General features: G+C 19.9%; 2 protein-coding genes and 1 long non-coding RNA gene across 4 annotated transcripts; 2 read left to right on the forward strand and 1 right to left on the reverse strand.

Annotated features, from left to right (window-relative positions):
* The first annotated feature begins 8,285 nt into the window (after window positions 1–8,285).
* Window positions 8,286–18,506, forward strand: LOC102656321. Its single transcript, XM_026445991.1, has 6 exons — window positions 8,286–8,334; window positions 9,074–9,387; window positions 15,347–15,583; window positions 15,658–15,726; window positions 18,187–18,273; window positions 18,348–18,506. The coding sequence occupies exons 2-6, from the start codon at window positions 9,352–9,354 to the stop codon at window positions 18,414–18,416; spliced, it is 498 nt and encodes a 165-aa protein (XP_026301776.1). The 5' UTR covers window positions 8,286–8,334; window positions 9,074–9,351; the 3' UTR covers window positions 18,417–18,506.
* Window positions 18,507–32,870: 14,364 nt separating this feature from the next.
* On the forward strand, window positions 32,871–39,057 carry LOC102654906. Its single transcript, XM_026445992.1, has 5 exons — window positions 32,871–32,955; window positions 33,581–33,672; window positions 33,734–33,802; window positions 38,818–38,904; window positions 38,959–39,057. Exons 1-5 carry the CDS (start codon window positions 32,871–32,873, stop codon window positions 39,055–39,057), a joined length of 432 nt encoding a protein of 143 aa, XP_026301777.1.
* A 1,387-nt stretch (window positions 39,058–40,444) lies between these two features.
* LOC102656390 lies at window positions 40,445–42,204 on the reverse strand. 2 transcript variants are annotated; one of them, XR_003306436.1, is made up of 4 exons: window positions 41,532–42,198; window positions 40,973–41,449; window positions 40,816–40,907; window positions 40,445–40,733 (listed from the first exon to the last, which is right to left on the reverse strand). It is a non-coding gene; the product is annotated as an uncharacterized LOC102656390 (long non-coding RNA). The 2 variants fall into 2 exon arrangements; XR_412500.3 differs by having other exon boundaries at window positions 40,973–42,204.
* Window positions 42,205–52,709: the final 10,505 nt, after the last annotated feature.

The raw sequence follows: 52,709 nt of genomic DNA on the forward strand, positions 1-52,709 counted from the left end.
TCTTTTTATTGATTTTCATAATTTTAAAACACATTTACAAAATCATCATTTTAAATATTTGTTAAATATATAGTCAGTTTAATCCATAATAATAAATTTATGATGTAATAATAAAGTTCTGAATTATTTTGAAAAAAATTTTATATATTGTGTTATTGAATTATATTTATATTTATACAGGATATAAAAAATTATTTGTCATTAACTTTGGAAACATTGATTTTACAAGATAATTTTATATATCTTTGGATCGGTGGAAATCTGTTTAAAAAGTGATTGTAAAATTGTAAAATAGATTTTACAATTGTATCAAAAAAAATTGTATCATTCATCATAAAAAATAACAGTTCCAAAGAAACCATGAGTTTCAAATGTATTATTCTCTTACAAAAAAATATTTATTTAAATGTATATTTATAAATTTATTTATTTAAATTTATTTTATTTACAGAGTATTTTTTTATAAAATAACTTTTTTTGAACGAAATGAAATTGTAAAATGTTATAGAATTTAATATACATTATGACACCTTCATTTGTAATAAAATGTTTCTGCCACTATTTCAATTGTTTATACAAACGCAAACGTATAAATAGATGTGTCATCTATCATAGTAATTGTTGATAAAGATTTTATTTCAAAATTCAGTTTTATGTTACAACTTCCAAATTATAAGAAGAGAAAAAACAATTTTTTTAAACAAATGTTTCTTTTCAAAATTGTTCTTTACCAAAACATTTATTAATTATTTATATATTTCAAATATTTCAATTTTATTATTTCTATTTATTAATTATTTGTATATTTCAAATATTTCAATTTTATATTTCAATTAAATTTTATAAATAAAAAATTAGTAATTTTTTTAAATTTATTTTTTAGCTAAAGTTTTAATCAAATAACTATGCTCTAATATAAAAAAATAATATAATATAATAAATATAATATAATAAATATAAAAAAAATAAATATTGTTTGTTTTTAATAAATAAAATTTTTTATGATACTAATTTCTGCTGAATTTTTAAAAATTGTAAAATTTGTATTATATATTTTTATCTTTTATTAAATATTAGATTGAGAATATATTAGATGAGAATAGAGAGAGAGAGAGAAAAAAGAAATTTATATATATATATATTTTATAAGAAATTTACTTCTTTTATATTATATACTTCTTTTTTCTTTCCTTTTACTTTTAATATAGTTATTAAAAATAATTTGTTTTTTTTATATATATTATATATAGTCAAAAAGATACACAAAAATGTTACACAATAATATAATCTGTATCGGTTGCTATATATAGTTATTGTATTTCTAATAATATTAACTCTTTGTAAATTTCTTTTTTCTCTTTGTTCTATAAGAACATTAAAAAATAACATTCAATTTTTTATATATGTATATTCTTGAACTATATTTTTATAATATATAAGAAACTGAAACTTAATTAAATTTTATAGATTTTTTAATCCATAAATTTGAAAAATGAAAAATGAATGAATCGCCATATTTTTTTGCTGCGTATACACATGTAAATGGATTTTTATTAAAAACAAGAGAATAATAAAAATGGCTATTGCATTTATTCTTTCCGATAATACGAATGACATCGTTGTCTATATATATTCAGTTTTTTATTTTTGCAATTTAAACGATTCATATCAAGATATGATAACATATTTGATATATATTTAAAATGTATTATATTGTATCTTGCAATATATCATTTTTAATGTAATTTGAAAAAAAGTACAATCAAATTTCTCCTTCTATGCATTTTCATTATATTAAATAGCAATAATAATATAATATATAATATATAATAATATAATAACACAATAATTAATAATAACAATATGAAAGTAAAATAATACGATAACAAAATCTATTTTTATTATTAAAGAATTTTGATTTGCTTAATTCAAAAATATTTCTCTTAAAGACTATTTTATATTGTTTTTATAGCTTATCGAATAATTTCATTCGAAATCTAACTTTAATTTCTATATTTAAAATCTTTTAAAGAAATTCAATGAATGATAATCCATCGATATTGCAGAAAAATATATTATAAAAAAAGTGAATTTTCGAATATTCAATCATTGTATCATTTTGTAATACAAAAATGCAGATTATTATTGCTTTCATAAAAATCATATCATATCATATCATAAAAATATTGTAAGGCTTGCCTCTATCTTACATCTAATATTTTTTATTGATGAAACAAAATTAAACTAATCATTATATTTCATTTTTTAATCTTCAGTTCACTGATATATTTAATGATTTATAGAATTGATTTAAGTATTGATTGATTTTTTGTTATATATTATTGTTTATTTGTTATATAAATCAAGCAAATTTGTATTAGACCAAATTTTTAGAAAGGATGCAAATAATTGTAAAAAAACATATTGAATTTTTTTAACTTGAAATATGTAATAGAATTACACGAATTGTTCCCGTAGATTTTAGCAAATAGATAGATTGAATGTTATTTATGAATTTAATAATTTAATTTAATAAATAAAATAATATACAATTCATAAATTTAAATAACGTGTTGTGTACACTACTGAATATTATACAATTTGCGGTAAGTTATTTGCAGTATGTTTCTCTTATATAAATTATATAAATATTAAATAATAAATTACATATAATACATTATATATTATATTATTAAAATTATATTTAAAAAAATAATCTAAAAAAGTAATATAAGATTATTATTTCGTTAATACAAAAGTGATATTATGATATGATAAATGTAGCTCATCAATTTAAATGCTTTTAATTCTAATATCATTTCATTCAATTTAACGCAAAATTACTTACTAAAATTATTATAGGACATATGTATGGAATCATTTTGATATGTAGAATCATTCAAAGATATTTTATATTTTTATAAATATTCTATATATTATATATATATATATATATATATATATATATATAATATAATTAATATATATATATATATATATATATATATTAAATATATATATAATATATATATATTTAATTGAGAAATTTATAAACAGTTTATTCGCAAAAATTCTTATGGAAAATCTTTTCTATTATTTTTTGTTGCTGACTTCCATTAGACCTAAACAAAGGATGATGTTATCTAAAATGATTGTCGTTTTAACCGGCACTTACATGTACATATATATACATAATTGTATATTTTTGATAAATTTTAGCCTCATTGAACCGGAGCCTGATCAGAAAGGTAATATATTCGAGATACAGTTGACTCAACAACAACATTATTTTAATTTGAGGAATTTTCCTCTAATGTAAATGTGACTTGAATGTGTCGTGAGTATGGCATTAACTTCGGTATTATTGGTTATTATCATGCCCCACCGAAAAACTGTGAGTCTTCCAATTGAATTGAGAAATAATTTTCTGAGGAAACTCACAAAGAGATTCTCATTATAAACAAATCACACTCTGATTATCAATAGTTCTTTGTAATTACGTATCTTGCTCTGATCGTCGGATACAATTACAGTTGCAACATTATGAGAAATTCAACTCTTTTATAGATACTTATAGACCGCACTAATATAGTTCATTCATCGTGAATAAAATATATCACAATTACAAGCACTAACTTCTTCACATATAACACTTCAATTGCATTCACATATTATTCATATATATGTATCCATGCACTTAATCCATTATCATCACTACTATTGTGGGCGCATTGTGGGCGAATAATGAAAAATCTTTTTAAATCAAGAAATAAATTCTATATCTTTTTTGAGCAATTGACGCGATAAAAAATGTTTATATTAGCAATATCTAGGCAAAATAATAAGCTATTTTTGAATTCGTGTATTAGTTATTTAGTGTATGTGTTTGGTAAATTTTCAAGCTTAAAATACCAAATATAATCAAAGAATCTGTAATTAAAACGCATTTCTTATTACTTAATTTTCGATGAAGTTCTCAATTATTAATAAATAAATATATATATATAATAAGTCAAAAGCTATAATATATTCAATAGATATTAAAATCATGACAATTCTTAAAAATTTACACTGCAGTTATCATTTTATTATTAATCGACTTAGATGCAAACTGAGAGAAATCAATATTCCTATCGAAAATTTTTTTAATATATTTTCGAAAAAAATACATGAATTTTCAGAAAGAAAAAAAAAAGATCAGAAAATAGCAATCCGCAATGAATATATCTATATACATACTTTACCTACATACATTAAAATCTAAATTATTAAATTTCTTATAGAAATATAAGAAATATAAGATATAACTAAAAAAAATTTTAAACTTAAACGAATAAAAAAAAAAATCATATAAAAATCTCAATAAATAGCATTAAGATTTTTAGCAAATTAGTTTGAATTTCAAAGAGAAAAATACAAATTTTCACAGTTATCAATTAAAAAGGAATTAAAAAATTGTATTAAGACGAATGTATTCTAAAACAGATATTAATGAAACAATTACGGAATTCAAAGAAATTAATTATAAATACAGATAAATAATCAAATATAAAAAAAACAATCATTATATTCTTTTTCATTGCTATTCTTTATTAATCTTAAGGAGAAGATAAAATAATATGTATAATAAAACCTACAATAGAGAAATAAATAAAAATTATTAAATATAATAGTAATTTTTCAAATTTTTAGAAACAAAAGAGATATCTCAATCAAGCTTATGGACAGATCAGCAATTATTTTAACAGATTTTTATATGTATCAAATATGTTTTTAACTTCATTGTTGGGTAAAATAAATAATAAAAAATAACTTTTTTTTAAAAATGTTAGGGATAATTAATGTTAAGGATTATATAGATTATAAGATTAAACTGTTATAAATAAATACAATAAAAAAAACAAAATCAGTATTTCTCAGATTAAAATACAAAATAATTATACAAAAAAGTCAATTCAAATCTTTCACTTTAATTTGAAACTCAACACTGTTTCCAAGCAAGACAACAACGCAAATATAGGCAACTCCAGCAAATAACTCGAATATGGATAATTCAAAAAAAAAAAAAATATTTCCTTTTTTAATTTATTAAAAATTATGAATTAATATCTAGAAAAGAGAAAATTTATTAATAATATTAATTAAAAATATAGAAGTGATATTTAAGATTATTATCAATTAATGTTAACGAATGTAATATTATACGACATCTACACGATAATAGAAACTAATTTAAAAAGTACTTTCATAAAAAATGTAAGATATTCATAAAAATTCCCAGCGGAAATAAATTTTATAAATATAGTTAGCCACTAGACAAAAGCTAAAAGATATTTTTGTTTTATAATATACTTTACAAAAAATTAAGTTAAAAAATTGAATATAAAAATTAGTTGAAAAATATCTAGCAAATACAAAAACACAATTTAAGAAAAACAATTATTAATTGAATACAAGTAACAAAGAAGTCAAGCAACTAATTAAAAATCATTATTATGAAGAATATCATATTTCTATTCTTAATCTTTCATCAAATGAAATTATTATTTATTATTTTTTTAGTAGGAAAAGAAAACGAATAGGAGATTCAAAAGATTAAATATTCTTTTATTTTCCACAAAAAAATCATTTTTTAATTATTGTATAAAAAATTATTGTTTTTAACATTTATGATATATACTTAAATCAAATATAATTAATACTATAGCTAATCCAGATTTAGATTCTATCCATACATGATAAAATTAATATAATCTAAAACAAGTTATGAAAAATAGAAATGTAGAATAAAAAATCTTTAGCCCATGATAAGATTATGTTCGATTAAAAAATTTAATAAATTGTTATAATTATGATATGATATGATAATTCAGAAATTTATATAATTTCTGCAATTTTTATGTAATACTTATAATTTCTATAATTTTTATGTAATATTTACAATTTCTACAAGTTTTATACTATATATATAAATATATACAAATATAAATATTTTATATAAATACTACAAAAATATAAAAATATTCAAAATTATTTTTAATTATTTTTAATTATATTTTTCATATTGAAAGTAAGAAATAAATAAATCAAAATTAATGATTAAAACAAAAAATAAAATAAATTCAATGATAATATTGCAAGAATTCAATCATGCTATAAATAGTCGATAACTTTTAAAATGTAAAAAAAAAAAAATTTCAAAATGCAATCGATGAAATAAGTAAATACCGATAAAATATGATAAAAAATATTATTTAAGATCATACATTAGTAAGATTAGATTATATAAATTGTACACCAAGAAAAAAAAGTATCTACTAATAATATCATAAAATAATATAATGATATAACATCATAGAATAGTTTATAAAGTATAGTTATATAAAGTAAATAATAGTTTTATAAAGTATTTAAAGATGTCTCCAAATTTAAATGTGAAATAAAAAAGAAGAAAAAGACGTGAATTAGGCGCAAAATATAAAAAAAGAATATTACTAATTATTAATTGATTATACATGATCATAGTTTTTCTTGTGAAATATGAAATTCTTACATAAAGTTTTTTTGAAAAAAAAAATTTCTATAAAAAATGACAAAAATTTGCATCAAGATAAAGCTATTAAAAGTCAGAAATAAAAACTATAATACTATAAAAATATTAAAATAAAACATTATGATAATCTCATTGTATAAGAAAAATAACTATATCCAAAATCTTTAAAATAAAAGAAATTAAAAATGAATATGACAAATAATTTATGTCTCAAATATCATAATATTATTAATATATATCAAATATCATATGTCTCAAATATATTAAAATATCATAACATAGAAAACATGATTCTTCATAAATAAAAAAAGAAAAGATTCAAAAATCTTATTACAATGCATAACATTTTTATGAGGAATTTTCTGGGAAGTATTTTACGTATTAATTCTTATTAATCTAATAATATAGAATATCCGTAATTAATTACTCTTGAAAAATTAATGAAAGAAAATTAAATTGTAATAGACATCTTTTTAAAAAAAGAAATTATATTCTTCATATTAATTTGTATCGTCGATAAATAAATAAAATGATATGTACGACATTCGATTAATTTTAAAGAAAAATTATGTTGAAAACATACAATTTCAAATAATACGACGATTATTTGTAATTGCAATAGTCATGGAATACAAAGGAAACTATAGAAATTATAATTATAACAATAAATAAACCTACTCATTTTAAAATTTATAATACTATATAGCAATTTTAAAAAAAAAACATAAAAAAAAAATTGATAATTTAAATATATAAAAAAAATACAAATTTTTTAAAATTAATTAAATATAATTTTTTTATTAATAAGTATAATTATTTATATGAACAAAATTAAGAAGAATATGAAAGGTAAGTAAATATTAATATGAATTCTCATGTAAGAAAATAATTTTTTCATATATTGGGTTGGCAACTAAGTAATTGCGGATTTCACTCATAGATGGCTTCAGTTGAATTTTTAGGTTTGCTGGCGTAATCCAAATGTAAAACACATTTTGTTATTTGATAGTTGGCAATTCAGCTGTCATCAATAAAAAAAGTTTTTTGATCGGTTGCATAGTTTTCGTTTGGCGTTCGTTGAAAAATGGAAAAATCAAAAGGAACATTATCGTCATATTTTGCTTTTTTATTTTCGCAAAGGGAAAAACTCATCGCAAACTCACAAAAAGTTATGTGCTGTTTATGGCGACGAAGCCTTAAAAGAACGACAGTGTCAAAATTGATTTGACAAATTTCGTTCTGGTGATTTTTCACTCAAAGACGAAAAATGTTCTGGTCATCCAGTTGAAATTGATGACGACCTAATCAAAGCAATAATCGATTCGGATCGTCACAGTACAACTCGTGAAATTGCAGAGAAGCTTCATGTATCACATACATGCATTGAAAACTACTTAAAACAACTTGGCTATGTTCAAAAACTCGATACATGGGTTCCTCACGAAGTGAAAGAAAAGCATTTAATGCAACGCATTAACAGCTGCGATTTGCTAAAGAAACGTAATGAAAATGATCCATTTTTAAAATGACTGATAACTGGCGATGAAAAATGGGTCGTTTACAACAATATCAAGCGGAAAAGATCGTGGAGCAGGCCACGTGAACCAACCAAAGCTAATATTCATCAAAAGAAGGTTTTGTTATCAGTTTGGTGAGATTACAAAGGAATTGTCTATTTTGAACTCTTACCACCCAACCGAACGATCAATTCTGTTGTCTACATTGAACAAAATTAAACAATGCAGTTGAAGAAAAGCAGCCCGAATTGACAAATCGAAAAGGTGTTGTATTCCATCATGACAATGCAAGGCCACACACATCTTTGGTCATTCGGCAAAAATTATTGGAGCTTGGTTAGGATGTTTTGCCACATCCACCATATAGTCCTGACCTTGCACCATCTGATTACTTTTTGTTTCGATCTTTACAAAACTCCTTGAATGATAAAAATTTCAATAATGATGATGATATCAAATCGTACCTGATTCAGTTTTTTGCTAATAAAAACCAGAAGTTTTATGAACATGGGATTATGATGCTGCCTGAAAGATGGCAAAAGATCATTGATCAAAATGGGCAACACATTACAGAATAAAGTTATTTAGTTCCATGAAAAAATTGTCTTTGATTTTCTAAAAAAAATCCGCAATTATTTAGTTGCCAACCCAATATAATAACAAAGTAATAGCGAAATATTAATTTTGTAAAAGAAGTTCATCTCACTGAATTCTAAATTGTTTACATTGATTCATTTTTTTCTTGTTTATATGTTACTTTATAAAGATATTTGAGACATTTATAAAAATCAACTAATAAAAAATTTTGTAAATTATTTTGTTATTATTCTTTTATTATATTATATTAATATTTAAATAAATCTATATACTATATAATTATTTTTATGAAATTATAGTTTATTTAGCATAATTATAAAAATTATGTAATTTTGAAAAAATCTCTGAGAATTATTCTTTTATAAATTTGTTTATTAGAATTCTAATATATATTCTATGCTTTTAGACACAATTGAGGCGTTTAAGAAAAAAATTTTAGCATGGACACCAGAAACTCAATATGCTTCGCTAATACATATCATTATCATTAATGAGATATTTGCTCTACGTATATTTGAATCAAAAAAACAATTACGATATGGTTGGAGTATAATATATGCTAGCATATGCATTATTTTATATATAGTATATTTAAATACAATAATAAATATAAATTATAAAATATGGTTTGCATATAATGAAATCAGTTATAAACTAGCTTCATATATTAATATTACATGCGTCATGGTTTCTATAATTCTTGGAATGTTGAATACAGAAGTAAGTATTTTTTAAATTAAAATACATAATGACAAATAATAAGATAATAAAATAATTAAATGAAATAGAAATGTTGAAGAAAATTTTTAATTGGTATATATAATAGTGTTCATTTCAACATCTTGATTTTTATATTTTATATTTTATAGTAACAACAATTTTCATGTTGTTACTATTCCTATTAATTTTTAATTTTCACAAATAAAATTTCAAAATAATTATCATAAATATTGAATAAGATTAAATGATAAATTAAATCTGATTTTTTATTAGACTCATATATGCATTTCCTCTCTTTTTAAGATTTGTCACATCACAAAAGTTACATAAAGTATTCAGATAAATATTTAGGCTTTTAGCATTTGAATTGCAAATATTAGCAAATATTATTGTGATTAATTTTAATCATAGATTATCATGTTAATGCATTTAAATCAACTGCAATAATATAATATTTAAATTTATATAAACAATAAATTTCTAAAAATACTATGTTTTACAACAATATCTAATATTTTATAACATTATATTAATACATTATATTAAGAATTATAAAAAATTACAAATGACATGTCTATATCTAATGTTCAATTCTGTATTTTGATTTTAAAATTAAAAAGTGACTTATAACTAAAATTAAATATAACAAATATTAACATTAGATATTATATTTTTTTATTTTTCTAGTATTCATATATTTTTATAGTATTCATATACTTCTTACAATTTTTTTCTTTTTTCATTGTAGCGTTCGAGAAAAATTATTGCAAGATGTGAACAAATAGACAATACTTTAGAATCATTTGGAATTGAGAAAAATTACCGAAAAACTTTTTTTTGCGTTACACAAACATTAATTATATCTAGCGTAATAATCATAAGCATTATTTTGCTAAATTATTATTCTACTATTTTCGTTCGATATCAAGTCGATTTAAATATTTTTATATTTATATTAATAATAACTATGAATTTAGGTATTCTTACTTTTACCATATTGATAAGGTAAATTATATAAAGAAAGAAATGCTCATGATTTTAAAATTATTTAAAGATTAAGAAAATAAAGAAAAGAATATTATAGTTCTGGATTTAAAACTAAATTTTTATAAAAGTCTAATAATTTCTAAATTTTTCATAATTTTTAATAATATGATCAACAATTAATATTGAATTACATAAGTAAACAAATCAATATTTAATAAACTTATAACAAAATATTGATTTTCATGAACAATTTCACTATTATTTTTCACTAAAAATAGTATAAATTTATTTATATTTTTTCTTTTGTAAAAAAGAGATTTGTAAATAAAAAGGCGAGCAAAAATGTTTTTGATCTTGAAATTCAAGATTAAATTTTTTATTGCATTATATTTTCGCAAGAATACAAAGTTTCAAAAAAATTATAATATGTCTTTTGAAAAAAAGACTTGAAAAAAAGAATTAAATTTCTTTTGGTTGCAGAAAAAATTTATTACAAAAATATCTCAGAATTATCACATTTTTATTTTTTTTTCTTTTTTATTATTTAAATAATCGATCTGATATTTCTAAAAGTATCTTTCTGCAATGAAGTATTTTGCGATATTTTGTTGATATTTTGTGCGATATATATTTATTCAACCGATGAATTAAATAAATCAATGATTTGGTACACGAAGATGAAGTAAAGTTTCAGATTCATGTATGTGTTTAAATAAAAGGAAGAAGAAAAAGAAAAAAAAAGGAAGCTGTTATAAGAAATTTTTTCGAAAAAGAAAGTCTATAATATAAAAATAATGAGAATAATTCAGTATGTAAATTATATATTATAGTAAAAAATAGTAAAAAAAAATGAAAGGATTTTATTAGAGATATTTCGCTTATGATAAATGTTGAATGAGTCTCATTTTTTTTAGACATATTTTCGAGAAAGAAGATGTCATAGGCAACATCATATAGGATATTCAAGTTTTTTGTTGGTTCATGCAACAAGTGATGCTTTGATTGATTGTTTGATACTTTATAATAAGGAATATACTAGATTTCTATGTCATAGAAATAGCTACTTTTATTGAAATTAATCGAAGAATATAAACAAATTTTAAATAAAATGAATTCATAATGGAAATATAATATATTTTTTTCAAGAGAACAATTGAGTTATGATTCATTGAGTTCCTTTGAAACTTTTTTATTTTTGCAATGAATAGAATGCGATGCAATAAAAGATTTGTAATTTTTAATATCAAGATCATGCTTATATTCATTTTTATTTTTAGATTTTGATATAGAATTGTGATTGATTCAGAATCATATAGATATGGAATCATATAATATTCTTTATACTTACTTTTTATATGATGTATAATATTATAATTATATTACAAATAATAAATTCATCTATATTTTTACAATTTTTACAAGAATGAAATAAAGATTGAAAATTTTTTTTGTATTTTATGTAATGTGATAGAAACATGAAGAAAAGAAATATAGAAACAAAATTCTTTTAATTTTTTGTTAAATATAAAAAATAGAATATCTTTTAATGATATTTTTAAAACGATAAAATCAATATATAATTTTAATATCTTTATATTTAATCAATTTTCTTTCATTTTTGATATAATCAAGCAATTACAAACATTAAGTTACTTAAACTTTCTTGAATTATTTTTATACAAGTGAATCCTATATATTTTTTTAATTTTCAAATGATTAATTTAGTTTTTTTGTTAATTTATAGTTCTTTTTTTTTCTAAACAATTTTTTGCCAAAATACAATACTTTTAATGATGTTAAAATCAAGATTTAATAATGACTATAACAACTCCTGAGAAATTAGTTCCAAAACTTTTTTGGTGAATATCGATAGCTTTGATAGAGTTACAATTCTCAAAAAATAGTTTTCAATCTCTATCAATAAACTACAGAATATAAATGACATTAAATATTTTTATAATAATTGTTTATTTGATTTAATATGAAATGTAACCTCAGCCTTATAAGGTCTGTAAAAAATATATAAAAATAAATCTGGAAAATATTAGAAATTTTTATAATAAAACATTTTTTTTAGATTATGTTAATAATAATTGCAGCCATAAGATCTATTTAAATTAAATTTTTTTTCATTATAAACTGTAAAATGTTTATAATTATCTTTATGCTTCTTTTTTCAATATATTTTTCTATTGATTTTAATTTCACTTTGATATGATTTTTATAATATTAGCTTTATTAAAAAAGATATATAATATTTATATTTATATTTATATTTATATTTTCTAAAATAATGTTTCTTTTCAAAATTGATATTACATTTCACATTAAATATATTCAACAAATGTGCAATTATATATTATTAATCATAACGTTAATAAAAAAATAAAAATATTAATTATATTATATTATATATATTTTAAAACTAAATATTTAACAGGATAGTATTCTTATTGATTTAATATCTTTAACAAAAAATAACTCAAAAAAAAAGCGAAACCAATTACGAGACTAAACTGAATTTTAATCTTAACAATAATCGATGATTTAATATTCTCTATTCTTGCAAGAATAATTATAGATGGGAGAAGCCAAAAATTAATAAAAATTAAATAAATACAAATATAAAAATAAATAAAATTAATAAAATTGATAAAAAATAATAAAATCTATTTAAACAAATAAAGCAGAAGAAATTTTCGCGAGTAATACTTAAATTTCAGTTCAATCATATCCAAGCAACAATGTTTGAAAATAATATTTTATATGAGTAAACTCGGATTTCTTCGAAATTAAATCGATAATGTGAATGTATTTCTCGATTTATTATTAATCAATTTGTGATTTTCTATCAATAATTAGTAAATTTATTATTATTTTTTATATATTTCTTTATTTTTCTTTTATTATTAAATTCTAAATATAAGAATTTAATATAACACATTGAATTCACATTATTCTGTAGATAATGTAAAAAATATAATTTTAAGAGAATATTTTTTTTTATAAGATTTATAAGAAAAAATTTTGTTTCTTCATTTCATTTCTTTATTTTTTTTATATTACATTCTAAAAGTATACAAGATTTTTTCAATTCTTTAATGATTTTGATTTCTTTGAAGATTTTTTTGAAGATTGTTTTGTTTTTTTAAAAATTATAATAATATGGATGAGTTTATAATATTAATCATAGCATTATATTTATTTCAATCATTATTGTTTCCAAAATCATATTATTTTTTTTAATTTTGTTTAAGTATTTTACAGGACAAATTGCATAAGATAAACAAGATTATAAAAGAGATATATCAGCTATCAAATACAAATGATATTAATATAAAGTATAACATGCAATCACTTATTTTATGTAAATTTGTAATTATAATGGATTACAATAACAGAAAATATTTTGTTCAACATTTTTTTCAAATTACAAGATAATTTCATAACAATTTTGTATTTTTGTTAGAATATTTAGTAAAGGAGTAAAGAGGATAGCATCAGATGATGATAGGATAACATAGATAAATTTTTTTGAATTTAATTTTTAAACGATATTTTTAATATAATTTTTATAATTTTATAATTTTCGATTCTTTGTGCTAACATTTACAAATTAAGAACAATATGTATATCAAGCAAATTACATATTAAAATTAATTTTTTTTTTATTGAAAACGTATTACTATGATATTATTAATATGAAATTTCAATATTTAATTAAATTTCAATGATGTTTATTATATAAAATATTATGATCATTAATATTGAATAGATAAAAAGACAATAAATAAAAGAAAAATATATATAAAAAATATGAAAATAAATATAAATAAAAATATATTAAATATTTTATTGATTTTAATATTAACAATACAATATTTTTTAAAATTTTCATCAAACTAATTTTGATTTATATTAATTATAGTAAAAGTATAGGATGAAATCAAGAACCTAAAGTATCACACAATTAAATATATTTAAAAATTTAATAAATTTATTAAATTAAAAATAACATTATTTCTAAAATTTTAATTTAATTTTTTTAATTTAATAATATATTTATTAGAGATATTTTTTAATTGATACATATATTAATTCATATTTTATTATTATTAATATATTTTAACATTATATATTATTAATATATTTATAACATTATAACATTATTAATATATAGTAATTCATATATTAATAAAAGTCAAAATCTATCAATCATTTTTTATATTTCTGAACAACTTTCTACAATAATTTCATAAAAAATTTTTTTGAATCTAGATTCAACAAACAATATAATGATTATTAAATTAAATTAAATTATTATCATCTTTGTCAATATTTCTAAAAAATTGTTTATATTTCAATATAATTTCAATAAAAAACACAAAAAACTGAAATTTCAATATTTTGCAGGATAAACTTTTCATAAAATAAATTGCCACTAAACATAAATTGTGTCATAGAAAAAATAAAATATTAAAAATTTTTTCAATCAAAACGAATATCGTCATCATATGCAATGCATTTTTTATCACAAAATCTTTAAAAAATTAAAAAATTGGATATATAAATAAAAATGTGCAAATAGTGATACATCAAGCTTATATTGTGATATATTTTAATTATATGTGAATATATAAAAAATGATTGAAAAGTATGTGCTACGAATTATTTTCTTGTGATTGTAAACATATTTTTTCAATTTTAATTTATTGATCTTTTTTTGTAAAAGTAAAAATTAAAAAGTTCATATGTCTTCAGAAAGAAGAATTTCATTAAAATTTATAGACTATTTATCTATTTTTTTGTTTTATTTAAATATCTGGAGCTATTTCCTTTTCTCTTATTAATGATAATAAATTACTAAGTTGAAAATGATGATACTCACGTTATTTTATTTCCAATTAAACTATTTCATTTTACATACATACACACACACATATGTATATATTAAAGGCATATTCATTTCGAGGTTCTAAAACTTTCACGGGAACTTAACCAAGCATATAAATATCAAATTGTATTAGATTTAATAATGCAATTTTCATCACTATTGAATGTGCTTTATAATGGATATTTTTATTTAATATCCTTAAAATTATCAGAAGTATTATCGAATAAAGGACTTATAGGATTTTTCGTATGGATTTTTCTATTGTTTATAAAAATTATTTTTTTAAATAATCATTGCACTAAATTCTATCACGAGGTAAGATTATATCTTTTTATATTATAAATAAAGAATTAATCTATAGATATACATTTAATTTTAGAATTTTATAGGTAGAAGTAACAACACATTTACTTCAAGAATTGGATATTTGCTACTTAAATAGTTCCATTAAAAATGAGGTAATATCTATATTAATATATATAAATATATAAAAATTTCAATTAAAATGTACTTTTTGATTTATATTTTTTATGTTTACTTTACGTTAAAAATTATTTTTTCGTATTCTCTCTTTACTAATTTTCATGATTTTGAAATATTTCAAAAATTATTGTTTTAAATGTTTTCTTTATATATTATCAGTGAGATAATTTTAATTTTTGAGTTATTCTAGGAAAACTTTTGTTTCTATTTACAATTAATGTTACAATTAAATTCTGCTTAAAGAGGTATGAAAAATTTATCATTGTATCGATATTGATTTTGAAAGATTTTGTATTCTTGGATCGATGAAAATCTGTTGAAAGAAATAATTACAAAATCGACTTTGAGGATGATTTTTAAAATTAAATTATTTTTTTCATAGCATCTTAAAGTATTCATCACAAAGAATAATCTTAAAGAAACTATAGATTTCAAATATATTGATCTTTTATATATATAATATGTTGAAAATTATTAATTTGCAACAGTTCAAATCATGATTATATAATATTTAATATAAATTTTTAATTAAATTATCACATTATTCCAATCGATTTTGATTAATAAAATTTTTTTAAAGATTATTTTTTGTTAAAGATAAAATTTCTTTAATTATATTTTATATTATATTTTTAGAATCGGTAATCGTTATTATTTAATTTGCAATTCACGACATAGCTATTGTTTCAGCTATATTTGCCTAGTGTCTTCTTTGTAATATTCTTAATTTTTTATAAACGTATATTTTTTCTAAGGTGTATTATTGTAAGAAATGAATTTTAATTAAATTAATTATGAGTTCTGCATTCATAATTTATTGAAAAATGAAATTTTATTAAATTCTCATTTAATATTTTCATTTTTGTTGTATATGAATATAGAATAATTTTCAAAAAAAGAAATATAAAATAAAGAAAATAATCATATTGAGTTAATGATTATATTATTAAGAAAAAATACTGGCCAATCACAAAATGCATGTGTGGATATTATATTTATTTATTCATTAATCGTGACATAATTCGATTTAATTTTTCGATGAAAAAATGTTTGTTAATCTTTTGTTTTTTGAATGTTTCAATATTTTTTGGATAGGTTGGATTCATTTTGTAATTTTCTTATAAAATTTGAAATATTAATTAATGAAATACTGATACTGTTTTCTATGTGCATTTTAATTAAATATATTATAATTATTTATTTAATATATATAATTAATTAATAATTTTATAATTAATTAAATATATTATAATATATTATAATATTAAATATATATTGTAATAATAATATATTAATATTAGAATAATATAACAGTTAATAATAACAGTTTAAGAATATAATAATACCAAGAATAGCAAAATAAGAACAAAATATTAATTGTTATATATGTATAGTTATAATTATATATATTTTATTTATATATTTATATATTTATATATATTTTTAAATGTGACTTTTTCAAAAGCAAACAAAAGAAGCAACTTTATTTTGAAATAAATATAAAAAATATAGAATGCAAAAGTAATTAAAGGAAATAAATTGTGGTAAAAAATATTTAATTAGAAATATAGAATCTTGTAAATTCCGTATATTTTACCAATTAAGCAATTTGAGTATTATACAATGATTTACTTATGGATTTTAATATAAATTATAACGATTCATTTATTATAAATTTAAATGCTATAAAATATCGAATTCTAAAATTTGTTTTTTTTTCATGATAAATTTTTTATAAATAACTTATTGTATATTACATTAAATTAAAATTACAAACACTGATATATCTAAATAAGAGAATATATATAAAAGAATATATTTATTGTTTTGTTAAAGGCTTCGAAAAAGTGATACTACGATACAATATGTGCACATAATTTTTAATTCTATCATTCATTGTTTCATTCTATTCAAAATTCAAAACGCACATTTCTCATTAACAATAATTTAGATATATGTAATATAAGAATTTTTTTTTTATTATAATATTTATTATTTTTTTTTGATTATAACATTTATCATCCATAGATATTTCATATTTTTATAAATATATATATATATATATATATATATATTTATTTATATATATATAATAAATTTTTCTTATTTTGAATCTTTATATTGTATTCACACTTTATATATTTCACATCTTATATATTTATATATATATGATATAATAATTGTATATTCAAACAAATTATTTTTTTTATTTTGATCTTACTTAAAAAGTTTGTTTTATTTTTTGCTCTTATTTGAATGTTTTTCTAATTTTTTTATTTAGAATATTAGAAGATGCTTTAAATATGAATACATAAATATGTGATATATAAACTTTTCCTTTTTCATATTAAAAAGCATATCGAATATAAATAATTCCTACTTTATAGTTTACAGTTACAAAATGTTTAGAATGAAAGTTATAATAACAATTTCAGATACAACAATTTTTATTACAACTTCTACTTCATCCTTTCAAATTTACTGCTGGTGGTTACATTCTTAGCAACAAATTATCAACAGAAGTAAGTAAAATAATTGTATAATAATAATTGACTATTCATTTAAGAATTTAATTCTTAATGAATTTTTTTTTCAGTTTTTTGGTACTCTGATCACTTATTTGGTTGTATTCATACAAATAAGTACATCGACAAATATGAAATAAAATCTTTAGGCAAAATCGTTAAGGATTAATGATTTATTATTACTAAAATCATGATTTGTGATTATCTATATTTATATTTTATAACACATTATTGTAAGTTATAAATAAGAAAGTAATAAAGAGATTATCAAAAAAAAAATCAATTTGATATTTACTTTTATACATTTATTATATGATTCTCTCAAAGAAAATTCTTTTTAAGATTTTAGCGAGAAAAATTATAAACTGATAAATACAAAAATATTTATTGAGACTTATTTATTAAATTAATAGCAATTTTTGCTTCCATTAAATTTTTTTCGTTCCTATTTCTATTATATTTTACGTCTTGCTTCATCTAATGAAAATTTTTAATTGTAATTTAAATATTTAAAAGTCAATTATTTAAATAATTGACATTTATATGGGTTAAAATTGAAATTGTTTTAAATGAATATTTTGTTATAAGCGATAATAAGCTAAATTTATGATTCTACAATTTGTGGTATATTATCACAAATTATGAAATAGAAAAAAAAAATTATATTTTTGAGAATATTGAGTTTACAAAACATCGATAATAATAGCGATAATAATAAAAAAATTGTGAGTCATATTATATAAATCAAATCAATTTTATAATTGCAAATACATTTATATAATACATTTGATATAAATATTTTGTAAATACAATAATATGATTATATATAATTTTATTAGAGATATTATTATATAGCGAATCTGATTAACTGTAGGTTCGCAAACATATGAAATATATCTCGTGTCTCTCTTGTTTGTTCAAGAGAATTGTGAAAAAATAATTCTTCGAATAAAGTTTAAAAAATTTTACTTTCAAATATTACAAATTTTATCATACAAACAGGTCGTATAATATTTCTTCAATGGCTTTGTTATATTTTACATGTTTTGTTTCATTGACTATGAATAATTAATAGTGGTTCGTAATTGTTGTTATTCAATTTAATCACTTTATCTATAAGTTTGTTATTTTATCTATTCTATTAATGGTTTTAATAATATAGCAAAATAAATATTAATCATTCATTATTTTTAAACTTGTAAAACTAATATGCTTGCTAATGCATCCTAATATTTAATTGTATTTATTTTAAAATCAGGTTTAAGTAATTAATTAAATAATTAATTTCAGTAATTATATATAGTAAATAATTTTTGTTAGATGTAGTTTAGAAATAAAATACTTTCCAAATGAACTGAAATTTTGAAGAACATTTGCAAGGAGAAAATTTTAATTATGTTTTTTCATTAATTTCTAAGATATTATAATAAAAAACTTTTAATACAATAATATTATTTATTTATTAAATACTATTTATATATATATTTTTGATAATATCAATGCAAGCTTTTCTATTATTATTGTAAATACTATAAACAGATAATATTAAAATGTATAATTATGTATAATTATTTTGAATTAATCAAAAATCCTTTATGAATCATGATAAATTTAAAATATTTTAAATCCAATATCAAGTTTGTATATCATTCAAATCTGTAGAACGTAAATATATATATATATTTTATATATATTATTTATATATATATATATTATATATATATATATATATATATATATATATATATATTTATTACAGTATCGAAATTACAATTACAATAATTAAATATTGAAATGAATATCAGTATTACTTTTGTTGCAATTATATTCATAAAAAATTTCCATAATTTATAAGAAAGAAAGTTTTTGATTGGTTTATATTTATATATTTTAGCAGCATACTGTGATTATAAAAATAATAAATAGTTGCACAGTATTGATTCATACTGCAAAAAATATATACAAATAGAAAGAATTTAATATATTATATTAGAATTTTTTTTATGAAGCTTAAATATAAATACTTATAAGCAAAATAAATCATGTATAAAAAATTGTAACTATCAAAATTATAGTTACTTTATAAATATTCTATTATAAATTCTGTTATAAAGATTCTATAATAAAAAAAACAATTGTAACAAAATTATTTCTCGCATTAAAAAACAAAAAATTTACATAAAATTTAAATCTCCTACTTCACCATTTTAGACAATAACAATATCTCACAAGACAACATTGGCATAAGAACGATGAACTCTATCCAAGCAATTCAAAAATGGGAAATTCAGAAAAATGCATTTCTTTTATTTCGCATCTAGAATTAAAAAAGAAAAAAATTTAATAACATTAGTTAAAAAAAAAGTAATATTGAATATATTCATCACCCTAATAAAATCATATATATACAACAATAACACAAACTGAAATGAAATTAAAAATATATTATAAAAATATTTGAAAGAAAATATATATTGCAAAGTTATTCCTAAAAACTCATGAATAGACAGCGATAATAAAATAGATAAGTATAATTTAAGAAACAAGTCGAATAGCCGTCTAAAGAAAACAAGTTTAAAAATATTCTATCCAGAATATATTTAAAAACACAAAAAATTCATCTAGAAAAACTAAATTAACGTGAATTGAAACATATTTGACAAAAACCAAAAACACAATTAAATATATATAAAATAATAAATAATAAAATACTAAATGCAATTTCCAAGGAAATGAAGCAATTAATTCAAAATTATTGAATCGAATTTTATTTATATTTCTAATTTTTCATGTATAGAATAGTTATTGTAAAATTATTATGGAATATGTATGGAACTATAGTATGGAAAGCGATTAGAAAATTGAAAAGACTTATTTCTCTATTTATTAAAAAGAAAAGATTCCAATTAACAAGAAATATTTTTGAAAAAAAATTATTATTTTTGTGGCAAAAATACATTACATTCATCATATATATATATATATATATATATATATATAATATATAAATATATTATTAATATTATTATTAATTATATATTATAATATTATTATAATATTAGTTATATATTATAATATTATAATTATTCTAAGTTTAATTTTATCTACTAATACTAAACATAATGCTGAAACTAACTGAATTCAAAATATTAGATAAAACAAGTTAAAAAAAATAAAATAAATTTATATAAAATTATTATAAAAATTTATAAAAATTTTATAAATTTATTATAAAATTTAAAAAAAAAATTTTTCTTGACATCAATCTAATCAAAAATAAAATTCTTCTGTTTGATTATAAAATTTAATAAATTGTTATAGTTATGACAGATATTTAAAAATTCATAATTTTATTGAACTTTTATAATACTCATAATTTCTACATTACATGAAGATTATAAAAATACGAGAATACTTCTAATTATTTTTAATCGATCTAGTTTTATATTAAAAATGAAAAAAGAAATAAATGAAAAATGGTAAAATCAATCAAGTTGTGCAATTTGTAAATTTAAAAATGATATTATAAAACGAAACTAGTCAGTATAAATAAATGATAACTTTTAAAATGCAAGAAAAATATTTCAAAATCAATGAAATAATTCGATAAAATGAAAAAATGAAATAAATAATTGGATAATGAATATATTTATAACTTATATATAAATATTTTGAGATAAGTCTCTAAATTTAAATGTGAAATATATATATATATATAAAAAAAAAAAAAACAGATATAAAATCATTCTCAATTCAAATCATTTACAATTATCTTTATATAATAAAATTCTTATATAAAATTTTTATAAAAAAGAAACTTCTATAAATAATAAGAAATTTTTTATCAACAAAAAACAAATAATAAATAAATAAAACAATAAAAATTAATAATAATGTAAATAATAATAAATATATATAAGCTATAACATTAAAGATATTTATTAATATTAAAGTAAAATGTTATGATAATTACCAGTATTTTATGATATAGAAAAAAAATTAAAATCAAAAATCTTGAAATACAGAAAAATAGAAACAAAATTTACAAATCAATAATACAAATTATAATTTAAAAGCATTTCAACTTTGAAATATCGAAATATATAGAAAATAAAAATCTTTATAGAATGAAAAAGAAAAAACCATAAAATTTCTAATTACCAATAGAATGCACTGTAACTCTCATTAATCCCTCATAATACAAAACGCTACATAATTAACTACATAATTTAATAACTACATAATTGTTAAATAACTTTGAAAAAAAATAGATTGAAATTAATATTTTCTTTCAAAAAAATTGCATTTTTTATTTTAATTTGTATTTACATTAATAAGTAAATAAAATGACATACAATTTTCCATTAATCTTGAAAAAGAATTATGTTGAAAATATATAATTATAAATAATTCTAGAGAATATGAAGAGAATTATCTTTAATGATATTAATCATAAATGACATATGAAGGTGGTTATGACATTTGACAAACAGATAAACTTACTCATTTTATAACTTGCAATAGTATTCATTAGAAACATAAAAAAAATAAATAAATTTATAATTAATAAAAAAGTGAGAATTTTTATATAATAATTTTTATAATAAATAAAAATATTATTCAAATTAAGAAAAATATAAAAGTTAAGTTAATCTCTATACATAAATTCTTTCTTATGTATATAAACTATAAAGAAATAATTTTTTCGATAATAACGATAAAAAAATATTATTTTTATTAAAGTTATTTATTTTAGTGATAGTTTTACACATTGATTTATTTTTCTTTATTTCCATATTAATTTATAGAGATTTGATGTTATAATTCATAATTTCGGAAAAAATTTTACTATACGATTTTGAAAAATTGAACATTGAATATTTTCAAAATTGTATTTGAGATGTTTATAAAAATCTGTTGTAATAAACTTATACAATTAATTATATAATTATTTTATAGATTATAAAATATTTTAAAGATTATATTATATTATATAATTATATTTATATATTGTATAATTATTTATATAATATAATTTTAAAAAAATCTCTGAGAATTATTATTTTAAATTTGTTTATCAGAACTCTAATATGTATTGTGCTTTTAAACACAACTGAGACGTTTAAAACAAAAATTAGCATAGACACCAGAAACTCAATATGCTTCGATAATACCTATCATTATTATTAATAAAATATTTGGTTATATTTGAATTAAAAGGACGATTATGGTATGGCTAGTATAACGCTGGTATATGCATCATTTTATATACATTTCTGAATATAATAATAATCACAAATTATAAAAATTGGCTTGCATATCAAGAAATCAGTTATAAACTCACATCATACATTAACATTATATGTATTATGATGTTTATTGTTATTGGAGTCATGAACACATAAGTAAGTATTTAAAACCAAATATATAATAATTAAAATAATATAATATAATAATAAAGTAATAAACAAAATAAAATAAAATAAAAATTTGGAAAAAAATTTTTGTTTTTAGTTGGCGTATACAAAATCTGTTTAATTAATATCTGTTACTCTTCGTTATATTGTTCCGATTTTCGTCAACATTCATATTTATTGCTATTTCTATTAATTATTAGAAATACAATTTGCTAATACAGAATATATTTATTATATAATTATTTTATTTACACTAGCACATTACATTACAAAATTAAAAGAACATTAAATTTTCACCGAAAATTGTTGATATTTAAACTATTACAATGCAGTAAAAAAAAAATCATATTACAATTCACTTGAATTTATTTTAAAAATTAAAGTTTTTATTTTCAGAATTTTGAAATTATTTAATCTTTTCAATGATCCCTTTTGATTTTGAAGAGTTTAAAGAATTTTTCGAGATTTCTTTTAAATAATTTTATTAATGAAAATCTTCTCTTTATAACGATCTTTAAAGAATTGATATACGATTCCTTAATAAATATTTAATATTTATAGAATATATAAATATATAGATATAAATATAGAATATATCAAATAATCATAAGATTTATGATATGATTCGAAGAATATTTTCCTTCTACGGAAATCCTCCAGTATTATCATATGTTACTTATTGAATATAAAACGAGGAATATAAAATGATGTTGTTAGAGCACAATGCCTTTTAAAATTTGGAATGCATATTAATACTTTCATTAGAAATTGTATACTATATTATTCGGTTAGATTCTCTAATTACAAGATATATTATATATATATTGTTAAAAAAAAAACGTAAAGAAATATTAGTTTTTATACATATAGATTTAAATATATTGAAGAATAACATGATATTATTATGTTCTGAAGATGTCGATATAAAAATACAATGATTATTTGGAAAAGAAGTTGATTTTGATGATTTTTGAATATATTATAAAAATCAACATTTTAAACAATATTCAATTCGTATAATTATTTTTTACTCTTAATTTTCTAATTTCATTTTTTTTATATATAATTATTGTTAAAACAAATATTAAAATTAATGTATAAGAATTTCTTATTTTATTTATTTATTATGTTCTAAAATTTTAAATTAACTTTAGATAAAACAGAACGCAAATGAAATAAAATTTTTTTGTATACTTTATCATAGTGTAGCATAGTTTTATTCTTTGTTTCATTTAATATAAAAAATAGGATTCAATTCTCACTTATTATTATTATAATTATAAACATTTTTATTATATCAATTTATTACTTTTGTTTTGACTTTTATCAAAAATTGATTTATGTTATGTTAAGAACAAAAAGACTTGTGAAACGGCTTGGATAGCTTGGATTTTATTTTCAATATATATTTTCAATAGTCTAGGAAAAAGTCTATTGAAAAAGTATATTTATAAATTAGTATAATTGCCTAATGCTTTTCAGATTCTTAATCTGAACAAAGATATAACAGCAATGGCTATTTCACAAGTCATATTCGCACACCTAGTGTCTTGCAATGAACAATCATAGAAGCAAGCAGAAGAAACTGCTCTTCTTTGTCACTATTGATTTCTCTAATTTCTTAGTTTGTAATTTTTATTGAAAATAATGATTAAAAGAAAAACCAAGGCTCGCGAATTTCCTAGAGTAGATTAGTTAGAATAAAATAGAATTTAAATCAGATAAAATTCAGCAACGATATAATTTATAACCAATCTTACGGCAATAGGTGGTTGAATAATATAATCAGTTCAGGTATCATATTTATGCAATATTCAAAATCATTTAATTTTAGACTTAGACTTTATTAATATTGTGTTGCTACTCAGCAACAGTATTTGGTAATTTTGTCCCAAATAAAATTGTCAGTTTTTGACGAAATTGTTGATGATGTTTTATGATTAACTTCGGAGATACGTTTGTTTCATTGAATCAGAATAATGAATTTCTATCGAACTTACAAAGATTTTTTTTTGGGCATTAATTAAGAATTGCATTGTTCGCACATCCAATCCTTGGGTTTATCTGAAACAAATTAAAGACTGGTTTGAGAGAGTTTACGAACGCGATATAAAAAAACCAAAAATCTTTCAGTTATCATGATTTTCCATCATGTTAACAGAATTCATTGATGATGCAAAAAAATATCTTCTTGCGTTAGAAAAATTAAATGAATCTGCAAAAATGGAATACTATGTTAATTCTTTCAAGAAAATTAAACGTGATAACATTAGGTAAATGACAAGGGCAAATATTAATTTTAGTGCTCAAATTTAGGTTTAAAGATTTCTACATATTTTTAAAAGAGCTTTGTATTTGGAGAGTTTCGCGGTGGATAATCAACAGCGATGTTTAATAAATGAGCCTGAATAACAGCCCATGAATAACACTCATCGAATAGCGAAGACCGAATTTTTTCATGTAGTTAATGTTTTCTCCACATATTTAGTTCGGATAATCAATCTTTGCCATACTGCAAAAATTTAAGGAGTTAAGTTTAAATTTAAAAGTTTGAAAAAACAAAAATCGTATAATAGAAGAAATTTTGATTTGATTATTTACAATTTGTTTACATCGCATGAATACATGCATTCATCGATTTTCATGAAATATATGATCGCAAACTATATAAACATATGTTATTGATCTTGAATCAGAAATGAATAGTTTGGTAAAGAATATCCCATCATCAGCCTCATTCCGCATACAAATGTTGCAATCCATTCTTTATCGAACGAATATCATATTGTTAATAATTAAGAAAACAAATAGAAATGCCAAGTTTTATTAGACTGAAATTCTTAATATAATTTTATTATCTAATAATATCATATTAATTATATAACAAATTGAAAATAAAGTGGGCGAATGAAATGGAAAATTTCGGGTATCGGAAGTTCAGTTAATTCCATTATCAAAGGAAATTAATGTTTATTAATATTTCACTCGGATATAATAAATTTAGCGCCAGCATCTCGTATCGGACTTTAGATAAAATTACTATAAATTTGCTGAATCTTTTATTAGCATCTTTCATTAGCAAAAGAAAAATTAAAATAAAAAAATACTGCTATACATTAGTTATGTATTAGTTATTATTAGTTAACCGATTCTTAATTCAAATGTAAAAAAAATAGATATATTCATTGGAAGAGGCATTTTGTGTATAGACAATATCTGATTTAATGTAATAGAAAATTCAATTCGATTGGATGCTTTCACCAGTGATGTAATCGAAAGAATCCGATATACGTTAGATATCATACAGCTAATAAGAAATAATAATTTGGACAAACAAATTTTATCAAATTTTAAGAAATAGAGGAGATATCTACGAAATTCAAATAAAAAAAAGAAATTATTGTGAAACTCATTTCTCAAAAAACACATAATAAATAACACGACGGACGTTATATAGTTAATATATTATTTCGAGATGTACTGAGTATTTCAACTAAATTTTTTTTTCAGGATTAGAACTTTGTGTACTCTTGTTCATGCAATTAATGTTGCAAAGATTAAAGTCGCGGTTACTTTAGACATTGTTCGTGAATATTATTGGTTAAATTTATATTAAAATTATATGATGTATTATATTATATATGAAATATATATATAATATATATATGAAATAAAATTGATGTTAGTATTACAGTATTGAACTAACAATTTTATGATGAGTAGCATATTAGAAACAAAACCAAGATCTGTGAAGCAATCAGACAATCTGGATTTTATTTTTAACTGCTCGATTATCTTCAATTCAGTCTAACAGTAATTTATAAGCGAAAAATAGTTCCTTTCTAAATTCTCAATTTAAATAGAAATATAGCAGCAATAGCTACTTCATAACTCACGTTTATACAGTGTCTTGTGACATTATCACTATAAGTGAGTATAAAGGTTTTAACTTCCACGCAATGCAACCTTATAAAAACTCATCTTTTGAAAACGCGACTTGATTCTTCTAATCTCCTTTTTATTTGCATTTTTATGGAAAATAATAATTGAAGAAAAAACCAAAACTTGCAACAGTCTTTTAAATCAAATCAATTAAAATAAAATAGAATTTAAATCAAATAGAATTCAGTAACGATACAGTTCACATCAAATTAGAGTTAGAATCATTACAGTTAAATTAGAATTACAATCATTACATTAATTAACCGCAAATAATTAAAATAAACCATCATTTTATTCACTTAAAACTCATAATATAAATGATACAATTCGATGGTAGATGGTTCTTCGAGTAATGCTATCAATTCAGGCATCATATTTATGTAATATTCAAAATCATTCAGTTTTAGATAAGTTTTTGTATAACAAAATGTACAAATTTAAAAATTTTACAAATTTAACAATTTGTATTACAAATTTTTTTTGTTCGCACCTGTATGATGCCATAATATTGATGCTGGGTAGAAGCTCGATGCATGTTTGAATTCTGACACTTGTAATCAGTGATGTATTGTCTCAACAAGAATTAAATTACAAATGCAATGTGTGAGATTATACGAAACTTAAATCTCTCGCAATATCATGATAGATGATGATCAAAGCATGAATTATAAAGAAAGCTGACTATTAATTGTATCCAGATATTCAGAGAATGTGCTTGCTACAAAATGTTAAATTTCTTCTTATTTTTTGTTGCGGATTCGTGTCCTCAGAAATCTCTTCCACAGTTCAATTTGGAAGATCGCAGTTTTTCAATAACATGATAACATGATAATAACCAATAAAATCTCTGTCATTACTTTAATTTATTTCCAAGTTAAAGGAAAATTCTTAGAAAATTGAACTAAACTGGTAATCAGCATATATTTATAAATTTTTATCCCTGAACATATAAAATTGATTGCCATTGAATCAATCGTATGTGGAATATATCATTCTTAGACTTAAAATCATATTGCACTCCAATGAAGCTGAGATTTTTCAAAAATGTACAATTGAAAATTCTGTTTAAAAATAGCAATGTGCTCATTAGACAACATCATTTTAATCTTTTTGCTTAGAGTTGGTAAAAGATAATCAATAATAATGAGAAAAAGTTTTTGTATGAAAAATTTTTTCGAATAAATATATTTTAAATCTCGCAAACAGTTATTGCTAATAAATAATTTCTCTAATATTATTTTATTATATTTCTTACATTTTTTTTTTCATTATAGTGTTCAAGAAAAATTATTAGAAGATGTGAACAAATAGATAATAGCTTAGAATCATTTGGAGTTAAGAAAAATTATCGAAAGACTTATTTCGAAGTTCTAAAAACATTAATTATAACCAGCGTAATAATAATAATCATTATTTCGCTACATAATTACATTACTTTCAATGAAAAAGAATACGATTTAAGTATTCTCTTATATATACCAATAACAACTATGTATTTGGGGACTCTTACTTTTACCATATTTATAAGGTAAATTATATAAGTAAAGAAATGCTCATGAACATAAAATTAATTGAATAAAAAAATAAATATTATATTTCTAGACTTAAGATTATCTTTTTCTTTTAAAAATATTTAACTATTGATGTGCTTCTAAATTTTTAATATTAATATTATTAATAATTAATGCCAGATTAATTTATATATTTAAAAATATGGATTTTCATAAACAATTTTACTAATATAAATATTATAAATTAATATTAATATTAAGTTTATTTCTATTTTTTTCTTTTATTTATAAAAAGGAAATGTTAGGAGAAATAATATATTTCTATATCTTTGAATCTAATGATTACCATCTCGTATCATTAAAAAATTATTTGACCTTAAAATTCAAAAAATCAAACATTTTTATTTCATATTCTATTCACAGCAAGAATAAAAAGTATCGAAGGAATCATATTATAATTTAATCATTCTCTTAAAAAAGAAAAATTAAATTTCTATTAGTTTTTGAATTCATTTTATTTAATATTTTTATTATTCTGTGGTATAAGAAAAATTATATTTATTGTGACATGTAGATATCCCAAATTTGGCTTTAAATAACATAAAACTCGTGTTTTTAAAAGTCTTTATACATATTGAAATAAATTGCTATATATATATGTACTCTTTGTAATTTAATTAGATTCAAGTTAAAACACAAAAAATGAAAAATTAATTAAGAAATAGATTGTGAAATGGTTTGATTAAAATAAAAAATAACAAAAAATATATTTAATGAAAGAAATAGGAATAAACTATGTTATATGAGTCGACTCCTTGATGGTCTATTTTACTATATCATGTCATGCGCCAATTCAAAAAAGAAAAGGATAAAATAGAATCGAAACAACAAGTATTGTGCTCACTAATATTCAATTTATATAAGATATGAGTCGCATTATATATAGTTATATATATGAGTTGCATCTTTATATATATATAAACTCAATAAGGATATTGAACTTCAGCTTTGTGTAAGTCGTTAACTTAAACTTTTTGTTTAAATTGATGCATATATGTATTTCAACATGTATAGAAATTTTTAAAAATGCGAGTTCATTGTTATTTAAAGAAAAAGTAACAAAAAAAAAAGTTATTGCAAGGAATTGTCAAAAATATAAATAAAAAAAATTATCAAGTACGGAAATAAAATAATAAAATTTACAGTCTAATGAAATAAATTTCTTGGAAATATTTCATAATATAATATGAATATCAACTCATAATCATGACTATGTTTCTTTTTGAATGTCTAATTTTTTTTTTCGACGCATTTTTATTTCATTATGAGCGGACAGAAGAAGAAATATCGGTATGATATATACCGGTTGATATATTATCATATAGAACTTTTGGATATTTTATTGATTATTTTATTTGATATCTTACAATATAATATATAATATAATATATAATATAATAACAGATCTAGATGCTACATGCTACTTTTTTTTTTACAGTTGAATGAATAATATAACAAATTATAAATTAAATGAATTCGAAATAAAAATTTTTTTTAGAAAAAACAATTGTATTGAAATCCATAATTCTTTTGAAATTTTTTATTTCTATGATAAATGTTATATAATAAAAAAAAATTTGATTTCCAATTTGAAGTCAAAATTATTTTTGCATGCATTTTTATAGATCTTCAGATTTACAGAAGTAAAATCACACTTTTACACTTTTTTTATACATCTTGTTCAATATTGTGAATCTGTATATGAAACTCATTTATATTTTTATATACAAAAATGAAACAAAGATTAAAAAATTCTTATCTATTTTTAAAATATGTTTTAAAGAAATAGAACGGAAAAAAATAGAGATAAAAATTTCGTTTATAAATTTGAAAAAAAAAATTGCATTATAATTTGCAATGTCACCTCAATGTATTTAATATTCTTATATTTACCATTTAACCTTTCTTTTTTTATTTGATTATTTGTGATTAAAGAATTACAAATACTAGTAATTAAATTATTTATTGATTTTCTTAAATTATCTTTATTCAAGTGAATTCTATATATTTTTTAACTTTTAAAATATATTTTTTCTAACTTCTCTTAATTACAAATTTTCTTTCCAGAATACATTAGGTTTTCAATCTAAAATAATCTAAAAGGTTAGTGCATAATAATAAATTAATTTCAAATTTCTTAAACTTTTTTGATGAACATTGATAGAATTTGCAGGAAAATTATTTGGAAAATTAAATATTAATAATTTTTATAACATGATCTTATGATTGTTTTTTATTTTTTTAGATTATGCTAATAATAATTGCAACTTAGATCTATTTAAATTTCTTTTCATAACTATAAAATATTTTTTGATGCTTATTTTTTTCGAATATATTTTTTTCTTTATATATTTTTAATTTTTCTTTGATATAATGTGTTTATAATATTATTTTTTAAAAATATTTGATATTCAAAATTTTCAGAATAAAATATTGTTTTACATTTCATATTAAATCAATAATTATACTGTTTATTCTATTAATTAAAGTTGATAAATTAATAAAAGAAATTAATAAAAGTTGATAAAAATTGACAAAAAGGACTAATTTTTAGTGGGTAATATTTCTATCCATTTAATATCAATAAAAATTTAGATTTCATCTCTATAAATTTCAATTTTAATTATTTTAATACTAAAAATAATATTTTAACTAATTAGCTAAATTAAATTTTGATCCCAATCATATCGATAACGTATTTTATCTATTTTATTTTAACAAAAAAGTTTATATTGTAAAATTAATAATAATAAAAAGTTACAGAATTTATTTGAACAAAAATTACAGAAAAATCTTTGTGAATAACTCTTCAATTCAATCAAAAATACTCAAATAACGATTTTTGAAAATAATTTATATGAATATAAATTATTTTGGATATATTCAAAACTAGACAGATATATATATTATTATATAATAATATATTAAAAATTTTTTTTTAATTTTTACATCGATATTAATATATTATATATATTTATTGAAAAATTATTTAAAATTAAATTATATAAAATTTTAATGTGATACATTTTTCAATAAAATGCTCGTCGAATTAATACAAGTCAACAAAGATTTGTATTATTTATAATTGTCACTATATAGAGACGGCAATTATGAAAGAAAAATTTTTAAATTAAGATTATAAGATTAAAATAATTGTAAAAAATACATTAATTTATTGCATTAAATTTTATCGTATTTATCGTTGATATAAAATCTATTAATGAATTAAAAAGGACGTGATCAAACCGAAAACGAATTAATAATTTAGATTGAACACAAATTATTGAATTATTGAACAAGTTTGCTATCACTTGATCATAAATAATCAAAAATAAAATTAAAATTATCAAAATAAAAATTAAATAAATTAATTATAAAAATATTAAAGTTACACATTGAATTTATATTTTTACATGAACTAAAATATAATTTTATGAGTTTTTTTTTTAGATTTATGAAAAAAAAATTTCATCTCTTTATTATATTTTATTTTTCTTACATATCATATTAAAGAAATATATAAGATTCTTTTAATCTTTGTTCTATTTATTATGAAAATTATAAACATATAGATAAATTTATAATTTTACTTATAACATATATTTCTTTCAAAATCATATTATTTGAATCTTTTTTAAGTATATTACAGGACAAATTACATAAAATGAATAAAATTATAGAAGAGATACATCAGTTATCAAATATAAAAGATATTAATGTAAAATATAAAATGCAATCACATATTGCATGTAAATTTATAATTGTAATGGATTACTTTCAAAGAAAATATTTTGTTGAACATCTTCTTCAAATTACAAGGTAAGTTTGGTAATTTTTCAATAATTAACGTGCAATTTTCTAATTTTGTAATATTATTTAATATAGGAGAAAGACGGTAGTTTGAGATAATAGATAGCTTCATATAATTAATACTTTGACTGTTTGTATTTATAAACAATTATAAATTAGTTATAAACATGTATACCAAGCAAATTAGATACCATAATCAATTTTCTTTTCAATGAAATGTTTATTTTCTAAAAAAGAAATTTTTTAATATTTTTTTTTTTGTTTTATTTAAGTTATTAATTCAGAATTACCTTTTCTCCTTATTAATGATAATATTATATTTGAATTGAACATAAATCAAAAATGAAATTATTATTATTTTGTTGTTATTAATCTATTTTTTTCTCTTTCTTATCTATTAAAGGTATATTCATTTTGAGATTTTCAAACTTTCACGCATACTTAATCACGCATATTCTTACCAAATTTTATTAGACTTAATAGGAGAATTTTCAGTAGTATTATGTACACTTTATAACATATATTTTTCTTTAATGTCATTAAACTTATCAAAAATATTATCAGACCAAGAAATTATAGGATCTTTAATATGGGTTCTTATATATTCTACAAAAATTATTTTTGTAAATAATCATTGCACTAAATTCTGCTATGAGGTAAGATTATATTTTTTTTATTATAAAGTATGAATTAAAATATAATGGATAAATTTTATAGATAGAAGTAACAACACATTTGCTTCGAGAAATAGATATTTACTACTTAGATAATTCCATTAGAAATGAGGTAAGATCTATTAATATAACAATTTAATTAAAATTTACTTTTGTCAAAGATTATCTCTTTACTATATTTATATATACTTACTATATTTCTCTTCTTATTAATTTTCATGATTTTGAAATAATATATTTCAATAATCATCATTTGTTTATACATAATCAATGAGGTTTTAATTTTTTAGTTATTTTAAAAAAATTTTAAATATTATGTCATTGAATTTTACTCATACAAAGTAGAAAATATTATGTCATTGAATTTTACTCATAGAAAATTATTGAATTGACATTGACTTTAAAAGATAATTTTATATATTTTTGGATCGGTAGAAATCTATTAAAAAAATGACCATAATATCGAACTTAAGAGTGATTTTTAGATTATTTTTGTATTGCATTGTAATATATTCGTCACGAAGAATAATAATTTCAAAGAAACTATAGATTTCAAACATTTCATTGATCTCGTGTTAAAAAAAAATGTTAAACTTGTACTTATTTAAATTTAATTCATTTAAACAATATTTATTTGTATCTTTTTCTCATGAAATAAAATTACGGAATAAAAAAGAGTATAGAATTTTGCCTTTACATATACGTCCACGATGAAATGCTTGTAATTATTCTTTTTCAATTATATATATAAACACATAAAATATATAATCGGAACTAATGTTATCACTCTTAGTATTTATTCATAAAGAGATATTTCGCGAATTATACGGAAATGAATATAGAATAATCTTTAAGAAAAATTGCAATAAATAATGTTATTAAAACTGTAAAATAGATTGAAGATAAGAACAATATTAATATTGCTATATTATAAATGTGATTATTATAATTTTGTTTATTCAAGTTGTATGATTATGATCTAATATAATTTATATGATTTCATTATTACATATATTGAATTTAAATTTTAAAAGATGAATTAAATTAAGATAAAATTCCAAATATTCTAAAAAATTTTAATTGATTATTTATTAGTTTCCGAGATATATTTTTCTATTGATTATATTATAATTTAATATATATATATATTATTTCCTATTAATTATATTATAATTTAATATATATAGTATATGTTAAAATGTAACGACTTTGAATATTGTATAAATTTGATGCCTGAACTGATTATTCAAAGGACCATCTGCAATTAACAATTTATATTATGAAATGGTTATTTATTTTAACTGTTTTATGTGTCAATTGTATTTTAATGTAAATGTATCGTTGCTGAATTCTATCCTATCTATATTCTAATTGATTTCATCTAGAAAACTGTAGCGAGACTTTTCCTTTAATCATTATTTTTCGTGAAAATACAAAAAGGAGGTTAAAAGGACCAATTGTCGCGTTAGAGAGCAGTTTCGTTGTATAGGTCCTCGTGAAAATGCTGGCGCACAATGGTTCGAATAATATATATATATATATTAATTGGATAAAATTCATTTTCAAATTTATAAAAAATAATTATTTTAATGTAATGTGTAACCATACCACCATTAAAATCCTTATGCATTATGATTTTAAATCCTTTTTTTAAACATTTATAGATTAAATAAAATACGCATACATAGATAGACACCTAATTAAATAACTGATCGATCACGTTTCAATAGTTAACAAATATTCTATAAATTTATTAAGAAACATTTAACATTTCAATTTTATAAAGGATATAACATTTCAAAATATTTATTTTTTAAAAAATTTTTTAAACATTTATTTATTTTAATTTAAATTATTATAAATTATCAATAAATTTTTAACTTGAAGTTAATTACTTTAATCAAAATTTATACAATGTAATAATTTGTTAATGATTTATTATATGCTCTATATTATTTCACATAACAAAAATTGAATATATGAAAAGTAGAAATTTTCTACTTTTTTTTGCCATATTTGATTTGTAAAACTTTATAAAACTATAAATTAAAATTAATCTTAATGTTATGTCAAAAACAATCAACGCAATATATATATTTTTATCCTGTTCAATGACAGCACTTTGGTAAAATGAACTAACGAAAGGAACATACATACATGTTGTTAATGACAAATTTTGCAAAAAAAAAAAAATATTTGAAATTATCTCAGATATAGAAATCTCCAGTTAATGGATGTTTTTATGTTTTTGCACATCTTAAATGTATACATCTATGATAATATGTGCGTATACAATCTTCATTTATTTATCATTTACTTATTTCTATACATCATATTGGCGAAAACTTAAATAAATGGTTATATAATGTATAATATATAATTATGTAGTATAGTTTTAAATCATTATTATTATATTTCGATCATTATAATTTTAGTTTCTTAAAGATGATGTATATTTTATTTTCACATTTCGCAAATTTGAAAAATTCGTAAAATGTGCAAACTTATCTATAGATACTAGATAAGAAATAAATAAAAATATTAACAAATTATGATGATATTAATTCGCTTGTCATATATTTTGGATGTCAATTATTAGAATATATTTATCGTTTGTGTATTTAATAATATGATAATATTGTGAATGTATAATAATATATTTATTAGAAACAATAAATAAATGGCGATCACATATATGATGCATATGTTGTAATAGATACGTACATTAAAACGGACGCATAACTAAAATTCAATATATTAAGAACAAACCCAAAACTTATGAGCGATCAAACAGGCGAAATTTTATTCAACTGTTTGAGTATTTTCAATTCAGTTTAACAATAATTTATGAGCGGATATAATTCCCTAACGTTTTCCAAATCCTTAATTTAAATAGATATAGTAGCAATGGCCACTTCACAAGTCACACTTAGGGGATGCGACGTATTACTGTGGAAGTAAACGCAAAGATTCTAACTTTCATACGTTGCGATACGATCTCATTTTTGAAACTGTTTTTCAATATATGATTGCTCCTTTCTTTATTTTCGCGAAAAGTAATGATTGGAAGAAAAACTAAGGTCATAGTTTTTTAGATCAAATCAGTTACAATAAAAGTAGAATACAAAAAATTCAATAAAGATACAATTTATATTAGTACAGTTAGAATCATTAATTATTAGAATTATTAATTTAAACATATTATATATTTAACATATTATATATATAAACATATTATTAATTTAAATATATCATTAATCAGCCATAAATAATTAAAGTTAACTATTATTCATTCATTTAAAGATCATAATATAAACGATTATACAATCCTATGGCATTAGATGATCTTTCGAATAATAACATTAAGCAACATATTTGTATAATTTGTATATTCAAAATCGTTCAATTTAGCCTTTAATAATAATAATAATAATTTTTTATAAATATCTTGAAAATTATTGATTTACAACAATAACAATATAATCATTATAAGATGTCATTCGATATTATAATATATTGTTCAAATATTGTTCACTGTTCATATATTTAGTTCTCTATTTCAGCAATTTATATAATTTAAATATAATTACATGTTCGATATATTTTTAGAATACGATACTATAGTACATATATTGCATCTTGCAACTTTCTTTTATTTTTAATTAAAAAATTTAATTTGCTTAAAATTTAATTTGACAGTATCTCCTTCTAAAGATTAATTAATATTTCATTTTGTAATTCTTAATTTTGAGATAATTTTGTTTTAAAAACTTACATGTTTAAAATGTTTTAAAGAAATTCAATGAGCAATACAAACCATATCTATTGGTATTATAAAAAAATGTGAATTTTCAAATAGTTGATCACTGAAACGTTTGATTTATGTGTGAAACTCTGAAATTCAGAAGAATGTAAATTACTATTTTATGCAATAAGCTTATTTTATTAGGACCTCTCTTATATCTAATATAAAACATTAGGATTTATTAACGAAATAAAATTAAATCAATTATTGTGTTTTACTTTTATTCTTCGGTTACTTTATTTATATATTTTAATCTATGATTGATCAAGTATAATTAATAAATTTTTTGTACATGTTAGTGTAATTAAAAAAAACAAGATTGTATTAAAGCAAATTTTATATAAAATAATTTATTAAAACGAGTAAATAGTTATAGAAAAACATATTCAATTTTAATTTCAATTTTAATTTATTTATATATTTTAAAATACATAACAATATATATTAATTTAAAATACATAATTTTATTGCTTCTGTGAATTTTAATAAATAGACAAATTAAATGAATATAATAATTCACTTATAGATTTAAAGAAAATGTTATACAACAATTCATCTAAAAAAAATTTATATAAAATATTGAACTGAATATACAATTTTCTATACAATTCCTTTGCAGTAAATTTTTCTTAAATAATAGATTATATATGACACATTCCATATTACATTAAAATTCTACTGATTGAAAGGCATATTTGAAAGAATATAAATTGTTTATTTGAAAAATAGTATTAAGATATAATAAATTACACATTTAATTGAATATTTTTAACTTTATCTTTTCATTTTATCCAAACAAAAAAAAACTTAAAATGCTTATTATTAACTAATTCATTAAGTAACAAGCTTTAAGTCTATGTATATATATATATATATATATATATATATATATATATATATATATATGTATTTTCTCCTTGATTTTTAATCCTTGATCTGTCAAAAAGTATCATTTATAATATTCAAACAGTATTCGAAAACCTCAAGTTTATATATTTATTTGCTATAATAATTATATATTCAAACAAATTTTTTTCTATTCTCATCTTATTTAGAATATTTGTTTTATTTTTTGATATTTTTTAAATTTATTATTATTATTTATTTAAAAAATAAAATAATTTATTATTATTATTATTTTAATGTTTTTTTATTTGTTTAAAATATAAAATATGTTATATAAATTTTTTTTTCTCGTTTTCATTTTGAGAAACATATCAAATATATGATCCTCATTTACGATTGAAATTATCATAAAAATGTTTAGAAAATAATAATTGTTAATAATAAGTTAACAAAAATAATAATAAGAATAATTTCAGGTGCAACAATTTTTATTACAAATTTTTCTTCATCCTTTAAAATTTATTGCTGGTGGTTATATTCTTAACAATAAGTTATCAACAATGGTGAGTTAAATGAGTGTATTGACTATTCACTTAAAAATTTAATTTTTCTTCCAGATTTTTGGTGGTATAATGACTTTTTTGGTTGTATTGGTACAAATTAGTTCGTCACCAAGTATGATGAAGCCTTTAAGCAGTACCTTTAAAGATAATTGATTTTTACTGTTAAATTATTATACTACTCATAGCAAATTATTATAATTTATAAAGAAAAAAGAGATTATTGGAGAAAAAAAATCAATTTGATATTTGCTTTCATATATTTATTGTACGATTTTCTTAAAAAAAAAAAATATTGAGATTTCACTAGACAAAATAAATAAAAAAATTGATATAAATATATAAAATATTTATAAGACTCATTTATTAAAAATACAAACATATAATCGATTCACATGTATTCTTATAATTAATTAATTACATTCATTAACTACCACTAATAGCATATATCAGTGTATTATATTTGGTGGAATAATAATTTACAAATAATTATTTTTAGTATCCTCATCTTGTATCAAATTGAATACTATTACTAACATATTTGATATCAATTGTACTATTCATAATGTAGTATTCAGAATGTATAAATATGTAAATCAAAAATTCTTAAATTTTGAATTATGATAGTTTTAAAATGCAAAATTTAAAATTTTATTTCTTATATTTATCTCTTTAATATACTTACACATTTTCTGCCTTTTACAATACATAGTATATATAAATTATTTATTAGTTTGTAATTAATAAGTATATATAATAATTAAATATATAAATATAATTAAACTTATATGTTTAATTATAATGTTAACAAATATTATCATTTAATTATTAAATCACAATTTATACAATTATGCATTATATTATATTAATTATATTTTGTAGAATTCTGATGAAAAACAAGAAAGAAAAAAAAAATATAAAAGTTTACATATAAAAATGATCATTCATTAAGTTAAGTTTTAAATAATATAAATTTATATTTAAAAAAACAAAATGGAAATTGAGTGAAATGATTTATTTCTGATATATCATGCTTAATACATATGTTACAAATTTTTTTCTATAAATAATTAATTTTTTTATTAGAATTTAAACTCTTTAATTCACATTATATTAATAAATATTAAATTAAATTATTTTTATTACTATATAAATATTTATTTATTATTGATAGGCAAATTGAGCATATTGAATGTGTTTCTTACTAATTATGTTTAATAATATTTTTTTAGAAGAACAAACTGAATTGCTTCGCATGTATATTATTAGGTTGAAAAGAAATTTTTGCAGTTTTTATTATGCAGTTATAAATTCAAATGCACATATCTCAGCTCAAACAAAACTTTATTAATCAAAATAAAGACCATTGCAATCAATGCGAATACCATATCGACGTGTTCTTCAATTTCTTTTGGAACTCAAGGCTGTTATTATCTGAAAATCTTGATTCTTTTTCTAAATGCTTACAGTCTTCTTAAGAAATCCTCTAGACATCGTGATGTTTCTGATTTATTTTTAATAAAATATAAATTTAGCTATAATGTAAATATAGCTTAAATTATAACTTTTCCAGTGATTACAATCATCTTTCATTATTAAGAAATATCGAGTTTCTCCAAGCAAATTTTCTTACATTGAAAGATCTGCATGGATGAGTTTTCCAATGCGTTCAGATTTTTTGAATGATAATCTGATCATTTTTTGAATAATAATCTGTGTATTTTCGCTAGAATGCAATCATCACAGCAAAACTTCTGATCCTTAAAAATAATGTTTTCGAATCTTAGAATTTTTTTCATCTGATCCAAATTTTGATGAACCATTCGTTTGTGCTAGAAGAAAAAAAATTGCGTATTGCCATATTTGCCTAATGCTCATTTGTAATGACTTTAAATTTCACTACGAATAACTTACCTTTCCATTTCCCCACTGCAACAATATTTTCATTCTTCATGAATGTATATTTTTTGTCATCAGAGTATTGTTGTAGTCAAGAGTTGCATCCACTGAAAAAAAATTGAAACTCAGTTCTGGTATGTGAAAAACATTACTGAGATACTTTTGCACTTACTCTTTTCTATTAAAAGCAAGAATGTCGATATCTGATCCAATTGCTTGAATATATTTTCGCCTATCTTAATATTTTTTACTGTTGAATTTTTTATATGAAGAGAACCATTCGCGACGATTTGACATGTGCTCAATCGCACCCGAATCCATATGCCGTGCATCACTGGATGTTTCTAAATTATATTTTGCAGACATAGCTTCAACAAGTGCCTTTCCTTTCTTTCCTGTGTATTTTTCGTTTGATGTTGCTGCTTTTCAGTTTCTGCATTCCTTGATCCAATGTTCTAGTTTATAGCAATAATGAGATACTCCTGATCTAATGTTGCCTTTTTTGAAATTTTTTTTACATTGGTGTTTATTAGCAGTAAAGGCAATGTTTTCTGTCCTTTCTTTGGTTCTTATTCTTGTTTCCTCAATGGTGAGTCTTGAAATAAAATTTGTGAGAGTTTTTTCTTTGAGTTGAGTTGATTCCCACGCACTAATAAAATATTTGAATAATGGAGGTAATATTACGAGTATTTAGTATATGATAATCATTTGTTTTGGAATTGTTTTCTCACTCAGAGTTTACAGCTGATGTGCAAGATTCTCGAGCTTTATGATGTGAATAATACATCATCACCTAGTTCTTTCTGGTAATTGTACCATTGCTACAACAGTATGCATTAGTATCAAATTTTTGTTGTAAACAGACTTCAGCTTTTTCCACATATCCTTAACCGATTCACAGTTAATGATAATATGCAAAAATGGTTTTTCGTTCGCTGATGTAGCGATTATGCGTGGAGTTGTACTATCGAGTTTTATCTAGGCAGCGCATGCTCTATTTATCGTATCATCCTCGTACAAGAAGAACTGATTCATCTCTATCTATTTCCCATGCACCGTAAAATTTCAAAGTAACGCGCACTTGAAATTTCTATGAGATCCAATTTTCCAATTCTTTCAGCTTATTAATACGAAAAATTTCATTTTTCATCACGATTAGAGTTATTTCACGTTTGCTCAAGACCGGATAATTAACCCACGTGCTTTTTCAATTTAATTATACTTTATTTATTGTTATTAATTGTTTATTGTTTATTTCGTAATCTGGACCTATAATCTGTTGACTGGGCAGTGAAAACAATAAATAAAAATGGGTTCAGTTGAATGAATATATTTGATTATACGTATCTATACACGACTATACGTATCGTTTACAAAACAGAACTATGAGTATAAACATTTGAAGAAAAACAAATAGGTACCAACTATAAAGTAGTGATATTGCTGGCAACATTGAATAATAAAACCACAAATAAAATTTTAATGAACTTTAAATTCTATAACAGTATATAATTATAAACTTATTTATTTTTAATATTTTTACAAAAATGAAACAAATTGAAAAATTTTTGTATATTTCATAATGTGATATAAATAAAACAAAAATAAGAAACAAAATTTTTTTTAAATAAAAAAAAAAGAGAATGTGTTCTTAAATTTATACTATTTAGACTATGATTAATGTGTAATTTTAATATTCTTACATTTAATATTTAATATATAATTATTTTCTTTTATTTTTGATTGCTTGTTATTAAGAAGCTACAAATACTAGTAATTAAGTTATTTAAATTAGTAATTACTAATACTAGTGATTAAGTTGTTTTTAATCATTTCTTGGTTTAAGAGAATTGTATGTATTTTTCTAAATTCTGCAATATAATTTCTAGCTTTTTTTGATTATAAATTTTTTTATTAGAAAAAAGATTAGATTTTCAATGCCATCAATAAAGATTTAATATTTCTAATGACAAAGAATTCATCTTAAATTTTTTAAATAATTTTTTTTTGAGAATGTTATATTAATAATGATATATTCTGAAAAAAGTAGTTTTCTCATTTTCTGTCAATATTATAAATAATATCAAATATTTTTATTATAGATATCTTTATTTTATCAATCTTATAAACAACATCAGATATGTTATTGACTTAATTTGAAATGTGACTTTTGAGAGAAAGTAACATATAGAATTTTATAAATTAAATATCAGAAATTATTATAATGATTGATTTCTTATTTTCTTAAATTAATAAATTAATAAATTAATTTCTTATCATTAACATAAAATATTGCCTGATGCTTCTTTTTTCAATACAATTTTCAATAAATTTTAATTTTGCTATGTTATGATATTTAAATTTTCTAAAATAATGTTTTCTATTTTTTTATAATATATGTAGAAATGTAGAAATGAATACAATTTGAATACAATGATTTTAATACTGGAATTCATTAAATCAATTCATTTACAACTATATTTATTATCATTTATGACTTTATTAAAAAGTAAAAAGATTCTTTTTTAGCAAAATATATTTATATATATGTACTATCTTTAATATAAAATAATTTAAAAAGTTTGGAATTGATTTTTGAGATAAAAATATAATTTTATATTATAAATTTTTTATATTAAATTATATTTTTATTTCAATAGCATCAATAATCTAATATTCTAATAAGAAAAATTTATAATTAGGAAAAATTAGAAATTATATTACAAAATTATAGAATCTATTTTAAACAGAAATGATAAATGAAACTTTATAAGTTAATCTGACTTCAATCACATCCAAATAATGATTTTTGAAAATATATGATTATATTCGAAAAATATTTTTACGAATAATATAATATATATAATAAATATAGAAAATTGTAAATATTAATGAATCAAATTTATATTAATATTGTTTTAAATATACGCGTATATGAAAGATGTTCCAAATTCATGCAAGAAGTAATTTTCATTGAAAATGCAGGTTTACAATTAAAAATTGTAAATTTTTTATTGATTCATGAAGTATACAGTATACGATTATATATGGACTAATATATCGGATAAATGGCCTCCACGATTTTGGCACATATGCACTCTTTTGTTGAAATTTTTCATGATCCTTTTATATAAATGTGACTGAATTTCATTGATACTACGTTGAATTTTTTCCTTCAAGATATGGATGATCATGAACTTATCGGCATAAACTTTAAACTTCAAAAAATCCTAAAAAAAGTTCAACGGCATTAAATCGCACGATCTGGACGGCCAATTCTGATTACCAAAATGAGAAATTACACGCTCAGAAAATGATTCAGTGCAGTAATTGAATTGTTTTTCAGGCTGTATGGCATGTGACACCGTCTTGTTGAAACTATATGTCATTCATATCCGTATCTTTTAGGCACAAAAAACTGGATTAACATGTCGCGATGAGCATTATTAACTTATTGCCATTATTGCCTGACCAGCCGCATTTTCGAAGAAGTATGGTCCGATGATACCTTTAGCCTAAAATCCAATAATGATACGTTTTGGATGCATTTATGTCTTTACAATTACAATTACTCGTGGATTTTTTGAATTCCAAATTCGACAATTTTATCATCATCGATCGAAGATGATTTTATTCGAAATGATACTATAGCTGTCAAATCTTTATTATTTTTAAAATATTTTCAACAAAGAAAACGCGTTGTTTTTTCGTATAACTCTTCATTTTTAATAATCCTGTCAGCGGTCTCGCTGTCTTTTTTTTTTTCGTTGGCAACGTTTTACCGCATAAAATTCAAATTCTTGCATGAATTTTGAAACATTCTTTACTACTTAAAATATTATTAGCGTTATTATTATTTGTTTGTGTACAGCACAGAATTTAGTATAGTATATGATATTTTTTCTCCAAATTTATTTAAGAAATATATATTTCGTGTTTATTTATAATAAATCAAAAAAATCTTATGTCTGTTTTTCGAAAGAAAAATTTCATTAATTTAATGAATCTTTTTTTTGTTGTACAAAAACATGTTGTAAAATTATCTAAAATTATCTTTTTTCTCTATTAATATTACTATTTTCTTGATTTAATAAAAATGATAATATTATTATCATTATATTAATCTTTTTATTATTTTATTATATTAATCTTTTTTTTCTTTTTTATCTTTTAAAAGGGTTAATCTTTTATTCATTTTGAGATTTTTAAATTTTCAGGTAATAATCAAGTATATCTACATATATATATATTAAATTTTATTAAACTTAATTAGTATAATTTTCATTATTATATATGTACACTTTAAAACGCATATCTAATATTTTAATAACGTTAAACTTGTTAGCGTTAAATAAAGTATCAAATAAAAAATTATAAGATATTTAATATAGGTTCTTCTATAAAAATTATTTTTATAATAACTACTATATTAACTTCTATCGCGAATTAAATTATATTTTTTTATATTTTTTATACAGAATATATATGTAATGCTGGATTTTATAATTAGAAATAATCGCATATTTGCTTCGAGAATTGAATATTTGCTACTAAGATAATTCCATTGGAAACGAGATTAAGATCTATATTAATATATTAATTATATTAAATTTATTATTTACATTAATGTAGCAATTATGTTAAAATTTATTTTGATTTTCTTTAACGAAGATTATCCTATATATTTTTTTATATATTATTGATTCTGCATATAAAGAATATGAAAATTATTTGTCATTATTTTTAATTGTTGGTTGATCATTGGTTTTGCGATATAATTTTTGCATTTTCAATGGAATTATTAAAAAGAATGATTAAAGTGAATTGGAGCACAATTTTCAAATCAAAGTATTTTTTTATCCTATTATATATATTGGGGTTGGCAACTAAGTAATTGCGGATTTTCTTTAGAAAATCAAAGACAATTTTTTTCATGGAACTAAATAACTTTATTCTGTAATGTGTTGCCCATTTTGATCACTGACCTTTTGCCATCTTTTAGGCAGCATCATAATCCCACGTTCATAAAACTTCTGGTTTTTATTAGCAAAAAACTGAATCAGGTACGATTTGATATCATCATCATTATTGAATTTTTATCATTCAAGAGTTTTTGTAAAGATCGAAACAAAAAGGAATCAGATGGTGCAAGGTCAGGACTATATGGTGGATGTGGCAAAACATCCCAACCAAGCTCCAATAATTTTTGCCGAGTGACCAAAGATGTGTATGGCCTTGCATTGTCATGATGGATACAACACCTTTTCGATTTGTCAATTCGGGCCGCTTTTCTTCAACTGCATTGTTTAATTTGGTTAGTTGTTCAATAAACAACAGAATTGATCGTTCGGTTGGGTGGTAAGAGTTCAAAATAGACAATTCCTTTGTAATCCCACTAAACTGAACCTTCTTTTGATGAAACCAGCTTTTGATGTTGTTTGGCCTGCTCCACAATCTTTTCCGCTTGATATTGTTGTAACAACTCATTTTTCATCGCCAGTTATTAGTCGTTTTAAAAATGGATCATTTTCATTACGTTTCTTTAGCAAATCGCAGCTGTTAATGCGTTGCGTTAAATGCTTTTCTTTCAGTTCGTGAGGAATCCATGTATCGAGTTTTTGAACATAGCCAAGTTTTAAGTGGTTTTCAATGCATGTATGTGATACATGAAGCTTCTCTGCAATCTCACGAGTTGTACTGTGACGATCCGAAATTATTGTTTTGATTAGGTCGTCATCAACTTCAACTGAAATCCGCAATTACTTAGTTGCCAACCCAAAACACACACACACACACACACACACACACACACACACAATATAATTATATGCATCATGAAGAGATTAAAAAAAATTGGGTCACAAATGTACTGTTTTTTAAATTTCGTGTTTATTTAAATTCATTTTATTTATAATCTGTTTATTAATACTATTTATAATTAAGTGCTATATTCTATTGAAAAAAAAATTTCTATGTTCATATTATAATAAGAGATTGCTGCATGCAAGATTGTACAATTTCATTATAATATCTAATGCAAAATTTCTAAATAATAAATTTTATAACAAAAAATAGAATATATACATGAATTTTTATCATAGATTTTAATGAAACAGTAATATATAAATTTTTTTAAAATGTAAGCACAATCAATATAAAATGGCGATATCTTTTTTTTTTTACGAAATAAATTTGATATAAATAATTTGGTTGTTAAAAATTGCATTGATCTGGTACTAAAAATCTTGCATATAATAGTTCTTTTATTACGATATATATATGAATTCTGGAAGTTTTCTTTTATCAATAGAGCAAATTTTAAAATTAAAATTAAGAAAATTCATTCATTCTATAAATATACATTTAATAAAAAAGAATCATCTTGTAAATCTGTAACATTAAAAAAGTCTATTCTGTAAATATGTATCTCATAAAAAAATTCTATAAACAAGTGTATTATTAAAACATAAATATTTTTTTTTTTTAAAAAAACGATACATTAACAACTCATGGTTCCTATTTTTTATTTTTTGTTTCTTGTAATAAAGAAAAACAAAAAATTTATATTAAAAATTACATATAAAATCAATTTGTAATTTTTGTAATTATTTCTTCGGATTTTTACCGATCCGAAGAAATCATCTATAATATCTATATGCGATTATAATATTTTTTTTCATAATTTAATAAATTATAAATAAAATATTGAATTTTTCAATCTTTAAGCATAGTTAAATATATGTCTTGATATTTTGATAGTCTACTTTAATTTAATTTATTCAACTCAAGTTCAATGAAAAATCTAAGAATTAAAATAAGATAATGAAATAAAAATTTTTGTTTTATAGTCTTATGAATTAATTCTAATTAAGTTAAATTAAAATTTGATTGCTTATGCTGCAATAATTATTCATCTAATTATTTATTTAATTGTATTTATAAATTTATTAATTATATTTAAAAATATGAACTTTACAATTTATATGTAATATAATATGTTTTATATTAAATATTGTAGAAAAATATGTATACAATATGATAAAAGATAATATCATATTTATATAAATAGACAAAATTCAATTGTACAATATCAAAATTTTTTGAGAATAATTTAAAAAATACAACTTATCGAATTACATTAAGATTATTTAAAATGATTGCGGAAAAGGTATCTTCTCTTTAGTTTCTATATTCTATATATAGAGAACAAAATTTGGCAAAATAATTTTTTTGTATAATATTTGTATAAATTCCTGTATCTATACTATTATCCGAATACCTTAATATATAGATGTTCTATTATCTGTATGTTCTGCGTACAACGTTTTGTAGCGATGTTTAAATACAATATACTTAATTACTTAATTATAATTTACTTAAATTATAACATAAATACGTATTTAGATGTAATAAATACCTGTTGGTCGGTTAAATATAATCATATCAATTTAGTCTGAAGCAGAGAACGATATCACAATGGCAAATAAATGAAAACGTAGTTTTAATTATTAAAAAAAAATACATACCATGCATTGTTATTATCTTTTTCTATTTTATTTATCTTTTTTTTCTTTTGCTTTCAGATTTTATATTTTTTCTTTTAAAAATAGTATTAGCTCGAATCTATTAACGAATTTTTTTTATTGGATTAAAACTATCTTGTAATCTTCTATACTGTATAATCTTCCATAATACTATATAAAATACAGCAATTACTTCTTTGAGATAATTCAATCTTCTACGATATTCGTTTATTAATTTTTCTTTAATTAGATTTAGCATTGAAAAAAATTTTAATTTTTTTTAAAGTCTATTTTAAAAATATTTATTAAATAATTATAAGATTCTGATAAATTACTGAGTATTATCATGAAAAAAAGATTCAATTACTTCTAATTAATTATATAAGTCAATTATATTTTTTTATATTTCCAAGAGTTTTAGATTGTGAATATTTTTAAAGAAAATAAAGAATCTTACATTGATAGATTTTTAATGTAATCTTATAATACAATCTAAACATCTTTTGTTTTATTGCCTATGAAAATATACACAATCTTTCACCAATAAACTGTAATTTTAATCTTGCTATTTTTGATTAGGGTTCATTCATTCTAATATCTCACTCTAATCGATTTTGATTAATGAAATCCTATACTTTTTTTTTATTTAATAACAATTCTATCTTATAGTCTATGATTGGTAATTGTTATTTACTTTAGAAATTATACATGCTATTTTCATGTTCGTCTAGAGTTTTCTTTAAAGTTTATAATTTTTTATAATATTTCTTGTATGTATATTATGTAATAATAATATAATATACAAGAATTGAATTTTAATTAAACTTTTTATTGAATTTTATGCTTATAATCTGTTGAAAATTAAAGATTTTTTTTAGATTCTCCTTTAATCCTTTTATTTTTTGTTTTTTGTGTGTTACATGTGTAGATCGACGAATGGTATTTACAAAAACAAATAGAATAACAAAGATATCTCTCTCACATTAATTTCTTTTTTTTTTCATATATTGGATAACATTGTCGATATATTTAATTCTTTATTTTAAAATATATAACATTAAAATGTGAAAATGACTCTATATTTGATATAATATTGAATATTTAAAAAATTTTTTAAATTATTGTATTATAATCTATCTTGTAATTTTCCTATCATTTTTAATGAAATTTTAAATATAGAAATAAATAATATTCTTTGTATGCAATTTTAATATAAATATAAATATATATAAATAAATAGCAATATAATAATAATATAATAGTCAATCAATAATAATATTTTGAGAATCATGAATATTAATAACAATAACAAAAATATTAATTATTATATCTTTATAAAATTTGATTTGTTCATTTTTCTTTTTACAAATTAAAGACTATTTTATTTTGTTTTTGATTTCGTTTTCAACAATCTCATTTTTACTCATATCAATTTAAAAAATTCAAAGAACAATTATAACAAACTATATCCATTAGTGAAAATAAGTGAATTTTCGAACATTTTAAGCATTCATTTTATTTCACATCAGAGTCCAAAAGAATGCAATTTATTATTTTATATCATATAAATATATATTGAGATTCCTCTCTCTTATATTCAATATAAAACAATATTTTTTATTAACGAAACTAAGCTATAATACATTATATATATTTTTTTTTACTCTTTAGTCAATTCATTAATATTTAATATTTAATACATTAATGTTTATTAATAATTTTGACAAATAACTAGATTAAGAATTATACAATGATTTATTTATAAATTAATTTAATAAAATGTTATATAATACTGAACATTGTATAATTTGCAATAATTTTTTTTTAAATATTAAATAAATTACTATTATATAATACATTGCATTTTATTAAAATTCTAATAACAGAGTATAGTATATATAAAACGATATAAGGCTATTGTTTCGTTAAATAATTTTGTCTGAATACAAAAATGGTATGTTAAATGTTGTAAATCAAATTGAACATATTTAATTCTATTATTGCGCTGTTTCATTTTATCTAATGTATATTTAGGTTAAAATGATTATAATTTGTTAACTAACAATAAGCTTTATCGAATGGTTATATAAAAATTTTTTTATTATTTTAATATTTATAATTTATTGTCGTAAAGCATTTTACATTTTTATAAATATTTTATATATTTTTACATATTTAGATTTTCCTTGATTTTTAATTCTTATTCTAAAAAAAATGCTATTAGAATATGTTCAAAAATATCAAATCTTGCATTTTATTATATATATATTTATGTCTTATGATATTATATAATAAATTATATAAAATATATTAATAATAAAATTCTATAGTTTTTTATAATATTTGTGTATTCAAATAAATTATTTTTTTATTCTAATTTTATTTAGAAATATTTTAAAAATATTTATTTTAATTTTAATTGATTGAATGTTTTTTTTTTAAACATTATTTTTATACATTATAAAGAATATTACAAAAATATCTAAAATTATTTTCAATGGATTATAATTTTATATTGAAAAGGGAGAAAAATAAAGCAAAATTAATAAAATTAAAATAGATGTCTCACAGACTAATAATAAATTCTATAATAATATTGTAAGATCAATTACTACAATAAATATAAATAGATAACTTCTAAAATACAAAGAAACAAATGAAAACATAATCAATGAAGTAAGTAAATAAGTAGATAAAACATAATGAAAATATAATTTAATCAAATCTTATAAATTATGTAAAAAAAAAAAAATATCTATCGATTATACTATAAAATAACATAATACAGTAACATATAGTAGCTATATGAAATAATGCTAAAATAAATTTCGATTTCAAACATTGATCAAAAATACATAAGAAAACAAAACAAAAAAAAAAAAAGAACATGCATGAACTAAATACAAAATGTAAAAAATATGTGTATCAATAATCACAATTTACAGATACAAGATTACGTCTTAAAGTATTCATACTCATTCTCTATAACATCTCTTTCCTAAATTTCTTCTATAACATTCTCTTTTCCCATCTGGTGAGTAAATTTATAAATTCCTGAAGAACGACTTGCTGGTTATGAAATCATCAATACAATTTCGAATATCTTTTTCTGAGTTGAAATGCTCGATGATTGGTATTGCAGACTCCGAAAAGATAATAGTCTGACGGGGAAGGGTTTGGAGAATACATATCATGTGGTAGGACTTCCCAATTCATCACATTTTTATAATTAATTAAAGCTATTTTTATAAATAATAAGGTCATGTACTGATCGATGTTTCAAGAAAACTTTTCAGATGTTGTATTTTACAATAATTAAAAAATTATAAAAATATTATTTTGAAACCAAATCCTATAGATTTCAACTCGGATTGTTAACAATTATTTAATTGTTATTTAATTATTATTTATTATAAACAAACGTTAACAAATACAATATTATACTTTAAACTAAAAGAAAAGTATTTAGAAATAAATTGCAAAATATTTTAAAAAATTTTAAAAATAATGATAATAAACTTTAAAAAATATAATTTTAAAAACACATCTAATAACAAGTTGAACCTAGAATCTAGAAAAATATTTCTAACATATCTGGAATATATTCTATAAAAAATTAAACTAAAACAAAAGTTAAAAATTACTTGAAAAAAACAAAAAACACAAATCAACAAAATAAAAACTAAATGCAATTATCAAAATCAAATGTAGGCATTAATTCAAAATTTGTTAACAAAGAATTCCAAAATATTTATATTAATATTTATCTAATTTTGATAGATATATTTAATGATACTTAGTAATTATTTCATTAATTTTTAAAGTAAAAGAAAAACGATTAGAATATTAAAAAATGCTAATTATTTCTTTATTTATCACAAAGAAAATAAATTCCAATTGTAACAAACATTTATAAAAAAAATCATTGTTCTTGTCTTAAAAATATTATTTGTTATAATATTTGTTGAAATTTAATTAACACTATTCTATTCCAGATAAAACTTCATTCAGAAATGAAGCTGCTTAACAAGACAATTATATTAGACAACTATGGTATGATAAAAAAAATTCATTACAGAAATATGGAATTAAAAATCTTCTGGCATCAATCTAATCAATAGTAAAATTTTTAAAAAACTTCCACTAAAAGCGACAAGAATGTTAATAGCCTTTGTCGTAATAAGAATCAAACAATTTCCTCGTTAAATGAAATTTAATATAATAACAAGTCTTTATCTAAATCAAAAAAAGATTCAGTTATTTTCATTTTATAGATTTTAAATTCATATTTATAGATTGATCAGTTTATAAATTGAAATATACTGGAAAATAAAATTATTAGAAAATATTTAATAAAATGAAGAAGATAACGAAGAAAAGAAATGT

This window comes from Apis mellifera, unplaced genomic scaffold (genome assembly GCF_003254395.2).
Source record: "Apis mellifera strain DH4 unplaced genomic scaffold, Amel_HAv3.1 GroupUN_226, whole genome shotgun sequence".
In the NCBI taxonomy this organism is placed as follows: Eukaryota; Metazoa; Arthropoda; class Insecta; order Hymenoptera; family Apidae; genus Apis; species Apis mellifera.

Bases quoted from the DNA above. Each gene is read 5' to 3' on its own strand.
- LOC102656321 (XM_026445991.1), top strand. From the start codon at position 9,352: ATGGTTTCTATAATTCTTGGAATGTTGAATACAGAA. The intron at 15,584-15,657 runs GTAAGATTATAT...AGAATTTTATAG, and splicing joins GCACTAAATTCTATCACGAG to GTAGAAGTAACAACACATTT. The intron at 15,727-18,186 runs GTAATATCTATA...TAACAATTTCAG, and splicing joins ATAGTTCCATTAAAAATGAG to ATACAACAATTTTTATTACA.
- LOC102654906 (XM_026445992.1), top strand. From the start codon at position 32,871: ATGAATAAAATTATAGAAGAGATACATCAGTTATCAAATATAAAAGAT. The intron at 33,673-33,733 runs GTAAGATTATAT...TAAATTTTATAG, and splicing joins GCACTAAATTCTGCTATGAG to ATAGAAGTAACAACACATTT. The intron at 38,905-38,958 runs GTGAGTTAAATG...TTTTTCTTCCAG, and splicing joins ACAATAAGTTATCAACAATG to ATTTTTGGTGGTATAATGAC.